The 71,838-nt window shown below is 45.0% G+C and overlaps 3 protein-coding genes across 3 annotated transcripts; all 3 read left to right on the forward strand.

Annotated features, from left to right (window-relative positions):
• The first annotated feature begins 10,801 nt into the window (after positions 1-10,801).
• On the forward strand, positions 10,802-34,330 carry LOC148342026 (uncharacterized). The gene is made up of 3 exons (XM_088288036.1): positions 10,802-10,832; positions 30,849-31,052; positions 31,883-34,330. Exons 1-3 carry the CDS (start codon positions 10,802-10,804, stop codon positions 33,133-33,135), a joined length of 1,488 nt encoding a protein of 495 aa, XP_088144162.1. The 3' UTR covers positions 33,136-34,330.
• Positions 34,331-56,917: 22,587 nt separating this feature from the next.
• LOC148342027 (uncharacterized) lies at positions 56,918-61,587 on the forward strand. Its single transcript, XM_088288037.1, has 2 exons — positions 56,918-56,941; positions 60,041-61,587. Exons 1-2 carry the CDS (start codon positions 56,918-56,920, stop codon positions 61,319-61,321), a joined length of 1,305 nt encoding a protein of 434 aa, XP_088144163.1. The 3' UTR covers positions 61,322-61,587.
• Positions 61,588-65,931: 4,344 nt separating this feature from the next.
• Positions 65,932-69,176, forward strand: LOC148342028 (uncharacterized). Its single transcript, XM_088286652.1, has 2 exons — positions 65,932-66,058; positions 67,240-69,176. The coding sequence occupies exons 1-2, from the start codon at positions 65,935-65,937 to the stop codon at positions 68,760-68,762; spliced, it is 1,647 nt and encodes a 548-aa protein (XP_088142778.1). The 5' UTR covers positions 65,932-65,934; the 3' UTR covers positions 68,763-69,176.
• The last annotated feature ends 2,662 nt before the right edge of the window (positions 69,177-71,838 follow it).

The following is a 71,838-nucleotide window of genomic DNA, read 5'->3' on the forward strand; positions in this document are numbered from 1 at the left end:
CCTTCTCCTCTCGAAGCGTGTTCACAGTCTCCTGATTGCGGTCACACACTCGCCGTGGTCTCGCCGACCAACTCCTCACTTAAACTTTATCCGTGTCGTCTCACTCAACTGCTCCGTATTCGTAAAATGTCTCTCCAAAGTTTAACTCCCCGCGCGCGCAGTAACATTCTGTGCACTGTACACTCTCGCGAGACATACGGGAAACACAATCACAGTAAACTGCCGCAAAACAAACTAGTGCCTATTTAAACAGGTGAATTAAAGGCAGTAAACAAAATACAGGAAATTATATTAAACAAACTCCCATATATTAAACAAACATGCCCTCTTAACCCCTTACAAATCGCAGACCCTTCAGTACAGCCGCCCCCTGATTTGCGGCGCAAATCAGCAACTCCTAAATGAGGGTCTGCAGTCGAGTTGTCAGTCAGTCAAGTCAGGCGCGTCAGAGTCAGAGTAATGGGGTAGCTGGATGAGACGTGCCACTGGTCTGTGGTAAGTTCTTCCTCCAATGTCTACGACCGCTGAGCGTACTCTCCCGTCGTCGCCTTTCATTACTTTCTTCACCCGTCCGATGAGCCAGCGAGCACGGGGGAGTGCCTGATCCACGAGCATGACCGGGGTTCCTGGTTCTAGGTTGCCTCTTTCCTTGAGCCACTTGCGACGGCCTTGCAGTGATGGGAGATACTCCGTAGTGAACCTCTTCCAAAATTGGTCGGCTAAGGCCTGACTATACCTCCATTGTCTCCTGCCGATGATCTCAGTGGAGGCATAGACCGCAAGGGGGAGGGCTGCGTCTCGCCGCCCCATCAGAAGGCTGTTTGGGGTTATGGGGTCGAGATCGGCCACATCGCTGCTGACGTACCCCAGTGGCTTGGAGTTCAGTATTGCTTCGATTTCTACCAGCACGGTGTTGAAGACTTCTGATTTGGGAACCTGAGCTCCGAGCACTGCGTTGAGGGCAGACTTTACGGACCTAACCTCTCTCCCACGCTCCACCAAAGTGGGGTGCATTTGGAGGGTTGTAACAGAAATTGACCTGCTGGCTGGCCAACTCCTTCTTCAACTCCTCACTCATCTGGTTGTAGCTCTTGAGGAGCTCAGCTTCTCCTCCACGGAAATTCGTTCCGTGATCAGACCAGAGGGTATGGGGTCGCCCTCTCCTTCCAGTGAATCGACGAAACGACTGGAGGAAACTGTCTGCTGTCATTTCAGCTAACACCTCGAGATGGACAGCTCTCGTGGTGAGGCATTTGAAAACGATTCCCCATCTTTTAGCAGTTCCTCTCCCAACTTCCGCTCTGACGGAAAATGGCCCGAAACAGTCCATGCCCGTGTTGTAGAAGGGCGCTTCATGGAGGCGGAGGCGGCACGGTGGAAGGTCAGCCATCCGTGGCATGATAGGCTGAGCTCTCAGCTTCTGGCAGCCTGTACATGACCGTTGGTATCGTCGCACAGCCTCCCGGCCACGAAGAATCCAAAACCTCCTCCTGATCTCAGCAAAGAGCCGCTCTGCTCCAGGATGAAACAGCTTGGTGTCATAGTGGCGGATCACCAGGTGGGTCACTGGATGTTTCGAAGGGAGTAGGATGGGGTGTTTACTGTCCTCTGTGAGGCCCTGAGCCCGTCGCAGACGGCCTCCGACACGTATAACGGCGTCATTGTCTAGCTCAGGGGCCAGTAGTCTCAGCTTACTATCTCGTGGGAGCTCTACTTTGCGTTCGAGGCATGCCATCTCTGTCGAGAAAAATTCCCGTTGCACCCTCTGCAGCAACATAATCTCGGCGGCGGCGTAGTCGTCCGCGCTGAGTGGGGTTGCGTCTCCCATGTCTGGGTTCCTATGGTGGAAGGTGGGTTCTTGGAGCTCCTCTAAGGTATGGCAGTCTTCAACCTTTGGACCATCGGTTGGAGTGTCTTGGAGTCCGGTGAGACCACAGAAGATGGGTTTCTTTAATTCCGCCTCGACCTCTGCGGTATCCGGATTTGGGGGAGGAGGCCACTCGCTTTCTGGCTCTCGGAGGAAATCCGGTCCTCTGTGCAAGATGTTGGGACAGGCCAATTGCTCGAGAGTTGCACCTCTGGTGATGAGGTCCGCCGGGTTCACATTGGTTCCTACATAACGCCAGCAGCTGGTGCCCACAAGTTCTTGGATCTCCGTCACGCGAGTCCCTACAAAGACTTTATATTTACATGAGGTCGACTGAATCCAGTGGATGACGGTTGTGGAATCGGACCACATCCAAACCTCATACAGTGGCAGGTGAAGCTCGTCCTTTAGCAATTTTCCCATCTGAGCTCCACTTAGAGCAGCGCAGAGCTCCAGTCTGGGGATTGATTGTTGCCTTTTGGGCGCAACTCTTGAGCGCGCGAGAATGAAGGAGACGTGAACTGTACCATCAGGCTCTTCCACGCGCTGATATGCCACGGCACCGTATGCCATCTCGGATGCATCACAGAACACGTGGAGGGAGATCTTGCTGCTGGTCAGACTCACGCTCTGTGGAAAGTAGCTCCTGGTAAACTCAATCCGTTGGAGGGTGGGGAGCTCTTCCGCCCATTCCTTCCACTTCGCCCCAAGCGGTTCAGGTAGGGGGTCATCCCATTACCCTCTTCTCTGTCCAAAGCTCTCTGACCAGAATCTTGGCACGGGTTGTGTAGGGGTTGATGTGACCTAACGGGTCATATTGACTTGCCAGTGTACTATAGATTGACCTCATGGTGACGTAGTGACGAGGTTCAATCTTCTTGAGTCGGTAGCACAGGGTGTCGGATTTGAAGCGCCATAGGAGACCCAGCGTCATCTCTTGGGCATTGTCACTGGACTGAGACACCCATGTCTCACTACTGTCGGACTTCGCTTCTTCTGGGAGGTCTCGGATGACCTCAGGGTCATTACTGGCCCACTGGCGGACATCAAAGCCAGCAGTGGCCAGGAAGGTGCGCAGTTCATGCACCAGCTGGCGGGCCTCTTCTGCAGTCTCCACGCTATGGAGGCAGTTATCCACATAAAAGCTGTGGTGGACAACATCTGAGACCCCAGGGGGTGCGGTGCTGCTGTCGACGTGACGCTGCAGGGCATAGGTGGCGCAACATGGGCTACAGGTTGTCCCGAAGGGCAGCACCTCCCATTGATAGATGGACGGTTCTGAGTCGTCCGGGTTTGTTCTCCACAGGAACCTCATGAGTGGTTTGTCTTCGCCGAGCAGACAGACCTGGTGAAACATACGCTTTATGTCACCACTGACTGCGGTCTTGTGCCTTCGGAAGCGCACCATGACGCCAAGGAGAGGAGGGGTTAGAGTAGGGCCGGGCAGGAGGTGGAGATTCAGGTTTTGCTGGCGTACTTGGAAGCTGCAGTTGAAAACCACTCTGTTCTTTCCATTGTGTTCAACATTGTGGTGGGGAAGGTACCATGACTCAGCACTCCTTTCTGCCTCAGCAGGTTCCAACTTTCTGACCAGTCCCGACTCAATGAGCTGGTGCATCTCCTCAGCATAGGCGGTAGCTGTGTCAGGGTCCCTTTTTAGTCTTCGTTCGGTGCTAAGCAGGCACGGCATTACTATGCTGGGAGGAACCTTGAAGATTGGCATGGGCTCTCTTCTCAAGAGCGGCGTAGCAAATCTAAGGACACCACGCACACAAACACGCTTGGTTTTCGATTGGAGAAGATCCATAGCGCTCTTGTCTTCCTTGGAGCGAGTGTGCATTTTCTCATTCTTGTATGGAGTGACGTCCATCTGCCACAATTTCTGGACGTTCTCCAGCAGTGTCCCGTCTTCATGTCTGGCTCCTATGTAGAGGCAGTGGGTCTGACGGGTCTTCCTATTTTTCAGGCTGATGGGACCCTGGAGTGTCCAACCCAAAGGGGTCTGCAGAGCAACTGGACATCCAGGTGGACCCTTAATGATGTGCTTGGGTAATGTGAGATGCACTATATCAGAGCCGAGCAGGAGGGTGGGCTTCACCTCTTTTGTAGAGTCAATCCCCAGGTTACAGAGATGAGGGTACCTCTTCATTAGGACCTCCATGGGGTAGCCGTACTGGGAGAGGCACAACTGGGCTGCAGTAAACACGTGACTCACTTTGTAGGCATCCTTCGGTCGTCCGACCGGTGAGATGGTAAGGGCCACACTCTCTCCACTAATGGTTGTGTGCCCTGGTTGGACGGTGAGGAGACCCATCTCCTCTGTGTGGCCCCTGAGTCCTAACGCGATGGCAGCCTCATGCATTAGCAGAGTGCGCTCTGAGCCATCATCAATAATCGCGTAGGTCTCCAGGGTCTTGTCACGGTGTCGAATGACCACTGGCACCATTTTCAACAGCACGCGGGGATTGCAACCCCTGGTGGGGCCCACATAGTAGGTGCGGATCCCTTCTGGTGGCTCACTTTGGGCTTCCACGACGTCAGGGTTAGCTTTGACTTCTCTGATGTTGAGGTCGTGGAGGGCTGTGAGGTGGGTCTTTCCACATCCGGTCCGTCTGCAGGGTCCCTTCAGGGTGCAGTCCTTTGCAAGGTGTTCACGGGCGCACTTCCAGCACCGTTTATTGTCTAATATCCACTGTTTCTTCTCCTCCGTAGTCTTCTCCTTGAATACGGGACAGTTGTCTAGCCAGTGGGTCTCGGTACAGCACTGACACTGGGGAGGAGGTTTCTTCCCTCCTTTCTTTGAGGAGCCACCCTGTTTTGCTTTCAAGGGCTCTTGTTGCACCTTAACTGGGGTTTCAGCGATGGTCGTTAGTACGTGGGTGGATCGTCCCCTTTTGCTTGAGTTTCGGTCAGACTTGTCTCGTCCACTGCACTTCTCACCTTCACGCTTGGGGAGGCGGATGTGCCTCATCTCAGATTTCAGGAAGTCAGAGAACTCTACTAGGTTAGAGAGTGGTTGGTTGGGGTAGAGACGTTCATGTTCCCGCCGGAACCTTTCTTCCCTCTCCTTTGGAATCTTCCTCACAAAGCGTTCAACATTGGAGCCTGCATGTAGTTCTCTATGACCAGCGGCTCCCTGGAACTTCAGCATGCTCACCAGAGCCTGTATCTTCAGGGAGTATGCGTCCAGGGCCTGGTCATCCTTAATGTCTGCCATTTCTCCCAGCTCATAGAGCTCATCCAATATGTGGTCCCACGGGCGTCCCCAACGCTCGTCTAGAGCCTGAATGGAGGAAGTATAGGGAGTGGGGGAGTAGGCATTGGCTGTGCAAATGAGCTTTGCTGCTGGTAACTTGCAGTGCATGGACAGCTCAAGGAACTTCTGCTGCTCACTGTGGTTGGCGCCACCCAAGAGAAACTCAAGGCACATTCTCATGTCGTGATACTGGCTTCTAGAATCATCTTTAAAGAATGGGATGGCGCTCCCTGGAGGGCGTTGTGGGAGTGGGTCATAACTGAGGGCCACTGGGGGATTGAGCTGGCCAGAGGTCTGATGAGGATCTACTGGTGGTGAGGAGGGGATGGCACAGTGACTTGATGCCTGACACGCTTCTCGCAGGTGAACCAGTCGGCTTTCTAGGTCTTCTGAGTCAACCTGGACCTTTGTTAGGGGTCTGTGAGTCCTCACAGGCAACTCCTCTCTTCTATGCTGGCAGCGCGTGGGTGAGTTATCCCTGCTGGATGCTCTTGACGTTTGCCTGGAGGTAGAAGCAAATTGTAGTTGTGCGGCTGCGAGCCGAGTGTTCTCCAAGGTTTGGGCTGCTGCTCGATCGCGCTCCCTCTCCAATGCTTCCGCAGCTCTCCTTTCTCGATCGAGTGCATCCTGCCTGAATCGCTCCTCTCTTATGAGTGCGTCTGCCCGTTGTTGTTGCAGGAGTTGGGCTAGGAATTCCGATCCTGTGCTTCGAATACTTGATTTGCTTGAGTGATGGCTGCCACGGCTTCGTTGGGATGAGCAGGAACCTCTGCTGGGGGGCCTACCATTTTTGTGGGTGTCTTGGAAGAACTCGCCTGGTTGGAAGTGATTGAAATCTTCCCCTTTGTGTGGCTTTACACAGTGAGATGGGTTGGATGATTGGCTGGATTCTGAATCGGTGTCTTCTGAGTCACTCTCCTCCCTTTCTTCCTTCCTAGACCTACTTTGGTTGGCAGTATTCAGTGGCAAAGGATCAGTAGAGGTTAGTCTGAGGTTACTAGTCTGGCCTGCCATCTTTTGTTGCCCATCCTCTTCAGGCAGCAGGGAAGCGTCAGCTAATTTTGCATTAGTAGTCGTATCTGCCTGCGGTGAGGCTGTAGCACCCTCTACTAACTGGGGTGTGTCTACAGTCGGTGTGGTATTAAAGTCCACTACTGTCTGGTCAGCTGGTGTGTTTAGCACATGCCGATTGCTGTCTGGTGTACTAATGACATAGTCATCTAGTCTCAAGGGCTTTCTACGCTCTCTAACAGCACGTGTCTTCACTTCAGCAGGGTAAATAAGACTTTTTGCTGGAGACCTTTCGCTCTCTCTAGACATCCTTAAGTCTGATCGAATCCGGCTCGAAGGGCCAGATTTTGTGCCGGAGCTTAGAGGACTGTATGTGTTTCACCTTAGGGGTGTTGCGGATGCCTTTACTACTTACTTGAATCTCCCAAATTACTCAAACCGAATTAACTCAATCCAACTGTGGTGTAGAGAGAGCAAGAGGAAACCAGATTCAACACTTAACACAATTTATTACAACCAAATAATTGAATAATCTTCACTTTATATAACCAAATATAGCAACATAAATTTAGTTGGGCGCCCAAATTAATATTACTAAATGTTCTGGCCAACGTTGCCGCGGTTACTTATATTGAGGAGGAGAAACTGCTCCTCCGCTGTCGAGTGAGCGTGTGCACCTGCTTGTCGAATGGCCGGGAGGAGTCCAAATGGCGAGGGTGGGTGGCTGCCGCGATGACGGTGGATCCGGAAGACGCTGCCCAGTCCAGTTAATGCTCACAGTCCACCGCTGTTGACTGCGACACACCGCTAATGGCTTCGGGTGTCCTCTCTTCTCCGTCGAGTGAGCCAGCCTAGCTTGCCAACTCACGCTCGATGTCTCGACCGGCTGCCGTGCTGAGAACGCGCTTTCTCCTCTAGAAGCGTGTTCACAGTCTCCTGATTGCGGTCACACACTCGCCGTGGTCTCGCCGACCAACTCCTCACTTAAACTTTATCCGTGGCGTCTCACTCAACTTCTCCGTATTCGTAAAATGTCTCTCAAAAGTTTAACTCGCCGCGCGCGCAGTAACATTCTGTGCACTGTACACTCTCGCGAGACATACGGAAACACAATCACAGTAAACTGCCGCAAAACAAACTAGTGCCTATTTAAACAGGTGAATTAAAGGCAGTAAACAAAATACAGGAAATTATATTAAACAAACTCCCATATATTAAACAAACATGCCCTCTTAACCCCTTACAAATCGCAGACCCTTCAGTACAGTAATGATAGCAGTTATATCATTAGTCAGTAGTTGGCAGTATTGCCTGATGTGTGTTTGGTTACCAGACGAACAAGTGTGTCTGCACATAGACGAGAATGCAAGTCAGTAAATAAAGAGACACAAGCTTGCAGCATCACATGACCTGCGTGACTTCTTAGAAGACAGAACGTTACATGGTACCAGGTCGCGGGTCAAGAAAAGGACTGACGCGAGATGGACTCCGTAAGGACACCAGAAGCGCTGAAAAAGATGGGAAATGTGGACGAGAGTTGGCGGGCTTTCAAGCAACAATTCCAGCTCTATCTTGCCGCTGTGGGAGTCGGTAACAGAGCAGACGAAAGAAAAATAGCCCTTTTGAGAACCAATGCCGGAGCCGAGGCCATCGAGGTATTCAACACCTTTGTTTATGATGAACCCGAAGATAAAGTCAAGTTTGAAAAGGTCCTACAAAAATCTGATGAACACTGTCTAGCTAAGAAAAACGGAACTTATGAGAGATACGTGTTTCGTTCAAGACTCCAACAGCCCGGTGAGTCCTTTGACAATTTCCTCACCGATCTCAAAATTAAAGCTAAGTCTTGTAACTTTGGTGATCTGAAAAACTCAATAATAAGGAAAGCCTTGCCAAGCTAACGAGCTAGCAAAGCAGCACGTGCTAACTTTCCAAGCAGCGCCATTTTATGAAAAAACAGAGTCCGTGAAGGCAGTGACAAGGAAAGGTAAACTGCGATTCAAGAAAAAGACCAAAAACAATGAAAATGATCAAGCTCCATTCAGCTGTCAAAAGTGTGGAGAAATGCACGAGCCAAAACGGTGTCCTGCATTTGGGAGAACATGTGCTAAGTGTATAAAAGCAAAATCACTATGCTAAGATGTGCAACACCAAGAAGAAAGTGCACAACGTGCAGGAAGACACAGATGATAGTGATGACCTAAGTGTATAATAATCACACGAGACACGGCGAGTACTTGTTAACATACTGTTTAGTCATTTCCCCGGAAGTCCTTTCCACACCACACTTCAATACAAAGCATTATGGGACATGTAGTCCTAAATACCTATTACTACACCTCCTCCTTTTAGTTGAACGTAATCCTACAAGTAAACAGGCATAATTTGCATAACCATTAAAGTAATGTAAACATTTTCTTTCTGTTCTAAACATTGACAGAAACACCATATTATTTTTTTTTCTTGTTATTCTTCTGAACAGCATTTTAAACTACTTGCTTTCCATTTAAATGAACAATCAGCATCATTCACAAATCCAATCTATCACGAGGCCTCACGACACGACCGAACCTCGTAATAGTCCCTGTAGGTCGAAGGTGACTTCGGTTTCTCCTGAGAATCCCCCTGTCAGTCTCTACCATGTAGGATCTGGGAGTGTTGGCAGGTCCAAGTACTTCGCCTGAAGATGCTTCCGATGTAATCCAAACTTTCTGTCCCGTTGTTAGTTGTGAGAGTGGTCGTGTCCGGTGTCTCCGATTGTAGTGTTTTTCCTGCTCACGCCTCCGCTCTTCCTCCTTCTTCCGAAAAGCCAGCCAGTCCGGCCACTTGGGATCCAGCTTGGTAGTAAATTGAGGCAAGGTCGTGCGCAGGTTTCTTCCCATTAACAGCTGAGCAGGCGAGAACCCGTGTTCCAGAGGGGTGGCCCTGTATGCCAGCAGCGCCCTATGAAGATCCATATCTTTTTTCCACAGCTCCTTGACTGTGCGGACTGCACGTTCGGCCTCTCCATTGGCTTGGGGGTAATGGGGGCTGCTCGTGACATGGGTGAACTGGAACTCTTTCGCGAACTGTTTAAACTGCTCAGATGAAAACTGTGGTCCGTTATCCGATATCACCGTCTCTGGAGTTCCGTGTCGAGCAAAGGCCTCCTTGACAGCCTTGATAGTGACATCTGCGGTCATATGTTTGAGTTGTGCAACTTCAATGTACCTCGAGAAAAAGTCAACAATCAAAATATAATGCTTCTTTGACCATTCGAACAGATCCATTCCAACCTTCTGCCACGGGCGGTCCGGAAGTGGAGTGGTTAACAATGGTTCCCGGTTCTGTATTCTGTATTTTCTGCATGTATCACAATCACCCACCACTTTGTCTATCTGTACTGAGATTCCGGGCCACCATACAGATTCCTTGGCTCTTGCTCTGCATTTGGAAATTCCTTGATGGCCTACATGCAGACGTTGCAGAATGTCCGCTCTCAAAAGTGGTGGGATCCAAAGTCTTTCTCCTTTCATGAAAAGACTGCGACACACATTTAAGTCCATCCTGTGTTGCCAGTACACTTTCAGCTCTGGGTCTAGCTTGCATTTCTCTGGCCAACCGACACCGCAATAGTCCCTTATTTTCCGGCACAGCTCATCTTTTTCCTGTGCGGACCTTATCTCTTCCAGCCTTTTGTCCGTAGCTGGAAGACAGCTAACAAGAGTGTCCACGAAAACCTCCACGTCCTTTTCCAACTGTAGATCTCCTGCAGAGGGCGGACCTCCAACTGGAGCGCGTGACAGCGCGTCAGCTGTGACTAGGGTTTTTCCAGGAACATGGATGATCTTGAAAGTAAAGCGCAGCAATCTAAGCCTGAATCGTAAGATGCGCGGTGGAAGGTCATCCAATCCTCTTGTGCTCAAAAGAGGGACCAGGGGTTTGTGGTCTGTTACCAGAGTGAATTGTAGCCCCATAAGATAAGATGAAAGTCTTTCACACGCCCACGTGACAGCAAGCGCTTCTTTTTCAATCTGCGCATAGCGCCTCTCAGTGTCTGTTAGTCCTCTTGAAATGTATGTCACTGGACGCCATGTGTCGTCTGACTGTTTTTGTGTGAGTACAGCTCCAATACCAAAAGGTGATGCATCTGCAGCAACTCTTGTTTCTGCTGTATTGGAGTACTGAGCGAGCACCTCAGGAGAGCTTAGAATCTCCTTAAGCTTCTGGAACGCCGTTTCCTGTGGCTCAGCCCAAATCCATTCATTTCTCCCCTTTTGCAGCTCCTTAAGCGGTGTAGTTGTGGTAGCCAACTGTGGCATGAACTTGGCGAGGTAGTTTGCCATGCCCATGAGACGTCGCACATCTTCCACACATTTTGGCTGTGGGAGCTGCTGGATAGCCTTCACCTTTTGCGGGTCAGCCTCGATGCCTTTATGTGAAACCTTGTGTCCAACAAACAAGATCTCGCTTTTAGCAAACTCACACTTCTCATTAAGAGTGAGGCCCTCCTTCTGGAAGGTTTGGAGCACACGATGCAATCTCTGGTCATGCTCTTGCCTATCTCTGCCATATACAAGCACATCATCAGCATGACAGATTACTCCATCCAACTCTTCCAGCATCTGCGACATCCTCCTTTGGAAATGCTCTGGTGCCGATGCTATGCCAAAAGGAAGGCGGTTAAAATGGTACCTCCCAAACGGCGTGATGAAAGTTGTGAGTGGCCGTGACTCCAAAGCGAGCGGGACTTGCCAAAATCCAGAGCGAGCATCCAACTTTGTAAACACTTTGGCATCTTTCATCATAGCAAGAGACTGATCCACTGCAGGAAGAATATGCCGTTCTCTTTTCACAAAGTTATTCAGGGGGGTAAGATCCACGCATATTCTGGGTGACTTGTTTCCTGGTCTGGGGACAACAACAATGCCAGAACACCATTCTGTAGGCTCAGTTATTTTTGAAATAACTCCCATTTCTTCCATCCTCATTATTTCTTCCCTGACTGCATCCCGGAGGGGAAGAGGAACACGCCGTGGGGCGGAAAGAGCAACAGGTATGGCTCCCTGCTCTAGCTCAATGCGATAAGGCTCCTTCAACTTGCCCAAACCCCTAAACACTGTTGGGTATGCTGCCCTAAAATCTATCTCAGTGTCTTTGACTGTGTCCACTCTGTAAACTAACCCCAATGCCTCACAAGCTGGTCTACCTAACAGTGGCTGGACTAAACCTGAAACTAGGTAGACGTCTTGAGATGTGCAACGACCTTTTGCTGCCAACTGTGCCCTAAAGCAGCCCTTCGCTTCAAGTGGGTAACGAGCTGGCCCAAGAAGTTTCTTTTTAGATGGGAGTAGTTTACCATCCCTCTCACGTTTGTACAGTCTCACTGGCATGGTAGTAACATCTGCCCCTGTGTCAAGTTTAAACTGAATATTTTCCCCATTTAAGTTGACCTTTTCAACCCAGGGCTTTGACTTCACTGCATCAATCTCGCCCAAGAACACACATTCCTCGCTGTCTGCATAATCTTGGTTTTCTGTGACTTCCCTGAGCCCTACAGCTTCACTACTGCGACAAACTACAGCAAAATGTCCTTTTTTCTGACATTTTCTGCACTGTACTTCTCGGGCTGGACAATCTTTCCAAGAGTGTTTGTTCTTGCGACCACACCTGCTGCACTCCTTCTTTGGAACTTGCTTAGTTTGAGTTTTTCCTTTCTTTGTGTTTATCTTTATAGCGTCCATGTTCAGTCTATTGTCCTCTGCAGAGCTGCTGTGTAAAATCGTTTGCTGCATCTTCACAGTTTCACTCTGCCTGACTTTTTGTATAGCTTTGGACAGTGTTAACTCTGAGTCCATTTGTAGCTGTTCTGACAGTCTTTTGTCCTTAATTCCAACTACAATCCGGTCCCGTATAAGTTCCTCTTTAAGCACTCCAAATCCACAATTTTCTGCTAGTTTGTGTACTGCTGTGATAAATGACTCAGCCTGCTCGCCATCTTGTTGACGTCTGGAGTTGAATTGTGCTCGTTCAAAAATGACGTTGTGTTTTCCCACGTAGTGGTTTTCAAATGCTGCTTTAACAGCTTCATAGTGCTTCTTATCTTCAGAATTTAACGGCAAAACCGCTAAAACGTCATCAGCTGCGTCTCCCATCGCATACAGGAGTGAGTTTACTTGATATTCATCAGTTTTTCCATCCAACGCAGTTGCAATACGAAACCTTTCAAATCTTCTGATCCACTTTGGCCAACTTGACGGACAGGAAAAGTCAAATGGCTCCGGGGGGGATAACTGCACTGTTGTCGCCATCCCAGCTGATGAATCCCTGGTTTCTTAACGTCCAGGACATCCGCTTGAAGTTCCTCTCTTTACTTTTTCTTTTCGCGCCGTGCCGAGCCGTATCCTAGCAACGCGGCAAAAATAGCAGCTAACGCCGAAGCTACCTGCCGTCGTCTTCCACGCCGGTCATTTACGTTGCAACTGCCCGAAAAACGTCTTCCGGCAGCCAACTACACTTTACTGACCCGACAATAATTGTGAAGACTTGCAGTTCGCCACTTCTGACACCATGTATAATAATCACACGAGACACGGCGAGTACTTGTTAACACACTGTTTAGTCATTCCCCCGGAAGTCCCTTCCACCCCACACTTCAATACAAAGCATTATGGGACATGTAGTCCTAAATACCTATTACTACAATCTCAACAAATCCGCACTTGGTCTTTGCTTGGCGATAACTCGTGAGCTTCTCTTTGTTCGACGAGACGAATGAAAGTTGGCGTCGTTTTTCAAAGTCTCACTGAAAGGATTTCCTTCGAGAAAACCGCTCTCTGTTCGGCACTAAAGCGGAAGAACAGGACACACCCCGCTGTGATTTGATTGGCTGCTGGCTGTGTAGCACTGTCACCAACTCACCGACAGATGTCACCATTTGCGATGCAAATCATTGTTATCTTCTTCTAAACATAGAGAAAAACCTAAGATGCACATAAACAAACATTTTAGTTCCCAAATATGAACTTGAGAGATGTATTGAATTTTACTTTTGTTGCTGGTTTTGTTAAAACATCTGCCCCCATGTCGTCGGTTGGACAGTATTCCAAATGTATTTCCCTATTAATAATAATAATAATAATAATATTCCCTTTATTAGTCCCACAATGGGGAAATTCGAGATTCGAACCCAGGCCTCCTGGGGAGACTGGGTCCTGAACGCGGCGCCTTAGACCACTCGGCCATCCTGGCATGATCAAGTGATACTGTATGTCAACATGTTTGCACTTTGCCTTTTTACAGGGTTACAGCGTCGTTGCGAATTTTAAATTAAAATACGTCACTGTTTTATTATCTAAATGTTAGAGTGTTAAAAATGATTTCAGTGCTGATATAAGTCCTGAAATATTTCATTATTCGTTTCAGTATTCAATAAACTACGTTGATTCATTAATTATTTCAAGATTCATTGAACTGTTTTAGTAATAATTTAGTATTCAATGTTTAATTGTTACTGCAGTTATTTTTTAAATATTTGTGTCACTATTTTGTTCAATCTTAATGTGATGGAAAATTATTTAGCAAGTAAGGTTTTTGTTATTTATTGTGGCCACCTGCTTTTGAAGAAAGTGCCTTTCGCTTCTTGTACTAGAGAATTCTTTGTGAAGCCGAAACAACACGGCCTTGACTGATAAGTAAGCTCAACGCAGAAAAAGTATCTTTTTGTTTTAAGATTACACAGTTCCTGCCAAATAAATCTTCATCTTCCTGTGTGCATCAGTATCTTCCCACGCACCCATTGAGATCACTCAGCAGACTGACCCAAAAGACAATTTATTTTCCAGACTATCTCATTGATCTTCCCTTACTGCTAAAAATTCCACAACAATCTGGGGCCAGACGTGGGATAGCTGAAGATCCGCCGGTGAAATTCAGGGACACTGGCGTGTGGCCACCCGGGTCCAATTCAGACAGCAGCAGAATCATCATCTCCGTGGTGACAAATGCTGACTCCAGTCGCCATCAGATTGCTGAGTCCTGACTTACCAAAACCTTTGAGAGAAACGGAGACTACTTGCGTTTCTCTTTCTGGTTCTTTTTATAGTTCAACTTCTCGTTCAGTTTTTCACCTTTTCACGCAGCGTAATGAAGGCCAGTTGAGCAAGTGGAACAAGTGATTTTATTGATTGTGGAAGGCACCGATTTCATAAGCACCGTTTCTTCTCACACCTTTTCCATTAAGTACGATTAAAAAGACAACTGAAAAGCATAATGTTAAAAAATGTTGTTCTAGGCAAAGGGAATTGATTTTATTGACATGTCTGATGTAAACAAAAAAAATCATCATCACTCAGACACGTTGGTTCTTCTGGCAATGATCACATTGGCTTAGTGTCAATAAAAGAGCTTTGCAAAATTCAATTAATCATATTTCATTCAAAATCACATTTACATCTTACCACAAAGAGTCGGTTCCTTCAGTTTTTTTAAGCTTCAAGCATCGCTGCTTTTATCACCAACACAATTGTGTCTCTCAGCAATATGTTTAGTGGAGAATTTTTTAGCACAAACGCTGCAACTGAATGGCTTGTCTCGACTGTGTGTTCTTGTATGGCGTCGTAAATACGACTTTTGAGAGAACCTCTTGCCACAAACTGAGCATGAAAAAGGTTTTTCTCCACTGTGTGTTCTTGTGTGTTCTGTTAAATGTGCCTTTTGAGAGAAGCATTTTCCACAAACTGAGCAAGAAAAAGGTTTTTCTCCACTGTGTGTTCTTGTGTGTTCTGTTAAACTTGACTTTTGAGAGAAGCATTTTCCACAAACTGAGCAAGAAAAACGTTTTTCTCCACTGTGTGTTCTTGTGTGTTCTCTTAAATGTCCCTTTTCAGAGAATCCTTTGCCACAAACTGAGCATGAAAAAGGCTTCTCTCCACTATGTGTTCTTCTATGTTTTGTTAAAGTTGATTTTAGAGAGAAGCATTTTCCACAAACTGAGCAGGAAAAAGGTTTTTCTCCACTGTGCATTCTTGTGTGGATTGTTAAATCAAACTTTTGATAGAAGCTTTTGCCACAAACTGAGCAAGAAAAAGATTTTTCTCCACTGTGCGTTCCTGTGTGCCTGACTAAATGAGACTTTCGCGAGAAGCTTTTGCCACAAACTGAGCATGAAAAAGGCTTCTCTCCACTGTGTGTTCTTGCGTGCCTTGTTAATTGTGCCTTTTGACAGAAGCTTTTGCCACAAACTGAGCAAGAAAAAGGTTTATCTCCACTGTGCATTCTTGTGTGGATTGTTAAATGAAACTTTTGACAGAAGCTTTTGCCACAAACTGAGCAAGAAAAAGGTTTTTCTCCACTGTGCGTTCTTGTGTGCCTTACTAAATGAGACTTTCGAGAGAAGCTTTTGCCACAAACCGAGCAGGAAAAAGGTTTTTCACCACTGTGTGTTTTTCTGTGCCCTTTTAAAGACAGCTTTGAAGTGAATGAGTCAGTGTGACATGCCCTTTCACCTTTGGCTTGCCCATCATCATCATCATCATCATCATCATCGTCATGAGCGTCTGATAATGTGTCCTCATTATGTACTTGTGATGGTCCCCAGTGGTCTTCATCACCTTCTGTTGTCACGTGATGACTTGATCTGCTGCTTGTAGGCTCCGCCCATCTGTTGTCCTCACTCTCATCCTTGTTTTCATCTTCAGTCTTTATAGGGAGAACGTTCACTGGTGACTTGTTGATCTCCTCCTCCTCCTCCTCCTTTTTGATGTGAGTCAAGTCTGGCTCCTCTTTCACAGAACGGAGATCGTTTTCACAGACATCTGCAGGACAGAAAAAGACAAATTTGGTTTGGTCAAGTCAAAGGTCAGGCGGTGACTTTGTCTTATATTGTTTCTACCGTGCTACCTTGACTTGTGCCTGACGCACACGGAGCAATGCGTGGACCCCAACTTGGACCGGACCATGGGGGCATTTCACAAAATTACGTCCTACGATGTAAACCTACTTTTAGCAGCACAACAGTGATAAACGAGCATTTAAAAAGGAAGCACGTTGCGGCTGATGCCCGATTTCATTCCTGACATCGTCACAGACGTTTCTGGAATATGAATTCAAATTCAACTAAGATACACCATAATATTTTTTTAGAGTTCAATGAATTATTTTGGAACTGCAATGATGCTTAACAGCCATAGGGTGTCAGTAATGAGTAACAAAGTAACACAAGACCTCCCACTGATACATCATCATTGTCATTTGGATAAATTACCAGGAACTATGAGTTGTGGGGGTGATGCAAACCACCTGAGCCACAGGAACTTTATTACCAGGAACAAAATGTTCCTGGACTTGTAGGTAGAAAAGGGGGTTGTGAGTTTCAGCCTTTTTGAGACCATAGTAAGACAAAGATGCAGCTGCATTCCTTGCAGCATGCGCTTGTTCACTGATGAGAACCGTGCAACCCTGGATGGATGCATTCAATGTATTTTAAATGTTTGGACGGGGTGAAACTATGCACAAAACAGTGCAGGGCCACCCGAGGTTCATTGACTCACCCGACCAAGCCAGTAAAAAGTTCATAAATAAATAAGACCAATCCGTACTTGATTTAAAAAAAAAAAACTTAATATTTTGTGTTTTATTCACTAAAATTGATCAACCGCCATGGACGTTTTCGCGGCAATGTGCACATTTTTAGAGTCAGGCGGAATTCCTTCCGTAAGGAATTGCTTGAACAAAATATAAAAACCAGAAAATTTTATTTTGTTATTTTAAATGTAAATTTTATACTGGGAAAAACATGGAGTTCACCCCCCACTATTGGTTATTCTTTGCCATATATTTTCTGCACTGATTACATTTGACATAAACAATTGCTCAGCAGACCTGCAAGTAAAAGGCAATATTTAAAAATAAAACGGCAATAACCTTGAACGATTTCCCCAAACAACTTAATGTTGTGATGCATATTTTTAACGATAGAAAGTCGTTCTTGACAAAGCAAATGAGAGTAACACGTGTACAAACCTGCTTTGTGTGGCACAACACGAGGCTGGTTGCAAACTTCGTCCAGCAGTTGAAGATGTTGTTCGTACTCTTCTTTTATTCCACAAAGTTCCTCTTTGTACTTGGGTGTCGTTCTTTCACACATTTTCAAATGATAATTCAAAAAAATCCGCACTTGATCTCTGCTTGGCGATGAGTCATGTGCCTCTTTTCGTTAGCGGCTAGCTAGCTAACAAGCTAAGCTAACTACGCCGAAAAGCATCAACACGCGAAGATGAGGTTATCGGGACACAAAGACTTAATGAATTATGTAGTGGTACTTTAGAGTAGCACTGGACATTCTGTGAGAAAATTACAGTCAGTTCCACACTAAATCAGAAGAATTTAGCGGTGGGTGTTTTTGTTCCGGTGTGGACGGGTCGGTGGATGTGGTCCAGGTCCTTCGGAAGCTGCGCGCTTGCTAATGACGTCATGCTTTAAGCACGTATTTTTCAAATATATTTCTTTGCCTCTGTGTTTGTTTTTACACCTGGCTGTTCTCTTTTAATATATATTCTATGTAATATTTTAATTCGGTTGATAAAAAAAATGTAACAAAATAATTAAAATAACGCCACAAAAGCGAGTCAGCTCCAACGTCACTTCCCCCCTATGCCCGGAGAAGCCGCTGCTGGAACAGCAGTGGGAAGGTTACGTTTCTCCTACCGAACGAAGCAACAATGCTGTGGTTCAATCGGGCTGCAAGATTGTATGAATATAATGTCTGCATATACTAGCAGTGCTTCTCAATTATTTCACGCCCGCCCCTACCAAGAAGAAAAAGATTCGCGCCCCCCCACCACCAATTTTTTTTCCGTCTTTGTATATTGAGATTAGATTGTCAATAAAATATCCCTTAACTAACCTACATTGATAAGAAATATAGTTTCGAGAACTATTATCGTGAGGATCTCGAAGCTCAGTACTCTGTTGTGCAAATATTGATGAGATGACAAATATTTGTCACGTCATTTCATTATCCTCACCGCTTATTCTGAACAGGGTCGCGGGAGGGTGCTGGAGCCTATCCCAGCTGACTTCGGGCGAAAGGCGCACTCCACCCTGAACTGGTCACCAGCCAGTCACAGGGCAGACATAGACACAGTCACTGAGAGGGAACTGAACCCACGTTGCCTGCACACAACTCAGGCGAGTGTACCACTCCACCATCAGGGACATGATAAATATTTACTAATACGTTTTTTGCCAAAAACTTTATTAACATTAACAAACACAGTTATTAATATGTACATAATATAGAAAAGACAAAAAGAAGAGCCAGGGGGATTTTAAACAAAAATTCTATATGAATAACATAAAGCAACAGCTTTAGTATTGTTGGAGTTGAGTCACCGTGGAAATGAGAAGTATTTAGTAAATCAACTTTTAAAAGCCAAACTTACGCCAATGCGTGTTCGGTTTTTGTACTCAAGAAGAAAAGGGTCAAATAAAGACTCAACAACTGATTAGAGTTCCGATATTTAGTTTCTTCCATTTCTGGAGTTCAGGAAATAGTACAAAGACAGATATCTGGGTGGCTTTTTCTTAATCTCACGAGAAACTGCACTCGGGCGAGCACAGTCAAAAAATGTGCACCATCTTTCAGCCCAGCTTCAGTTTTTATAGGAGTTTTTTATGTCAAGAGTAATGTAGGTTGAATCAGTTGAATCGGTCGTCCTTGCTCCCTCCCACGGCACGGGTCCACGTCCAAGGGAAGGTCCTCCCCAGGTTAGTCATCGTCTGGATAGTTGATTCCTGTCTTGTCCCCAAGACTGGCACGCCAAGGCTGGCCTTCTCCGGCGGGCAGTCTCTCCAGCTGGCATTGCTCTGGAATCTTGTCGGTGTGCATGTGTGCGTGTGTATGGGCACATGTATATGCAGGTATACGTGTATGTGCAGGTGTAAAAGGGTGTGTCTGTGTTTATGCATGCGTATGTGCATGTGCTCTGATCTCCAATTGTTCCGTCTTTCAGAATGTGTTTTTTTATAGCGTCTGCGTGAGTCCTCCAGTGCCGAATTTGGTATGTTTGCATCTCTACAGCCAATGTGGAGAATGTGCTTCGTCGTATTTGACCACGAAGTGCTGTGAATGTGAATGCAAGTCATGGAAATGCTATGTGTGCAAATTTGTTCTCACAACCCAAAATTTCAATAAAGTTCACACATTTAAACTAAGTACTATAAATTTAGCATATGAGAAAAATATAATAAATCAGAAAACATCAGGACTACAATCCCAGTTATTCTTGTGACCCGTGCTTCGAGTTCCATTTGATAAATGCTTTTTGTTTCATCAATGTTTAACATATTCCGTAAATATGAACCTGCTAAATTAAATAATTGACCTTCTGTCCTGTAAGTGTTTAAAATAATGCCAGCAATCATAATACAATCCTTCATTCATTGCAGTCGTCTTATCATTGCAGTTGTCAGGGTCGCCGGTCGGCGAGGAGGAGGTGGACCCAGAATGCGAGGAAGCTGGAGAAGGTGTAACTTAAGCAATTTATTAGGGGACCAAAATAATGACAGACAACGGGGCAGGGTGCAAAATAAGAAAGACGAACTTAACGTGGCAAACTGGATCACAAGAGTGAGGAGCAAGGACAGGGACAAATGCTAGGGGGCGAGAGCGGGGGCGAGAGCGGGGGCGAGGACAAGAGCGGGGGCGAGGACAAGAGCGGGGGCGAGGACAAGAGCGGGGGCGAGGACAAGAGCGGGGGCGAGGACAAGAGCGGGGGCGAGATCAGAGAGCGGTCGTGACAGTCCGTAACGGAGCAATGCACTGACAATGAGTTGTTGGAGTGAGGTGTTCAAATAGTCCAGTAATTAGGGGAGCAGATGGGCATCAGGTGTGTGAGGGTAACGGGGAACAGGTGCGTGGCTGGTGGGGAACGAGTGCTGGAGGGAACGCCCCACTCAGCTGACTAAATAAACAGAATGAGCACATGGCAGGAAGGTGAAGAAAATAATAACAAAAACACTGACATGACCGACACGGGTTATGACAGCAGTATTTTTTATCATTGCAGCATTTTATTAATTTTCCCTCTGTACCAGAGACAGACATTCGGAGTGTTTCCTTACACTTGTAAATGTTGTGGGATGTAAGTGTGTATATACACATGGGGATTTGTGTATTTACGTATATACTGTGTATATTCGCATAGGTTTGCTTTTTCTGAATGTCTGCTGCTAATGTTATACATTAACGGCCACATTGCACCGCCGCCTCGGTGTGATCTATATCTTTGCTGCTGTAACACTGCAAATTTCCCCATTGTGTGACTATTAAAGGACATCTTTATCGTTATCTTTAAAAACCTTGTGTTGGTGCTTGCAAAATAATTTTCCATAAGATTAAGATTGAACAAAATGGTGAAACAAAAATTTAAAAAGTAAATACTGTAACTATTAAACATTGAATACTAAATTATTCCTAAAACAGATCAATGAATCTTGAAATTAATAGTGAATTATTGTGGTTTAATAAATACTGAAACGAATAATGAAATATTACAGTACTTTAAATAAATACCGAAATCATTTTCAAACACAATAACAGTTAAGTAATAAAAGAGTGACATATTTTTATTTAAAATTCGCAATCACATCACAACCTGGTGAAAAACCCTGTAAAAAGGCAAATATGTTGACATAAAGTATCACTTTATCATGTCAACTGTTAATAATAGGGAAATACATTTGGAATACTATCCAACCAACAACATGGTGTCAGATGTGAAAACAAAACCAGCAACAAAAGTAAAATTCAATACATCTCTCAAGTTCATATTTGGGAACTAAAATGTTTCTTCATGTGCATCTTGGGTTTTTCTCTATGTTTAGAAGAAGATAACGATGATTTGCATCGCAAATGGTGACATCTGTCGGTGAGTTGGTGACAGTGCTCCACAAAGCCAGCAGCCAATCAAATCACAGCGGGGTGTGGCCTGTTCTTCCGCTTTCGTGCCGAACAGACTGCCATTTTCTCGGAGGAAATTCTTTCAGTGCGACTCTGAAAAGACGACGCCATCTTTCATTCGTCTCGTCGAACAAAGAGAAGCTCACGAGTTATCGCCAAGCAGAGATCAAGTGCGGATTTGTTGAGATTGGCGTTTGAAAATGTGTGAAAGAACGACACCCAAGTACAAAGAGGAACATTGTGGAATAAAAGAAGAGAACGAGCAACATCTTCAACTTCTGGGCGAAGGTTGCAAGCAGCCTCGTGTTGTGCCACTCAAAGCAGGTTTGTACACGTCTTACTCTCATTTGCTTTGTAAAGAACGACTTTCTATCGTTAAAAATATGCATCACAACATTAAGTTGTTTGGGGAAATAGTTCAAGATTATTGCCGTTTTATTTTTAAATATTGCCTTTTACTTGCCGGTTTGCTGAACATTTGTTTATGCCAAATGAAATCAGTGCAGAAAATGGATGCCAAAGAATAACCATTAGTGGGGGGTAAACTCCGTGTTTTTTTTCCCAGTTTAAAATTTGAACTGATTATTTAACATTTTACATATTCCAGTTTTTATACGTTGTGAAAGAAATTAAGTTTGTCATGTCTCAAAACTATGCTGACAGATGTAGTGTATTTTTATATCCACTGTTGGAGTTGAGCCACCGAGAAAATGAGAAACATTTAGTAAATGAATCTTCAAAGCCAAACTTACTCCAATGTGTGTTCGTTTTTTGTACTCAAGAAGAAAAGGGCCAAATAAAGACTCAACAACAACTGATTACAGTTGCGATATTTTAGTTTCTTCGATTTCTGGACTTCAGGAAATAGTACAAAGACAGATATCTGGGCGTTTTTTTCTCAATCTGACGAGAAACTGTACTCGGACGAGCACAATCGAAAAATGGCGCGCTGATCTCAGCCCAGCCTCACATTTTCTAGGAGGTTTTCTATGTCAAGGGTCATGTAGGTTGAATCGGTCGTCCTTTCTCCTTCCCCCGGCCCGGTCCACATTCCACGTCCAAGGCTGACCTTCTCAGGCAGTCTCTCCGTCTCTCCTGCTCACATTCCCCTGTAATCTCGTCAGTGTACAGATTGTGTGGTGTATGTTTTCCCAGATCAAATTGTTATGTTTTTGGTGTTCTTGATAGTGTCCCTGTGACGTCCTCCCCGGCCCAACTTGATATGTTTGTATCTTCGATGGCCTATGTGGAGAATGTGTTTAGTCGTATTTGTCCATGAAGTGCTATCTGGTTTGTCATCAGTTTGACCTGAGCAGACTGAATCTGTTTATTCTGAATGAGAGTGTGGGTCATGAAAATACTCTGTGTGCAATTTTGAGGTCTTACATTTAAACTAAGTCATATCAATTTAACATATGAATGCATCAGTGAACACCATGACTACAATCCCAGTCAATCTTATCGATGCACTGTACTTCTACATACATTTGAAAAATGCTTTTTGTTTAATCAATGTTTAACATATTCAGTAACTATGAACCTGCTAAATTAAATAATTGACCTTCTGTCCCGGAAGTGTTTAAAATAATGCAAGCAATCATAATACAATCCTTCAATATTCATGTCATGTGTGGCCATTCCCTATAACAGGGGTCTCAAACTCGCGGGCCATTTGCGGCCCGCGCGATGTTAGTTTGCGGCCCCCGCCTTATTATGAAAGTTTAATGTTCGTGCGGCCCGCGAATTTGATATGACTGGCACTTTACAGTGTTTTGTGCGGAGCTGAACGAACCTACCACATCTTCAGCTTTAAAACGAGGGTAGGATTGTAATTTTTTTCCCGATGTTTTAGTAGGGGTTTGATTGATGAATGTTCGGATTTTGTGGCGTCTAGCGCTTAAAGAGATGAGAAATAAGAAGTGTACAATGATAGCTATAGACAAAATAGTCGTGAATAAGCTCAGTTTGAGCACAGAACCTGGCCAGGGTGTAAATTTTAGCAGGAAAATGATGAGCTGAAAATAGAAATAATGAAGAGCAGCGCGCTTCCACGTATCGTATTGGGCACTTTGTGACATGGAACACAGCAAGGATCGAGGCGTACCGTTGTGTGGAGGGCCTGGGGCTGAGCCGACGGTTTCGCTGGTACGTAGCAATAGTAATGCATTAAGTCTGGGCCGGTTCGACTCCGCTGTTCAGATACGTACCCTGTGATTACTCATGTTCTCGTAAAGGCCTCACAAAATCAAAAACCTGGCTACCATCTACTGTGGGACCAGGAAGTCAGGCAACCCCCAAGCAGGAGAAAAGGGGTGATAGTTATAAACCAGTGCCAGTCCCTCCTTTGTAGAAAGAATTGCCCCTTCTAACACCCAAATGTGATTGCATTAATATTCAGTTTTATCAGTTCAACTAACGCGTGTGCATCTTAGTGTGCATTGAAAGATGCAGCATAAAAAATAAGTTTAAAAATTTGGATAATAACTAAAGCAAAATTGGAATGAGAAAGATAATTGGCTACATAATCATTGGGGTGAAATTATTCTTCACTGCAAGAAGCGGTGATTTAAATAGAGAAATCTAAGATCATAAAAGGATGAATGCATGTTCCGTGGAATGTGATTTGTCAACACGGAAAAGCCCTGAGTGATGAAAACGTGAACATATGGTTCAGGAACAGGTCTCTTTGACGGCAAAAGTCTGACGATGGTAAACAATTGATAATTAGACCTCAATGAAGTGATTGTGCAGTTGAAAAAGTTCATATCTTGACTGTGAAAAGCTAAAGTGAGAAACTAGGATTAACTATTTGGCAAACACGAGAACGTATTCAGTCTCGAGGAAGACTGAATGCAGTAAAATTGCAATAAGAAGAACAACAAACCAGCCCAGAGTGTTACAATGTCCTGGAAACAAAAGTTTGGGATTGCCCCTGAGGGTGAAATTCCTCTCTCAACTCCTCCTTTTTGCCCCCGGCAGCAACTCATGAAACAGGGAAACTGATAAGAGATACAATTTTGTTGAAACAGAACATGCAAGGTTAAAGGTCATGTAAAACGAAAAAAAAAAATAATGTTCCATACTTCAGTTTGGCGACGGATGGACTACGGTAATTCAAGTCAAGTCAAGTCAAGTCAATTTTATTTGTATAGCCCTTAATCACAGACAGTCTCAAAGGGCTTTACATAGCCACAATCGACATCCCCGATCTTAACCCCCAGGAGGGCAAGGAAAAACTCACAAAACCTCATTAGGGGAAAAGTGAGAAACCTTGAGAAGGGACCACAGATGGGGGAATCCCCCTTCCAGGATGACCAGGCTGCAATGGATGCCAACTGGGCAACATTTGGCACATACAATGATGCTATGCAATAATAGATGAGATAATATAAGAGTCAATTGAATGAAGTGCTGCAGGAAGATGACTTCAGTGGAGTGGGTCCTCATCCAGGGCCGTAATATCCATGGCAGCATATCCGAAGATGAGCCTTCGATCTTGTACCGGTCAGTTGGTGTAAATTCAGTACAGCCACTTCCAAGTGAATCGCCATCACCTAATTCGGGGAATTGGGAACAGAAAAGAAAGAACAGAAATAGCAAACAGGCCAACAAGTAGTTCAATGAAGTGCTGAAATATAAGGAAATCAGAAAAGGCGCTGCATGAAGACGACTTCGGCAGAGCAGGTCCCTTCCCGGTTCGTCAGTGCCGTAATCTTCAAAGCATGTCCCCATCACCTAATTCCCAAGCAGGGGAAGGAGGGGGCAGAAAAGAGAAGAAGCGGCAGTAAACAGGCCAACAAATAATTAAATTAGATGCTAAAGTATATAAATAAATTGATCAAATGTCGCGCTGCAGGAAGACGACATCACTGGAACAGGTGCATGCCCAGTTGGTCAATGCCTTAAACTTCCTAGTGGGTCACCGTCACCTAATCCCCCAGCCGGGGGAAAAGGGGGCAGAAAAGAAAACAAAAGAAAAAAAAGCGGCAGTAAACAGGCCAACAAATATTTCAGCTAAATGCACAAGAGTATAAATGCGTCTTTAATAGTGTTTTGAACATTTCTACTGAGGTGGCGCCTCTAATATCTGAGGGAAGTGCATTCCAAAGCATTGGTGCCCGAATAGAGAACGCTCTAGAACCTGCGGACTTCTTTTTGGCTCGCGGGATCACTAAAAGACCAGCATTTTGTGAGCGAAGGTTTCGGGACGGAACATATGGTACCACGAGGTCAACGAGATAAGAAGGTGCTAAGCCGTGCAATATTTTAAAAGTAAGTAGCAGAACTTTAAAATCACATCTCAAGTGGACCGGAAGCCAATGCAAATTGGCTAATATCGGGGTAATATGATCAAACTTTCTCGTCTTAGTTAAGAGTCTAGCTGCTGCATTTTGAACTAACTGCAGACTTTTAATACTCGACATGGGGAGACCCGAGAGCAAAGCGTTACAATAGTCGAGGCGAGATGTAACAAACGCATGGATTAAGATTTCCGCGTCACACGTTGATAGAATTGGGCGAATTTTAGCAATGTTACGCAGATGAAAAAACGCAGTTCGAGTAATATTTTTAATGTGCATTTGAAAAGACATAGTTGCGTCAAATATAACACCGAGATTTTTTGTTGAATCCTTTTGGATAATATTACATTTATCGATATTCAGAGTGGTGTCTTTGAAAAGGTACCGATGACGCGCTGGTCCAATGATGAGCATCTCGGTTTTATCTGAGTTAAGACGCAAAAAATTGAAAGACATCCATTGTTTAATTTCGGCAAGGCACGCCTCTAATTTATAGCAGTCGCGGGGATTCGTTATATCCAACGGCATGTATAATTGCGTATCATCAGCGTAACAGTGAAAACTAATGTTATATTTCCGTATAATATCACCAAGCGGTAGCATATAGATGCTAAACAATAGAGGTCCAAGTACCGATCCCTGCGGAACTCCACATATGATCTTACAAAGATCCGAAGTCGTATTGCCATGAATTACACGGTGCGTCCTCTCCGACAGATACGAATTAAACCAAGAAAGCGCTGAACCTGAAATGCCAACACACGTTTCAAGGCGTTTTAATAATATGTTATGATCAACGGTATCAAAAGCGGCACTAAGATCGAGTAAGAGTAATATTGATGAGGTGTCGGCGTCCATAGCTATGAGAAGATCATTAGTAACTTTAGCAAGGGCCGTCTCAGTAGAGTGGTCGGCTCTAAAACCCGATTGGAAAGGTTCAAATTGATTATTAACAGTCATATATTCATTAAGTTGTTGCGCTACGACTTTTTCAAGAATTTTTGCAATAAACGGAAGATTTGAAACCGGCCTATAGTTGATGAGACTCTCTGGGTCAAGGTTTGGTTGCTTAAGTAACGGTCGGATAACGGCGGTCCTAAAAGCTGCTGGTACTACACCCGTGGTAAGTGATAGATTAATTATATTCAAAACAGACGGTCCTAGGGTCGTAAACAGTTCTTTAATTAGTTTGCCAGGAAGCGGATCGAGCACACAAGTTGTCGGTTTTGCCGCACTAACCAATTTTGTTAGGCTCTCAAGAGATATTTTTTTAAATTGACATAAGGTTATCGGACAGTTATCAGCCCTAATGTCCCTATTAACACAATTTATCGCGGAATTCGACGGAATTTTAAGAACAGTGTCTTTAATCTCATCACGAATACATTCTATCTTCTGAGTAAAAAATTGCATAAAATCGTGAGCTGAATAGGAAGAGCTATCCGAGGTTGGTCGCTGTTGCGTTAGCATTGCTACGGTATCAAATAAATATTTAGGATTGTTTTTATGTAAGACAATTAATCTAGAATAATAATTAGTTTTGGCTAAATTAAGCGCTTCTTTGTATATTAGTAAACTATCGCACCATGCCTGACGGAAGACCTCAAGTTTGGTCGCACGCCATTTGCGCTCAAGCTTCCTACAAGATCGTTTCAGTACGCGCGTTTCCTCTGTAAACCACGGAGTAAGCCTCTTTGGACGAGTTTTAGTTTTAGTTTCAATTAATGGAACGACATTTTGAGATGGAAATGACAGGAATGTCATGAATTATCATCTTATGAGGGGACTTTTGAGATACAGTAAATTGATTTAAATTAAATTACAAATTTTTAGTCTACGCATAATCCACTTCAAAGAATACTGACTCATTGGTTGAGGAAAACGGGGTTATATTAGTTAGTGAAAAAAGAATAGCTAAATTATAATTGACGTGTTCATGGGGATTGAATATGAATCATAAACAGAAGACAAAACCAATTGGCATTGGCATTTGTAAAATATGATGAGGGATTAAGTTTGTGAGCTCTTATGGGAGACGGGGCGAGACGCGAATGGATTGAAGCTTCCGCCAGTGACCCGTCCAATAGTGTCACCACCACTCAGCTGTGCCGGGTGGCCGTCCTCGAGGGCGTGCGCCTCCCAGTTACTGACATCAAGCGAAACAGTCCGTCAATGAGAAACTGCGAATCAATATGAGTAGAACCCCCGTTTTTGCATCGATGAAAGAAAATATTGTATTGGATGGAGAAAAAGAATTGTTACACTCGCGGGTTCAGGGCGCCAAGAGTGCTAATTCACCGGGAACGGAAAAAAGAATATGCGGGGGAAAAAAAAAAAAAAAACCGGGGGGAAGCAGCTAATGCAGCAGCCGACGCATGCAGCTCCCATTGCGTCTGCTCTTTCCGTTTCCGCTGCTCCTGGGCCAGGTTCTGGTGACGCAGCGCCACAGCAGGCTTGTTGTCCGCACCGGCTGGTCAACAAGGTCACGTAACAGAAGTAGGGGTGGTTATAGACATGGGTTGTGAGTGGGACGTGCTCTTGCTGTGGGTTGTGGGGTCACTGGGTGATGAGCGGTCCAAACCGAGCCACTTCCTGAAATGTACCATCCTGTGGTCCAGCGCCATGCCAGTCACAAAGAGCTCCACTAGCACGGGGCGCCATCGCTACCCCCTCCGACAACGCTTCTTTGGCTTCCAAATGCACACTTGACGCCTCAACCCGATTGGGACCCCATTCCACGATAGGGGTGCCCGCGGAGCCTCAGCATTCAAGGACCGGCAGGTCTTGGCATTCCGGTGACGATTGATGGACAACAGTTTTTGATGGTGGAACAAGATATTCCACGCTTTGCAAGCTCCTTCTGCATATCCCAGTGAGCAACAACACTGTCACGCTTGCGGGACTCTTGAGATTGGCCAAGTCACTGCCATGGACCGAACCCACACCTGTGAAACAAACACTGGAATTCGAGTGAGACTGAATTTCCAGAAGGGACTGAATATGACTGTGCGCTTCCGCCGGGGGAAGCATATGTTGTCCTCCGTTACAGTCGACTGGGCCGCTCTGAGACCAAGGTCTCCATCCTCCCGCAGCTGGTACGTCCTGTTCCTGCTCTGGTCTGCGCGGTGTAGCCGCCTCCACCCATTCAAACCACCAATTGGTCCTTTGCATTGAACACTGAGTTCTGATGATTTGGTTTGTCAGGATGCATTCACCCAATTTCGAGGGTCAGAAGTGCATCTTGCATTAGGATTATGTATTTGTGATGTCTACCGGTGCTGCCTCGCATATGTGCCTTGCCCCAGAGCAGAGGAAACGGTAAGAATTGTCCATGTTCGCTGAGCCACAAATCACATTCACTATCGGTGCGCATCATCATACTAAAGATTTAGGCCCATTGGTGAAGACTTTTGGCAGAGTTAATTTCAGATGTAGAATACTCCATGTCACTAGCAGGAAGTGGTGTTTCAGCACCCAATCCGAATTCCTCTGTTATGAAACATTTTCCGAATTTCGACACTATGGTAGACAGTGAATGGGTCACTCTGAAGCGAAATCTCTGTTTGCGTCTCTGCCTGAGGGGTTGTGGACCTGACTGATGTTGTGCTCTGCTCCACAGCTTGTCCAATTTGTTTTTGCTATATCTGCGAAAGTTTTTAGATTATCGTGAAAGAAATTAAGTTTGTCATGTCATGTTTCAAAACTATGCTTACGGGTTAATAGAAGGTCACAAAAACATGGACCTCTTAAACAGGAAAACGTGAGTTCAGTGGTAACAGAGTTGTGTCTATGCTGGCAGTTGAGCAGGAAGCCACAAAAAACAGATGCGCGTCTTGAACCGTGTTTGACAGGAAACCGTTTCGCTCGCTTTTAATAACAGAAGTGTGACCCAAACATGTCTTGCAAGCTGAAACCGTTCGAACAACAGGAAGAGTGTGGACGGGTGTGATGAAGTCAAAGTGTTCATGTTTTTCCATTCTTTATGGGTTGGCATATATAAATTGCTTCAATAAAACGCCGCACAGGAGCGGGAACGCTTTTCTCTTTGCCGGACTGCTCCTCGCAAGTGACAAAGACAATCTTGGCTGGGTGATTCATTTATGAAGGCTTGTCTCGTTTTTGACAAAAACTCTGATATATCTTGTTCAAGCAATTCCTTATGGAATTATTCAACCTGACTCTAAAAACTGTGCACACTGCGGCAATAAGATCAATGGAGGTTGATAAATGTTCGTGAATAAAACACAAATGATTACGTTTTTTTAATAAATCAAGTACGTATTGGTCTTATTTATGAAATTTTTACTGGCTCGGTCAATGAACCTCCGGTGGCTCTGCAGTGTTTTGTGCACGTGTGCATAGTTTCACCTCATCCAAACATTTAAAATACATTGAATGCATCCATCCAGGGTTGCACGGATCTCATCAGTGAACAAGCGCATGCTGCAAGGAATGCATCTGCATCTTTGGCTTACTATGAGCTTAAAAAGGGAGAACGCCACAAGCCCAGGAACCTTTAGTTCCTGATAATAAAGTTCCTGTGGCCCAGGTGGTTTGCATCTCCCCCACAACTCGTAGTTCCTGGTAATTTATCCAAATGACAATGATGATGTATCAGTGCGAGGTCTTGTTACTTTGTTACTCATTACTGACACCCTATGGCTGTTAAGCATCATTGCAGTTACAAAATAATTCAGTGAACTCTAATAATATTATGGTGTATCTTAGTCTAATTTTAATACATATTGGATAACTTTAAAATATACAGTCATTATTCAAATATGTCAACATGAAAGTGTTGTTGCTTAATTTATGTGTAGGGATTTTGATTCTTCACACGTAATTTTGTTTTAAAATTTATTTAGAAACAGAAATTTTATTTAAAAAAAATCAAAAGGGGAATGTTGGAACGTACTAGCAGGCTAAATGTCATTTTGGGAAAAAACAAAAAAAACAAAAAAACAAACATAAATCATGCAATAAATAGCGACTATGATTCCAGGGCCCCTTTAATTCTTTTAGGCATACAGATTAGAATGGAAGCAAAAAGTACCCACGGTGAAACTATCTCTCAATGCAAAATGAAAAACTTGTAAACATATTTAACTTGAAGGATTCCTATTTTATCGATGTCATTATGTTGCGATGGCCCCCAGTGGTCTGCATCAATATGTTAGGGTCCCACAACAGGTGTTCCATCAGACGCACACAATAGCCTGTGTGTGCTAACTTCAGCTCGCTTCCAGAAACGTCTGTGACTATGTCAGGAATGAAATCGGGCATCAGCCGCAACGTGCTCTCTTTTTAAATGCTCGTTTATCACTGTTGTGCTGGTAGAAAAAGGAGTTTTACATCGTAGGACGTAATTTTGTGAAAATCAAGTCAAGGTAGCACGGTAGAAACAATATCAGACAAAGTTGCAGCCTGATCTTTGACTTGACCAAACCAAATTTGTCTTTTTGTGTCCTGCAGACGTCAGTGAAAACAATCTCCGTTCTGTGAAAGAGGAGCCAGACTTGACTCACATCAAAAAGGAGGAGGAGGAGGAGGAGATCAACAAGTCACCACTGAACGTTTTCCCTATAAAGAGTGAAGATGAAAACAAGGGTGAGCGTGAGGACAACAGAGGGGCGGAGCCTCCAAGCCACAGCTCTATTCATCACATGACAACAGAAGGTGATGCAAACCACTGGGGGCCATCACAAGCACAGAGTGAGGGCACATCATCAGATGCTCATGATGATGATGATGGGCAAGCCAAAGGTGAAAGGGCATGTCACACTGACAGTTGGGTATGTTCTCAGTGTGGGAAATCATCAACTTCAAAGTCGTCTTTAAAATGGCACACAAGAACACACAGTGGAGAAAAACCTTTTTTATGCTCAGTTTGTGGAAAATGCTTATCTGAAAAGTCACGGTTACAAATCCACACAAGAACACACAGTGGGCAAAAACCCTTTTCATGCTCAGTTTGTGGCAAATGCTTCTCTCGAAAGTCTAATTTAGTCAGGCACACAAGAACGCACAGTGGAGAAAAACCGTTTTCTTGCTCAGTTTGTGGAAAAGGCTTCTCTCAAAAGGCACATTAAACAGAACACGCAAGAACACATAGTGGAGAAAAACCTTTTTCCTGCTCAGTTTGTGGAAAATGCTTCTCTGAAAAGTCACATTTACAAATCCACACAAAAACACACAGTGGAAAAAAAACCTTTTTCCTGCTCAGTTTGCGGTAAATGCTTCACTCAAAAGTCTCATTTTGTAATGCACACAAGAACACACAGTGGGGAAAAACCCTTTTCATGCTCAGTTTGTGGCAAATGCTTCTCTCAAAAGGCACATTTAACAGGGACGTAATTTTGTGAAACGCCCCCATGGTCCGGTCCAAGTTGCATTGCTCCGTATGCGGCAGGCACAAGTCAAGGTAGTACGGTAGAAACAATATAAGACAAAGTCGACGCACAAGGTTTGACTTGACCAAACCAAATTTGTCTTTTTGTGTCCTGCAGACGTCAGTGAAAACAATCTCCGTTCTGTGAAAGAGGAGCCAGACTTGACTCACATCAAAAAGGAGGAAGAGGAGGAGGAGATCAACAAGTCACCAGTGAAAGTTGTCCCTATAAAGACTGAAGATGTAAACAAGGATGAGAGTGAGGACAACAGAGGGGCGGAGCCGACAAGCAGCAGCTCAAGTCATCACGTGACAACAGAAGGTGATGAAGACCACTGGGGGCCATCACAAGCACATAATGAGGACACATTATCAGACGCTCATGACAATGATGATGATACTAATGATGATGATGATGATGATGGGCAAGCTCAAGGTGAAAGGGCATGTCACACTGTCTCATTCACTTCAAAGCTGTCTTTAAAAGGGCACAGAAAAACACACAGTGGTGAAAAACAGTTTTCTTGCTCGGTTTGTGGCAAAAGCTTCATGCACAAGTCAATGTTAACAATCCACACAAGAACACACACTGGAGAAAAACCTTTTTCCTGCTCAGTTTGTGGAAAATGCTTCTCTGTAAAGTCAACGTTAACAAGCCACACAAGAACACACAGTGGAGAAAAACCTTTTTCCTGCTCAGTTTGTGGAAAATGCTTCTCTGAAAGGGGAAATTTAACAGAACACACAAGAACACACACTGGAGAAAAACCCTTTTCCTGCTCAGTTTGTGGCAAAAGTTTCTCTGGAAAGTCTAATTTAAGAAAACACACAACAACACATAGTGGCGAAAAACCTTTTTCTTGCTCAGTTTGTGGTAAAAGATTTTCTCTAAAGTCCCGATTCACAGAACATACAAGAACACACACTGCAGAACCTCCTTCTTGCTTAGTTTGTGGTAAAAGCTTCTCCCAAAAGGCTCATTTAACAAGCCACACAAGAACACACAGTGGGGAAAAATCTTTTTCCTGCTCAGTTTGTGGCAGAAGCTTCTCTCATAAGTCAACTTTAACAAGGCACACAAGAACTCACAGTGGAGAAAAACCTTTTTCCTGCTCATTTTGTGGAAAATGCTTCTCTCGAAAGTCTGATTTTATAAATCACACAAGAACACACAGTGGAGAAAAACCTTTTTCCTGCTCAGTTTGTGGAAAATGCTTCTCTGAAAAGTCTACTTTAATTAAACACACAACAACACATAGTGGAGACAAGCCATTCAGTTGCAGCGTTTGTGCTAAAAAATTCGCCACTAAACGGCTTGCTGAGAGACACGATTGTGATGGTGAGAATATAGGGCTGGGCGATGTGACCTAAAATCAATTTTGCGATAAATTGAGCAATTTTTCCTCGGTAATGATCAATGCACGATAAATTCCCCCTGAGGATCAAAATCAAAATAAATGCAGGAAATGCATATTAACAGTTTTTTTTATTGACCAACTGGTACACATCACTTTCAATGAAAAATAATAGTACAAAAACCATTTGTATAAACATTCCAAATAGCTTGCTTTGCATGATTTGAACAATGTCACAAAGAACAGGAGAAAAAGGGTACCTCTCACAAAATCTTTTTCTGCAAATAGATTGTGCTGAGATGCTGTAATGCCATTTGCATAGGCCTAAATTTGTGTAAAGGTATCTTGTAAGCAATATAAATAATGCCATGTGCAAAGGAGCTAGTCGCCTGTAAACAAAATGCGAACTAAAATGAAAAAAATGTCAATGGAATGCCAGTGCCAAATAAACAAGTGTGCTTCATCAGGAAAATGTGCCGTCTCGAGTACTCCGGTGTGTAGTCGCCACTTGTCGTCTATGTCATGCACAGTCAGGCTTAAACAGGGATCCATGTTGCGACTCGACCACAAGTCGGATGTGGATGCAAAATGCTCGACATGTCTACGCTCCCGTCCCGATGTTGTCCATATAAGGAAGTGCTGTTTGCGACAAATATTTCCGTGCCTCTTGTTGGCTACGTTCATGAGGCGTTTAAATCCTGTGCGCTCCACTGTAGCTCGAGGAGCTCTATCTTAAGCTATATGCTAGGCTATCGCGTCCACCTCTGAGACATTCTCTCGTATGGTGTCGCCTCCGTTATGGGCTGTTGTCACTTGTCGAACCTTGCTTCTCACTTTGAACTTTTAGCACAAGCTCCAAGTCAACAACATGGTTGTGTTGTGGGTGGTGAAAAAGAAAAGGTTGGACGCGCTGTTTCAGGTGCTTACGATGCACTTTGTAGTTTATGTTCTTTTGCTCAAACATCGTCTTTATGGAACCCAAAACATTTCCAAACGACAGATGTCGAATCTCTTTTCGGGACAAGCGAGTCAGGAACAATTTCAACGAACATTACGTCGTCTTCAGCCGTGTCAGCTGCTTCTAGATTTGAATCGACAGCTACGACCGCGTCGTCAGTTTTCTTTCTTGTTCAGCTGGGTGGAGTCACGTGACTACAATCGCTCAAGCCGTCTTACAGGGGCATGAACATAGCTGCAGACTAAAAGGACTTCTTTTTTTTTTTAAACACCGAATAAACCGACATGGGCAAAATGATTTTATTAAATTTCGATCACGGTAAATTTTCGGTTTATTGCCCAGCCCTACGAGAATAGCAGCGATCCTTGAAGCTTAAAAAGACAAAAAAAAAAACCTGAAGGAACTGACTCTTCGTGGTAAGATGTAAATGTGATTTAGAAAATATGATATATTGAATTTTCAAAGCTCTTTTATTGACACAAGCCCAATGTGATCAGTGCATTGTGTCTGAGTGATGATGATTTTTTTGTGTTTACATCAAACATTGAAATGAAATTAATTGCCTTTGCCTGGAACAACATTTTTTAACGTTATGCTTTTCAGTTGTCTTTTAAATCGTACCTAATGGAAAAGGTGTGAGAAGAAACTGTGCTTATGAAATCGTTGCCTTCCACAATCATCAATAAAATCACTTGTTCCACTTGCTCAACTGGCCTTCAATAGGCCGTGAAAAGGTGAAAAACTGAACTAGAAGTTGAACTATAAAAAGAACAAGAAAGAGAAACGCGAATAGTCTCAGTTTCTCTCAAAGGGTTTGGAATGTCAGGAGTTGGCAATCTGATGGCGACTGGAGTCAGCGTTTTTTTGTCACCACGGACGAGATGATTCGCATCACGCTGTTCGTTGCTGCTGCTGTCTTAATTGAACCCCGGAGGTTACCTGCCAGCATCCCTGAATTTCACCGGCGGATATTCAGCTATCCCATGTCTGACCCCAGATTGTTGTGGAATTTTCAGCAGTTAGGGAAGATCAATGAGATAGTCTGTTCTTTTGAGTCAGTCTGCAGAGTAATCTCAGTGGGAGAAGTGCGTGGGAAGATACTGATGCACACAGGAAGATGAAGATTTATTTGACAGGAACTGTGGAATCTTAAAACAAAAATATATTTTTTCTGCATTGAGCCCACTTATCAGTCAAGTTCGTGTTGTTTTGGCTTCACAAAGAATCCTCTCGTACAAGAAGCGAAAGGCACTTTCTTCAAAAGCAGGTGGCCACAATAAATAACAAAAACCTTACTTGCAAAATAATTTTCCATAATATTAAGATTGAACAAAATAGTGACACAAATATTTAAAAAGTAACGACAGTAACGATTAAACATTGAATACTAAATTATTACTAAAACAGTTCAATGAATCTTGAAATAAATAATGAATCACCGTAGTTTAATGAATACTGAAACGAATAATGAAATATTTAAGTTAGTTAAGTTATAAACATTGAAATCATTTTTTAAGACTCTAACATTTAGAGAATAAAACAGTGATGTATTTTAATTTAAAATTCGCAACCACGTCGCTGGCGAAAAACCCTGTAAAAAGGCAAATATGTTGACATAAAGTTTCACTTTATCATGTCAACTGTTAATAATAGAGAAATACATTTGGAATACTGTCCAACCAACAACATGGTGTCAGATGTGAAAACAAAACCAGCAACAAAAGTAAAATTCAATACATCTCTCAAGTTCATATTTGGGAACTAATATGTTTGTTCATGTGCATCTTAGGTTTTTCTCTATGTTTAGAAGAAGATAACAATGATTTGCATCGCAAATGGTGACATCTGTCGGTGAGTTGGTGACAGTGCTCCACAAAGCCAGCAGCCAATCAAATCCCAGCGGGGTGTGTCCTGTTCTTCCGCTTTCGTGCCGAACAGGAAATCCTTTCTGTGCGACTTTGAAAAACGACGCCATCTTTCATTCGTCTCGTCGAACAAAGAGAAGCTCACGAGTTATCGCCAAGCAAAGACCAAGTGCGGATTTGTTGAGATTGACGTTTGAAAATGTGTGAAAGAACGACACCCAAGTACAAAGTGGAACTTTGTGGAATAAAAGAATTGGAAAGTATCTTTTTGGTGAATGAAAGTGTGACAGAAAAAGTGTTTGTATGTCTAAGTGGTTTGAGTGAATGTTTAAGGGACGGGCCTCAGGAAAGAAACCTGATTGAGGGCACCGGCAAGCCCTAACAGCACGAAGGAAGCAATGGGCGGACAGGTCTGATCAAACTGAATCCCTATTGCACTCCCAAGTACTGATTTTCAAATTGTTATTGGAGACAGATTGGACTAATCAAATTCAAGCATCACGTGAATGATTGATTGACATCATTACACAAAATTTATGCAAAACTGAAATTTTCAGAAGGGAGGTAATTTACCCCTTCTCACTGGCAAGTGCCACTCCTCCAGTTCTCTCCACAGGTTCTAGGTGACATGTGACCTGTGTGACCAGAAGGTCGGAGAACGCTTCAAATAGCGCCGCATCACGCCCATCCCGGAGTTTCTCCTCAACAAGGAGGGAGATATAAGATATTCTAAGTTAGGTTCCATGAAAACAGATTAAGATATAGTTGTTGCTTTAGCCTGCTCATGTGCTCCGCAGTTTTGATATTCACATTGGGTGCACGAATAGATAACACACACCTAGTCCAGGATAGAGCAGAATTTTGTTGTATTGTTAAGACTTTTCCATAATATACGGCACCACAGCGGTGATACTTGAGGTTAATTTCAGTTAAGGGGGCGGTGGCGCTGTTTTTATGAAAATTACTCACTTAACGCAAGGGTAGGTTCTTCGTAGAGGGGATTACAGAGTTACATGCGGGACAAAATTTACTTGTCAGAAACTGTCCTTACTTGAGGCCGAGGCCAGACCTACAGACCAGCATGACGGTCACCGGCTGAATGGGGACACCTAAGGTGAGATTGGCCGGGCCGTGCATCAGATATTTCTGGCCCCGTTGGGGCCGATGTTGCTGTATCTTTCAGGTGGGGAGCGGAGGAGACAGGCCTGGTCTTTGTGGCCAGGGCGAGACGTAAAATGGAGTGAGACTTCCGGCAGTGACCCATCCAATAATGTCGTCATTACGCAGCTGTTCCAGTTGGCCGTCCTTAGGGCGTGGCCTTCCGGTTATGGACATCATGTGAAACAGTCCATCAATAAAAAAATGCTAATCAGTCTCAGGAGAACACATTTTTTTTACATCATTTTGCACGACATCAGAAAAGGAAAATGTGTGATTGGATTAAGGAGCGTTACTAAAAATTGTTGTACTTGCAAGTTCTGGTGGCCAAGAGGGCTAAAAATTATAAAATAAAAAAAATAAAAAAAAGGGGTGGGGCAGCTAATGCATGCAGCTCCCATTGCACCTGCGCCTTCCGCTTCTGCTGCTCCTAGGCAAGGTTCGGGTGACGCGGCACCACAGCAGATTGGCTGTCCGTACCCGGCCGGTCAACGAGGTCGGGATTGCGGTAACAGAGGTAGGGGTGGTTATAAACGGGGGTTGTGAGTGGGGTGTGCTCTTGCTGCGGGGTCACTGGGTGATGAGCAGTCCATACCGAGCCACTTCCTGGAATGTGCCATCTCTGGTCCGGTGCCATTCCTGTCGCCCAGAGCTCAACCAGCACAGGGGGCGCCACCGTTACCCACTCCCAACGCACTCTTGACACCAACCCGCTGGTACCCCATTCCATGACAGGGGGCCGCGGAGCTCTCCTCCATTCCACTGGCTGAACTGAAACATCTGAGGGCAGCTCTGAAACCTGGTTCTCCATCCTCCCGCGGTGGGTATGCCCTGTTCCTGATCCAACCTCCACCCATTCACCAATTGACCCAGTACATTGTACACTGTACATATGATCGCACACATGATTTGGTTTCTCAAAATGCATTCATCCAAATTTAGTCAGGAGTTCATCTTGCATTAGGATTATATATGTGTTATGTCTACCGGCGTTGCCTCGCATGCGTGCCTTGTCCCTGAGCAGCAGAAATGGTATGAATTGTTTACTTTCGCCAAGCCACAAATCACATTGACTATTGATGCGCGTCTTCATACTAAAGATCTAGGCCCCATGGTAAAGCGGTGTGTCGAGGCGGTTGGCTGGGTTCAGACGTCTATTACGAATGTTGAATACTCTGCGTCACTAACAGGGTATCATACTTCAGCACCCACTACAAATTCTTCGGTTTTGGGAACGTGACTAAATTTCAAAATTTCACGAAGCGGGTCACTCGGGAGAGGTAGTTCTGTGTGCGTCTCTGCCGGAGGGGTTGTGGACACGGGGCCCGACTGATTTTGGGCTCTGCTCCACAGCTCCCTCAATTGTTTTACTGTCTCTACACCCTCGCCCAGTTGACAGAATCAGAGTTGGCACAGCCTGGAGGTGGAGGGAGGCATTCGGGAGACAATAGGAGGTGAAGACTGCAGCGGTCTTGGAGCTGTCTACATCTTGGAGAGCACCTATTCTTCCCGTAAAAAATGGTTTAATTTGGTATCTGCGTAATTCTAGGTTTGGGATTTTTATTTATCATAAATGGTTACTATTTCATTTGGTTTGCTTTAAAGATTTGCCAAAAAACTGTAAAAATTGGAGCGTTAGCTCAGGGCTTAATTTATAATCTCGAGACAGTTAGATATTTGAACTCAGTGAACTAAATTTTCTTTAATTCATGTCGGGGGGCTCGCCTTACAGCGAGGAGGAGGTGGACCCAAAAGGCGAGGAGGCCAAGAGGTGGGTAACGTGAAGGGAATTTATTAAATGAAACAAACAACGTGGCAGGGTGCTAGGTATCAAGGGCAACCAAAACGTGACTAACAGAAAAGGAGGACGAGGAACAGAAGCCGGGGCAAAACGCTGAGGGACGTAACGGGAACGAGGACGTGAACAAGAGCATGAGCTTGACAGGAACAAACGTGGTCGTGGAAGTCCGGAAAGTGTGGCAATGACCCGACGCTCAGTAGTTGGTCTGGGAAGCTTAAATAGTCCGAGTAATCAGGGGAGCAGATGGGAATCAGGTGCGTGATGGTTGACAGGGAACAGGTGCGTGGCTGGTGAGGATGAGACGGCTGAGAGGGAAACGCCCCTACACAGCTGACAAAACAATAACAGAAAAGCACATGGCACGAAGGAGGGAAGAAAATAACAACAAACACACTGACATGCCCGACACGGGTCATGACAGTACCCCCCCCTCAAGGGACGGATTCCAGACGTCCCAAATAAAGCCAAAAGAAAAAAAACAACAACCCAAAGAACAAAGTCCAAAAACGAGGGTGGGCGGAAGGGGTCGGGAGGTGGGACCACCACCCGTGTTCGGGACCGGTCTGGCGGGTGTCCGGGAGGCCAGACCAGCAAGTCCTTTCGCGGCCCTTCAGGAGGGCGTGCGGGCGGCCAGACCAGCACGTCCCATTGTGGCCATTCAGGCGGACGTCCGGGGCGACCCGAACGCCAAAAGGAGTCCGCCGACGGGGCTGAGACGAGAGGCGGCGGCGCGACGCTGGGTGCAGCAGAGGACGGGGCTTGGGCCGGCGTTGAGGTGGGCGCAACCGAGGCAGTAACTTGGAGCGACGGTAGGACGTTGGACACCGCTGCCGAGACGGAGACGAGACACGGTGGATCGCCGGACGCCGCCGGAGCAGGGACGAGACGCGGCGGTGGGTCGTTGACCGCCGTCGAGGCAGGCACTTGGGGCGGCGGCTGGTTGTCGAACCCCGCCGAGACAGGAACGTGGAGCGGCGGCTGGTCGTCGAGCCCCGCCGAGACAGGAACGTGGAGCGGCGGCTGGTCGTTGGACGACGCCGAGACGGGGACGAGACGCGGTGGATCGCCGGACGCCGCCGGAGCAGGGACGAGACGCGGCGGTAGGTCGTCGAGCGCCGTCGAGGCAGGCACTTGGAGCGGCGGCTGGTCGTCGAACCCCGCCCAGACAGGAACGTGGAGCGGCGGCTGGTCGTCGAACCCCGCCCAGACAGGAACGTGGAGCGGCGGCTGGTCGTCGAACCCCGCCGAGACAGGAACTTGGAGCGGCGGCTGGTCGTCGAGCCCCGCCGAGACAGGAACGTGGAGCGGCGACTGGTCGTCGAGCCCCGCCGAGACAGGAACGTGGAGCGGCGACTGGTCGTCGAGCCCCGCCGAGACAGGAACGTGGAGCGGCGACTGGTCGTCGAGCCCCGCCGAGACAGGAACGTGGAGCGGCGGCTGGTCGTCGGACGCCGCCGAGACGGGGACGAGACGCGGTGGATCGCCGGACGCCGCCGGAGCAGGGACGAGACGCGGCGGTAGGTCGTCGAGCGCCGTCGAGGCAGGCACTTGGAGCGGCGGCTGGTCGTCGAACCCCGCCCAGACAGGAACGTGGAGCGGCGGCTGGTCGTCGGATCCCGCCGAGACAGGAACGTGGAGCGGCGGCTGGTCGTCGAGCCCCGCCGAGACAGGAACGTGGAGCGGCGACTGGTCGTCGAGCCCCGCCGAGACAGGAACGTGGAGCGGCGACTGGTCGTCGAGCCCCGCCGAGACAGGAACGTGGAGCGGCGACTGGTCGTCGAGCCCCGCCGAGACAGGAACGTGGAGCGGCGGCTGGTCGTCGGACGCCGCCGAGACGGGGACGAGACGCGGTGGATCGCCGGACGCCGCCGGAGCAGGGACGAGACGCGGCGGTAGGTCGTCGAGCGCCGTCGAGGCAGGCACTTGGAGCGGCGGCTGGTCGTCGAACCCCGCCCAGACAGGAACGTGGAGCGGCGGCTGGTCGTCGAACCCCGCCGAGACAGGAACGTGGAGCGGCGGCTGGTCGTCGAGCCCCGCCGAGACAGGAACTTGGAGCGGCGACTGGTCGTCGAGCCCCGCCGAGACAGGAACGTGGAGCGGCAACTGGTCGTCGAGCCCCGCCGAGACAGGAACGTGGAGCGGCGGTTGGTCGTCGTCCACCGCAGAGGCAGGAACCGGGAGCAGTGGCGGATCATCGGACGTCGCCGAGACAGAGGCGAGGAGTGGCGGTGGTTCCTCTGGCACCGCCGGGACAGAGGCGGGAGGCGGCGACGGTTCATCAGACGTCGCCGAGGCAGAGACGAAGGGCGGCGGCGCGTCGTCGACGACCGCCGAGACAGAGGCGGGAAACGACGGCGGTCCTTTGGACGCCGTCGCGAACGTGACTTGGGACGGCAGGGAATTGTTAACCGCCGTCGAGGCAGGAACTTGCGACGGGTGCAGGTCGAGCGCCGTCGGATCAAAGACCTGAGGCGGCTGCGGGACGTGCTCTGCCAGAACAAGGACTTGGGACGGGCGCAGGACGTGCTCCGCCGGGACATGAGCTTGAGGCGGACGCAGGACGTGCTACGCCGGGACGTGAACTTGGGACGGATGCAGGGAGTGCTCCGCCTGAACGTGGACTTGACCTTGAGACGGACGCAGGACGTGCTCCGCCGGGACGTGAACTTGGGACGGATGCAGGGAGTGCTCCGCCTGAACGTGGACTTGACCTTGAGACGGACGCAGGACATGCTCCGCCGGGACGTGAACTTGGGACGGATGCAGGGAGTGCTCCGCCTGAACGTGGACTTGACCTTGAGACGGACGCAGGACGTGCTCCGCCGGGACATGAGCTTGAGGCGGACGCAGGACGTGCTCCGCCGGGACGTGAACTTGGGACGGACGGAGGGAGTGCTCCGCCTGAACATGGACTTGAGGCGGGCGCAGGACGTCCTCCGCCGGGACATGAGCTTGAGGCGGACGCAGGACGTGCTCCGCCGGGACGTGAACTTGGGACGGATGCGGGATGTGCTCCGTCTTAACGTGAACTTGGAACGGACGCACAGCGTGCTCCGCTGGATCGGGAACTGGGAGCGGATGCAAGACGTGCTCCGCCGGAACGTGGACCTGGGGCGCTGGCAAGGCGCCGGAACGGGGCTCAGCAGCTGGCGGGGAGCCGGGACGGGGCTCAGCAGCTTGCGGGGAACGGAAATGGGACTCAGCAGCTGGCGGGGAGCCGGGACGGGACTCAGCAGCTGGCGGGGAGCCGGGACGGGACTCAGCAGCTGGCGGGGAGCCGGAACGGGACTCAGCAGCTGGCGGGGAGCCGGGACGGGGCTCAGCAGCTGGCGGGGAGCCGGGACGGGGCTCAGCAGCTGGCGGGGAGCCGGGACGGGACTCAGCAGCTGGCGGGGAGCCGGGACGGGGCTCAGCAGCTGGCGGGGAGCCGGGACGGGACTCAGCAGCTGGCGGGGAGCCGGGACGGAGCTCAGCAGCTGGCGAGGAGCCGGGACGGGGCTCAGCAGCTGGCGAGGAGCCAGGACGGGGCTCAGCAGCTGGCGAGGAGCCGGGACGGGGCTTCGCAGCTAGGGAGGTGCCGGGACGGGGCTCAGTATCTGACGGTGAGCCGGAGTGGGACTCTGGAGGTTGCAGCTGGTGAGGGACCGGCACTGGAAGCTGCAGCCGACGAGGGAGCGGCGTGGGTTGCTGCAGCTGACGTGGAAGCGGCGTGGGTTTCTGCAGCTGACGTGGAAGCGGCGTGGATTGCTGCAGCTGACGTGGAGGCGCCGTGGGTTGCTGCAGCTGACGTGGAGGCGACATGGGTTTCTGCAGCTGACGTGGAGGCGACATGGGTTGCTGCAGCTGACGTGGAGGCGACTGCGGGCCGGGCGCAGCATTCGGACCGGGCGCAGCCGAGACGGGGGACCTGATCCCCATCAGCCTTCTTCATGTTGACCAGCTGGACTTGAAGTGAGGAGACCTGCTTCTCCGCGTTCCTCTTGCCCTCTTCTGCCTCAGCCAGCATCTTCCGCAGAGCGTTCCGCTCGTCCTCCTGCTGCCGCAAGCGAGTGGAGAGGCTCAGCTTTTGGCGAGTCTCCTCTTGGAGCATCTCCTGTGCATCCTGCAGCTGCGACTCCACTGAAGACAGGTCTTGGCTGACTTTGATGTTTCTGCCCTCGGCTTCAGTCAGCAGACTGTTGACATTGTCCAGCTCCGACTGCATCTTGGCCAACTTGTCAGCCATCTCCCGCCTCTGCTGTTCGCTCTCTCCAAACTTGACCTGCAGCTCTTGCTGTGCTGCAGTTGAGTCTAAAGTGTCCTCCAACTCAGTCTTGAGAGCTTCCAGCTCCTCTCCAAGGTCTCTGCGCGCCTCATCTGCCTTGTTGCGCGCCTGTCTCTCCGATTCCAGATCCTCCTGCAGCTCCGAGATCTGAGCTTCCAGTTCCTGGTTCCTCTTCTGGGCGAGGTTCTCCTCCTCCCTCTTTGCCAGTACAGCCAGCATCTCCTCCTCCTTCTGGGCCAAGTGAGCTTCCATTTTAGCAAAGTGGGCCTGAAGTTCAGAAATCTGGTCACTGATTGAGTCCGGGTTACGCTGGGCGTCTGAAAGACGGTAGATATACTCGAGATCGTCCTTTTGATCCGAGTCGATGATCAGATGGGGTGGAATGACGGGTAAACCGTCGATGACGTAATCTGGGGACGAGGGGAGTGTAGCAGACGTGGCGCTGAGCTGATCGGCAGGTTGAGGGAGGTTGTCCGTGTGGCGGTGTCCATGACGCCGCCGCGAGCCCCTCGCTGGGTCCTTCTTTCTGGGTCGGGTCATTCTGTCGGGGGCTCGCCTTACGGCGAGGAGGAGGTGGACCCAAAAGGCGAGGAGGCCGAGAGGTGGGTAACGTGAAGGGAATTTATTAAATGAAACAAACAAGGACAAACAACGTGGCAGGGTGCTAGGTATCAAGGGCAACCAAAATGTGACTAACAGAAAAGGAGGACGAGGAACAGAAGCCGGGGCAAAACGCTGAGGGACGTAACGGGAACGAGGACGTGAACAAGAGCATGAGCTTGACAGGAACAAACGTGGTCGTGGAAGTCCGGAAAGTGTGGCAATGACGCTGAGTAGTTGGTCTGGGAAGCTTAAATAGTCCGAGTAATCAGGGGAGCAGATGGGAATCAGGTGCGTGATGGTTGACAGGGAACAGGTGCGTGGCTGGTGAGGACGAGATGGCTGAGAGGGAAACGCCCCTACACAGCTGACAAAACAATAACAGAAAAGCACATGGCACGAAGGAGGGAAGAAAATAACAACAAACACACTGACATGCCCGACACGGGTCATGACAATTCAGGAATAATTTGCCCATCTTGCAAAGCCAAATTCTAACATTGTGCCATATTAGCTGGATATCATTAGGACATTATTGCGAACCAACACTTCTGGATTGTGGTGATTATCGGCACAACGAAATGTATACGTTGTAAAATTGTTTCTGGGGGCAATGCCTGTGAGGATGCCACTGTCTAGATTATATACAAAGAAAGCTTTTACAACAGTCTGGGAATTGAAATAGATATAGATATAAAATTTGGTGGGTCTACGTTAATTCCAATATCTTATTCAAGTGCCTGATACAAGCTTCACAAACAAGTTTAAAAAGGTGATTGAGTGCAATTAATGGTTACCAGACGAACAAGTGTGTCTGCACATAGACGAGAATGCAAGTCAGTAAATAAAGACACACAAGCTTGCAGCATTACGTTACCTGCGTGACTTCTTAGAAGACAGAACATTACATGGTACCAGGTCGCGGGTCAAGAAAAGGACTGACGCGCGATGGACTCCGTAAGGCCACCAGAAGCGCTAAAAATGAAGGGAAATCTGGACGCGAGTTGGCGGGCTTTCAAGCAACAATTCCTGCTCTACCTTGCCGACGTGGGAGTCGGAAACAGAGCGGACGAAAAAAAAATAGCCCTTTTGCGAACCAATGCCGGAGCCGAGGCCATCGAGGTATTCAATGAACCCGAAGATAAAGACAAGTTTGAAAAGGTCCTGTGGATTTAATTAATAATAATAATAATATTCCCTTTATTAGTCCCACAATGGGGAAATTCGAACCCAGGCCTCCTGGGGAGACTGGGTCCTGAACGCGGCGCCTTGTAGATACACTTGCAAAGACATTTTCAAGTCGGACCTTTCAAGAGAAGCTATATCGTCCAACACTCACTCAGTGGTGCGTAAGTGTGTTTCTGGATATTATTTGTCCAGCCGTGGTGTCATAAATGATGGTATTTTGATGTGGATTCATTCAAGTAGGACTTCACTGAAGGCACCTTAAATTACTTTCACACCCTGGAAGGTCACTGACCTGGCGAGAGAATTGCCCCCACCATAAACAATGCTCAGGCCTATTTTCTCTCAGGGCAGTATCTGGTTACATCGGAACTTCAGAACCAAGACTCGTCACTTCTGTGAGCTCCAGTCCCTTCATAGTTTCATAAAGAGAATTACTTCCCATATCTATATAAGGCCATTTAAAAATACACAACTTTTTTTTTTATTTATTTCAATGTATATTTAAGCTTGCTTATGTAATAATACAATATTTATTCAATTGTTTTAGTATGTAAAATTATCAACAATTTGAACCTTTTTATTTCACACTTGAATATTTCTGAACATATTTGTTCTTTTGAAAATGTGTGCAATTTAAATTATTCCATCCATCCAGCCATTTTCTGCCGCTCATCCAGGGTCGGGTTATTGAATTATTTTTTTAGTATTTTTTATAATTCAATATTTATTTCAAGATCAGGACTCTTCTCAATTAGTTCATTATTTATAAAATGTTTCTATATTTGTTAATTTAATTAAGTCTGTAGGTGGTTTCCAATTTTACATTTTAAGATTTTCCTATTTCACTATATAAATAATCCAATGTATAAAAAATATAATACAGCATGAAAAAAAATATTTGGTATATTTGACAAAATGATAGTTTTTTCCAAAGTGAGATTCTGCTTAGCAACAAACCCCAAACACTTGATAGAGCTCAACCCATTAAGTGTATTTTGCAGAAATTTATTCAGAAAGCATAATATTAAATGTGAGGGGATATTTGAAGAGTTTGAGTTATGTTCAATGGACCATACATATACGAGCCAGCCTAACACAGCGAGAAAACCAGCGCTGACTCCAGTCGCCATCAAGTTGCCAACTCCTGACATTCCAAAACCTTTGAGAGAAACTGAGACTATTTGCGTTTCTCTGTCTGGTTCTTTTTATAGTTCAACTTCGAGTTCTGTTTTTCACCTTTTCACACAGCGTAATGAAGGCCAGTTGAGCAAGTGGAACAAGTGATTTTATTGATGATTGTGGAAGGCAACGATTTCATAAGCACCGTTTCTTCTCACACCTTTTCCATTAGGTACGATTAAAAAGACAACTGAAAAGCATAACGTTAACAAATGTTATTCCAGGCAAAGGCAATTAATTTTATTGACATGTTTGATGGAAACACAAAAAAAAATCATCACCACTCAGACACAATGGTTATTCTGGCGCTGATCCCATTGGCTTAATGTCGATAAAAGAGCTTTGCAAAATTAAATTTTTCATATTTTATTCAAAATCACATTTACATCTTACCACAGTCAGTTGCTTCAGTTTTTTGTTGTCTTTTTTTTAAGCTTCAAGGATCGCTGCAATTCTCACCAGCACAATCGTGTCTCTCAGCAAGACGTTGAGTGAAGAATTTTTTAGCACAAACGCTGCAACTAAATGGCATGTCTCCACTGTGTGTTCTTGTGTGGCTTTGTGAACTTGACTTTACAGAGAAGCTTTTGCCACAAACTGAGCAGGAAAAAGGTTTTTCTGCACTGTGTGTTCTTGTGTGGGTTGTTAAATTTGACTTTACAGAGAAGCTTTTGCCACAAACTGAGCAGGAAAAAGGTTTTTCTCCAGTGTGTAATCGTGTATGTGTTTTTAAATTCCACTTAAAAGAAAAGCTTTTGCCACAAACTGAGCAGGAAAAGGGTTTTTCTCCACCGTGCGTTCTTGTGTGGCTTCGTAAATGCGACTTTAGAGAGAAACTCCTGGCACAAACTGAGCAGGAAAAAGGTTTTTCTCCACTGTGCGTTCTTGTGTGGCTTCGTAAATGCGACTTTAGAGAGAAACTCCTGCCACACACTGAGCAAGAAAAAGGTTTTTCTCCAGTGTGTGTTCTTGTGTGGCAAGTTAAATTTGACTTTACAGAGAAGCGTCTACCACAAACTGAGCAGGAAAAAGGTTTTTCTCCACTGTGTGTTTTTGTGTGTTTTGTTAAACTTGACTTTTGAGAGAAGCATTTTCCACAAACTGAGCAAGAAAAAGATTTTTCTCCACTATGTGTTATTGTGTGTTCTGTTAAACTTGACTTTTGAGAGAAGCATTTTCCACAAACTGAGCAAGAAAAAGGTTTTTCTCCACTGTGTGTTCTTGTGTGTTTTGTTAAATTTCCCTTTTCAGAGAATCCTTTGCCACAAACTGAGCATGAAAAAGGCTTCTCTCCACTGTGTGTTCTTGCGTGCCTTACTAAATGAGACTTTTGAGAGAAGCTTTTGTCACAAACTGAGCATGAGAAAGGCTTCTCTCCACTGTGTGTTCTTGCGTGCCTTACTAAATGAGACTTTTGAGAGAAGCTTTTGCCACAAACTGAGCAAGAAAAAGGTTTTTCTCCACTGTGCATTCTTGTGTGGATTGTTAAATCAAACTTTTGATAGAAGCTTTTGCCACAAACTGAGCAAGAAAAAGGTTTTTCTCCACTGCGCGTTTTTGTGTGCCTTACGAAATGAGACTTTCGAGAGAAGTTTTTGCCACAAACCGAGCAGGAAAAAGGTTTTTCACCACTGTGTGTTTTTCTGTGCCCTTTTAAAGACAGCTTTGAAGAGAATGAGTCAGTGTGACATGCCCTTTCACCTTTGGCTTGCCCATCATCAGCATCATCATCATTAGTATCATTATCGTCATGAGCATCTGATAATGTGTCCTCATTATGTGCTGGCCCCCAGTGGTCTTCGTCACCTTCTGTTGTCACGTAATGACTTGAACTGCTGCTTGGAGGCTCCGCCCCTCTCTTGTCCTCACTCTCATCCTTGTTTTCATCTTCAGTCTTTATAGGGAGAACGTTCACTGGTGACTTGTTGATCTCCTCCTCCTCCTCCTCCTTTTTGATGTGAGTCAAGTCTGGCTCCTCTTTTACATAAAGGAGATCGTTTTCACTGACGTCTGCAGGACACAGAAAGACAAATTTGGTTTGGTCAAGTCAAACCTCATGCAGCGACTTTGTCTTATATTGTTTCTACCGTGCTACCTTGACTTGTGCCTGCCGCATACGGAGCAATGTGTGCAACCCCAACTTGGACCGGACCATGGGGGCATTTCACAAAATTACGTCCTACGATGTAAACCTCCCTTTAGCAGCACAGCTGTGATAAACGAGCATTTAAAAAGGAAGCACGTTGCGGCTGATGCCCGATTTCATTCTGGACAAAGTCACAGACGTTTCTGGAAGCGAGCTGAAGTTAGCACACACAGGCTTTTGTGTGCGTCTGATGGAACACCTGTTGTGGGACCCTAACATATTGATGGGGACCACTGGGGGCCATCGCAACATAATGTCATTGATAAAATAGGAATCCTTCAAGTGAAATATGTTTACAAGTATTTCATTTTGCATTTAGAGATAGTTTCATCGTGGGTACTTTTTGCTTTAATGATAATCTGGATACCTAAAAGAATTAAAGGGGCCCTGGCATCATAGTCGCTATTTATTGCATGATTTGCGTTTGTTTTGTTTTTTTTGTTTGTTTTTTTTTTGCCCAAAATGATATTTAGCCTGCTAGTATGTTTCAACATTCCCCTTTTTACTTTTTTTATAAAATTTCTGTTTCTAAATATATTTTAAAACAAAATTAACGTTTGAAGAGTCAAAATCCCGACAGATAAATGAAGCAACAACACTTTCACTCTGACTTTTATGTTGACATATTTGAATAATGACTGTATATTTTAAAGTTATCCAATATGTATTCAAATTCGACGAAGATACACCAAAATATTATGAGTTCACTGAATTATTTTGTAACCGCAATGATGTATAACAGCCATAGGGTGTCAGTAATGAGTAACAAAGTAACACAAGACCTCCCACTGTTCCGTCATCATTGTCATTTCGATAAATTACCAGGAACTACAAGTTGTGGGGGAGATGGAAACCACCTGAGCCACAGGAACTTTATTACCAGGAACTAAATGTTCCTGGACTTGTTGGAGGAAAAGGGGGTTGTGACGTTTTCCCTTTTTAAGCCCATAGTAAGCCAAAGATGCAGATGCATTCCTTGCAGCATGCGCTTGTTCACTGATGAGATTCGTGCAACCCTGGATGGATGCATTAAATGTATTTTAAATGTTTGGATGGGGTGAAACTATGCACACGTGCACAAAACAGTGCAGAGCCACCGTAGGTTCATTGACTCTCACCTGACCAAGACAGTACAAAGTTCATAAATAAAAAAGACTGATACGTACTTTTTTTTTTAAAAAGAAAAACTTACTTCCGTAAGGAATTGCTTTAACAACATTTAAAAACCGGAATAAGTCAAATGTTAAATAATCAGTTCAAATTTTATACTGGGAAAAACATGGAGTTCACCCCCCACTCTTGGTTATTCATTGGCAGATATTTTCTGCACTGATTTCATTTGGCATAAATAAATGTTCCGCAGACCTGCAAGTAAAAGACAATATTTAAAAATAAAACGGCAATAACCTTGAACGCATTTGCCCAAACAACTTAATGTTGTGATGCGTATTTTTAACGATAGAAAGTCGTTCTTTCCAAAGCAAATGAGAGTAAGACGTGTACAAACCTGCTTTGTGTAGCACAACACGAGGCTGGTTGCAAACTTCGCCCAGCAGTTGAAGATGTTGCTCGTTCTCTTCTTTTATTCCACAAAATTCCTCTTTGTACTTGGGTGTCGTTCTTTCACACATATTCAAATGATAATTCCCAAAAATCCGCACTTGATCTCTGCTTGGCGATGAGTCATGTGCCTCTTTTCGTTAGCGGCTAGCTAGCTAACAAGCTAAGCTAACTACGCCGAAAAGCATCAACACGCGAAGATGAGGTTATCGGGACACAAAGACTTAATGAATTATGTCGTAGTCCTTTAGAGTAGCACTGGACATCCTTTGAGAAAATTACAGTCAGTTCCACACTAAATTAGAAGAATTTAGCGGTGGGTGTTTTTGTTCCGGTGTGGACGGCTCGGTGGACGTGGTCGAGGTCCTTCGGAAGCTGCGCGCTTGCTAATGACGTCATGCTTTAAGCACGTATTTTTCAAATATCTTTCTTTGCCTCTGTGTTTGTTTTTACCCCTGGCTGTTCTGTTTCAATATATATTCTATGTAATATTTTAATTCGGTTGATAAAAAAAATGTAACAAAATAATTAAAATAACGCCACAAAACCGAGTCAGCTCCGACGTCACTTCTCCCCTATGCCCGGAGAAGCCGCTGCTGGAACAGCACTGGGACGTTTACGTTTCTCCTACCGAACTTGCAACAATGCTGTGGTTCAGAGCTGCAAGATTGTATGAATATAATGTCTGCATATACTAGCAGTGCTTCTCAATTATTTCACGCCCGCCCCTACCAAGAAGAAAAAGATTCGCTCCCTCCCACCACCAATTTTTTTTCTGTCTTTGTATATTGTGATTAGATTGTCAATAAAATATCCCTTAACTAACCTACATTGATAAGAAATATAATTTCGAGAACTATAATCGTGAGGATCTCGAAGCTCAGTACTCTGTTGTGCAAATATTGATGAGATGACAAATATTTGTCATGTCATTTTCCACACCGCTTATCCTGAAAAGGGTCGCGGGAGGGTCCTGGAGCCTTTCCCAGCTGACTACGGGCGAAAGGCACACGACACCCTGAACTGGTCGCCAGCCAGTCACAGGGCAGACATAGACACCGTCACTGAGTGGGAACTGAACCCACGCTGCCTGCACACAACTCAGGCGAGTGTACCACTACACGATCATGATAAAAATTTACTAATACGTTTAAAAAAAAAAACTGTATTAACATTAACAAACCAAACACAGTTATTAATACGTACATAATATAGAAAAGACAAAAGGAAGAGCCAGGGGGATTTTAATCAAAAATTCTATATGAATAACATAAAGCAACAGCTTTAGTATTGTTGGAGTTGAGTCACCGTGGAAATGAGAAGTATTTAGTAAATCAACTTTTAAAAGCCAAACTTACGCCAATGCGTGTTCGGTTTTTGTACTCAAGAAGAAAAGGGTCAAATAAAGACTCAACAACTGATTAGAGTTCCGATATTTAGTTTCTTCCATTTCTGGAGTTCAGTAAATAGTACAAAGACATCTGGGCGGCTTTTTCTTAATCTCACGAGAAACTGCACTCGGGCGAGCACAGTCGAAAAATGCGCACCATCTTTCAGCCCAGCTTCAGTTTTTATAGGAGTTTTATATGTCAAAGGTAATGTAGGTTGAATCGGTCGTCCTCGCTCCCTCCAACGGCACGGGTCCACGTCCAAGGGTAGGTTAGTCCTCGTCTGGATAGTTGATTCCCGTCTGATCCCCAAGACTGGCACGCCAAGGCTGGCCTTCTACGGCGGGCAGTCTCTCCGTCTCTCTCCCCGCTGGCATTCCTCTGGAATATTGTCGGTGTGCATGTGCAAGTGTAAGTCCGTGTCTGTGTGTATGCATGTGTATGTGCATGTGCTCCGACCTCCAATTGTTATGTCTTTCGGAATGTGTGTTTTGCAATAGCGTCTATGTGACACCTCTAGTGCCAAATTTGGTATGTTTGCATCTCTACAGCCAATGTGGAGAATGTACTTTGTCGTATTTGTCCATGAAGTGCTGTGAATGTGAGGGCAGCTCATGGAAATGCTATGTAGGCAAATTTGTTCTCACGACTGAGAATTTCAATAAAGTTCACACATTTAAACTAAGTACTATAAATTTAGCATCTGAGAATAATATAATAAATCAGTAAACATGACTACAATCCCAGTCAATCCTATCTATGCACAGTACTTCTACTTTCATCTGATAAATGCTTTTTGTTTCATCAATGTTTAACATATTCAGTAAATATGAACCTGCTAATTTTAATAATTGACCTTCTGTCCTGTAAGTGTTTAAAATAATGCCAGCAATCATAATACAATCCTTCATTTACCATTGCAGTCGTCTTATCATTGCAGCATTTTTTATCATTGCAGCATTTTATTAATTTCCCCTCTGGAACATGGACAGACATTCGGAGAGTTTACCTTACACTTGTATATGTTGTGGGATGTAAGTGTGTACATACACATGGGGATTTGTGTATTTACGTATATACTGTGTATATTCGCATAGGTTTGCTTTTTCTGAATGTCTGCTGCTAATGTCATACATTAACGGCTACATTGCACCACCGCCTCTGTGTGATCTATACCTTTGCTGCTGTAACACTGCAAATTTACCCATTGTGGGACTATTAAAGGACATCTTTATCTTTATCTTTAAAAACCTTGTGTTGGTGCTTGCTAAATAATTTTCCATAAGATTAAGATTGAACAAAATGGTGAAACAAAAATTTAAAAATTAAATACTGTAACGATTAAACATTGAATACTAAATTATTCCTAAAACAGTTCAATGAATCTTGAAATTAATAGTGAATTATTGTAGTTTAATGAATACTGAAACGAATAATGAAATATTAAAGTACTTTAAATAAATACCGAAATCATTTTTGAACACAATAACAGTTAGGTAATAAAAGAGTGACATATTTTAATTTAAAATTCGCAACCACATCACAACCTGGTGAAAAACCCTGCAAAGGTGCAAATATGTTCAGATTCAGATTCAGATTCAGATATACTTTATTGTCATTCTTGTACACATGTATACAGAACGAAATGTCGATACATCTGACCCGCACAGTTTCCTTAAATATACAGATATAAATATGTCGTATTGAGTAGGAATCTAGAAAAGGGATTTTATGTACAACAGTGCAAAAAAATAGAAAGTTTGTAGAGTGCAAACACGCAAGTGGGGGGGTAACAGCTGGGTAGGCTTACTATATGTGTGATTGACCGTTTAACAGTCGGGATAGGCAGCGCTTCTGGCCAATGTCCTGAATGGAGGGGAGAGAAGTCCCGATGATTTTCTCTGCTGTCCTCACCACCCTCCTCACACTACTCCAGTCGGAGGCACTGCAGCCTCCACACCACACAGAGATACAGTTAGTCAGGATGCTCTCTATGGTGCTTCTGTAGAATGTGATGAGGGTGGGTGGGGGCAGGTGGGCTCTCCTCATCCTCCGCAGGAAGTACAGGCGCTGCTGTGCCCTCTTCACCAGTGATGCAGTGTTCACAGACCAGGTGAGTTTGTCTGTGATGTGCACCCCTAGGAACTTGACATAAAGTATCACTTTATCATGTCAACTGTTAATAATAGGGAAATACATTTGGGATACTGTCCAACCGACGACATGGTGGCAGATGTATAAACAAAACCAGCAACAAAAGTAAAATTCAATACATCTCTCAAGTTCATATTTGGGAACAAAAATGTTTGTTCATGTGCACACAGTTCAAATCGTACGTTTTTCCAATGTTTCGAAGAAGATAACAATGATTTGCATCGTAAATGGTGACATCTGTCGGTGAGTTGGTGACAGTGCTCCACAATGCCAGCAGCCAATCATATCACAGCGGGGTGTGTCCTGTTCTTCCGCTCTAGTGCCGTCCAGACTGCGGTTTTCTCGAAGGAAAAAAACGACGCCATCTTTCATTCGTCTCGTCGAACAAAGAGAAGCACGCGAGTTATCGCCAAGCAGAGACCAAGTGCGGATTTTTTGGAATTATCATTTGAAAATGTGTGCTAGAACGACACCCAATTACAAAGATGAACTTTGTGGAATAAAAGAAGAGAACGAGCAACATCTTCAACTGCTGGGCGAAGTTTGCAACCAGCCTCGTGTTGTGCTACACAAAGCAGGTTTGTACACGTCTTACTCTCATTTGCTTTGTCAAGAACGACTTTCTATCGTTAAAAATATGCATCACAACATTAAGTTGTTTGGGGAAATGCGTTCAAGGTTATTGCCGTTTTATTTTTAAATATTGCCGTTTACTGGCCGGTTTGCTGAACATTTGTTTATGCCAAATGAAATCAGTGCAGAAAATGGATGCCAAAGAATAACCATTAGTGGGGGGTAAACTCCGTGTTTTTTTTCCCAGTTTAAAATTTGAACTGATTATTTAACATTTTACATATTCCAGTTGTTATATGTTGTTAAAGAAATTAAGTTTGTCATGTCATCATGATTCAAAACTATGCTGACAGATGTAGTGTATTTTTATATCCACACTGATAAAAATTTTGGGGCTGATCTACTTAGAAAATGTAAGGTAACCTTTTGCATCACACATTTATGTTTATAAAGCAAGGACAGTGCTTGTTTCATCTACTTAATTTCTTGTGCATAAGAAAGCGGTTTTGTAAAGTCTACTTAATTTTACATGTAAAGTTAGTTTAAATTTTGCAAGTGAAGTCAACTTAATTCTGCAAGTTTGTTAACTACATTACTTCAGTAAATGCAACCTAACTATTCAAGTTAACTTGCTTGCAAAGTTAAGTAGACTTTACTTGCGAAAATAAAACTAACCTGACTTGCAAAGTTAAGTGGATTTTACTTGCAAATCTAATTTCTTCCACACAAGAAATGAAGTAGCCTTTACAAAACAATCCTTGCACTATCTACATAAAAATGTGATGCAAAAAGTTACCTTACATTTAGTAAGTAGATCAAGCACACCATTTTGTGTCATGCTGGGTCTACTTTAAATATTAAGTATGTGACACCTGTTGGGCCATCCACTGCTCACTCAAAATATGTTTCCAAGGGCAAGGGTCAACATGACTATGAATGAATTCCAACAACTGATTAATCAAATAATTGGTAACAATTAAATTATAAACTATTTTTGTAAAGGACAAACAAACAATCATTAGTTGCGGCCCCAACACTATACATATGAACAACATGTGTCAAACCATGCATGTATAATTTTGTGACTTAATTCAAAACAAAACTTGGAATTTCTTGAGTTTATATAAGCATATTTATTTGACAAGAAAATATTTTTTGTTATGAACAGTGAGGGTGAAGGTAAGACGTGGCAAAGTTAAATACATTGAAAGGACATGTTCATTCATAATCAATGTTTGTCTCAAAAATTAACTCACCTAATATCCGTTCATCTAACACCAACCAAACATCCATCCTATGCTTGTGGACGTTTTTATTAAATTCTGTTAAAAATAATTCTAATTTTGTCACCATTTAAATAGAGAAATCTAAGATCATAAAAGAATGAATGCATGTTCCGTGGAATGTGATTTGTCAACACGGAAAAGCCCTGAGTGATAAAAACGTTAACATATGGTTAAGGAACAGGTCTCTTTGACGGCAAAAGTCTGACTATGGTAAACAATTGATAATTAGACCTCAATGAAGTGATTGTGCAGTTGAAAAAGTTCATATCTTGACTGTGAAAAGCTAAAGTGAGAAACTAGGATTAACTATTTGGCAAACACTAGAACGTATTCAGTCTCGAGGAAGACTGAATGCAGTAAAATTGCAATAAGAAGAACAATAAACCAGCCCAGAGTGTTACAATGTCCTGCAAACAAAAGTTTGGGATTTACCCTGAGGGCGAAATTCCTCTCTGAACTCCTCCTTTTTGCCCCCGGCAGCAACTCATGAAACAGGGAAACTGATAAAAGATACAATTTTGTTGAAACAGAACATGCAAGGTTAAAGGTCATGCAAAACGAAAAATAAAAAAACATCTAATGTTCCATACTTCAGTTTGGTGACGGATGGACGACGGTAATTCAATTAATGGAACGACATTTTGAGATGGAAATGACAGGGATATGATGAATTATCATGTTATGAGGGGACTTTTGATATACAGTAAATTGATATAAATTAAATTAGAAATTTTTAGTCTGCGCATAATCGACTTCAAAGAATACTGACTCATGGGTTGAGGAAAACGGGGTTATATTAGTTCAGTGGTTCTCAATTATTTCCTGTCACGCCCCCCCTACCAAGAAGAAAATAAATTTGCGCCCCCCCACTACAGTTTTTTTTACATTTCGTACTCATGTACATGTTCTTTGTATATTAATGTTGGATTGTCAATAACATATCCCTTAACAAAGATAAATCGAAAAAAAATCTATCATTTTGAGAACGACTATTGTGAGGATCTCGAAACTCAGCACTCTGTGGTGCGAATATTGATGGGATGATAAATATTTACTTTATGTTTTTGTTTAGTTTTTTTTAACTTTATTAACATGAACAAACCAAACAGTTATTAATGCGTACATAATATAGAAAAGACAAAAAGCCAGGGGGATTTCAAACAAAAATTCTATATAAATAACATAAAGCACCAGTTTTAATATGTTGACTATACATTTTTTTTATATGTTCACAATCTGATTGACGTTGAACCGCTTCGTTGTGATGACGTCAGCCATTTCCGTGTTCCAGCCTGAGAGCGTCTGCTAAATTGCTAACGTAGCCATCGTCTTATTTTGTTTGGATACGTAATGGTTGCAATACAACATTTCTGTTCATAGCTGCTGGCTCTCCGCCCGAACGCGGTTTGAGTCAGACTTCTTTTAAAAGTCGAGCGTCCATCGAAGCAATTAATTTTAGCGATTAGCGCGCTTAGCGCCTCCTTGCTCGCTCTGCTGCGGCGCAAGATAGCTTGGCGCAGGGCATTTAAGGAGCGGCGAAAGAAATCACTTCCGGGTCAACGAGCGACGGGGCGACGCTTTTTTTTTTTAAACCAGTACTGCGTGAACTCGGGGCACAAACAGCTTTGACGAGCTCAAACTCGCGTGGTCTGAGATCGCCTTTTTTGGTCCCAAAACCATGCAAAAAAGCTGGTTCCTCAGGGTCCCACACGCCCCCCTCAGCATCGCACCGCGCCTCCCCAGGGGGGCGTGCCCCACTATTTGAGAATCACTGTATTAGTTAGTTAAAAAAAGAGGAGCTAAATTATAGTTCACATGTTCATGGGGATTGAATATGAATCATAAACAGAAAACAAAACCAATTGGTATTGGCGTTTGTAAAATATGATGAGGGATTAAGTTCGTGAGCTCTTATGGGAGACGGGGTGAGACGCGAATGGATTGAAGCTTCCGCCAGTGACACGTCCAATAGTGTCACCACCACACAGCTGTGCGTCTTCGAGGGCGCGCGCCTCCCAGTTACTGACATCATGCGAAACAGTCCGTCAATGAGAAACTGCTAATCAGTATGAGAAGAACCCCCGTTTCTGCATCGATGAAAGAAAATATTGTATTGGATGTAGAAAAAGAATTGTTACACTCGTGGGTTCAGAGGGCCAAGAGTGCTAATTCACCGGGAACGGAAAAAAGAATATGGGAAAAATAAATAAATAAAACCGGGGGGAAGCAGCTAATGCAGCAGCCGACGCATGCAGCTCCCATTGCGTCTGCTCTTTCCATTTCCGTTGCTCCTGGGCCAGGTTCTGGTGACGCAGCGCCACAGCAGGATTGTTGTCCGCACCGGCCAGTCAACAAGGTCACGTAACAGAAGTAGGGGTGGTTATAGAGATGGGTTGTGAGTGGGACGTGCTTTTGATGTGGGTTGTAGGGTTACTGGGTGATGAGCGGTCCAAACCGAGCCACTTCCTGAAATGTGCCATCCTGTGGTCCAGCGCACAAAGAGGTCCACTAGCACCGGGGCGCCATCGCTACCCCCTATTCCGACAACGCTTCTATGGCTTCCAAATGCACACTTGACGCCTCAACCCGATTGGGACCCCATTCCACGATAGGGGTGCCCGCGGAGCCTCAGCATTCAAGGACCAGCAGGTCTTGGCATTCCGGTGACGATTGATGGACAACAGTTTTTGATGGTGGAACAAGATATTCCACGCTTTGCAAGTTCCTTCTGCATATCCCAGTGAGCAACAACACTGTTACGCTTGTAGGACTCTTGAGATTGGCCGAGTCACTGCCATGGACCGAACCCGCACCTGTGAAACAAACACTGGAATTCGAGTGGGACTGAATTTGACTGTGCACATCCGCCGGGGGAAGCATATGTTGTCCTCCGTTCCAGTAGACTGGGCAGCTCTGAGACCAGGGTCTCCATCCTCCCGCAGCTGGTCCGTCCTTGTTCCTGCTCTGGTCTGCGCGGTGTAGCCGCCTCCACCCATTCAAACCACCAATTGGTCCTTTGCATTGAACACTGAGTTATGATGATTTGGTTTATCAGAATGCATTCACCCAATTTCGAGAGTCAGAACTGCATCTTGCATTAGGATTATGTATTTGTGATGTCTACCGGTGCTGCCCCGCATGTGTGCCTTGCCCCAGAGCAGAGGAAACTGTTTGAATTGTCTCTGTTTGCTGAGCCACAAATCACATTAACTATCGGTGCGCATCATCATACTAAAGATTTCGGCCCATTGGTGAAGACTTTTGGCAGAGTTAATTTCAGATGTAGAATACTCCATGTCACTAGCAGGGTGTGGTGTTTCAGCACCCATTCCGAATTCTTCTGTTACGGAACAGTTTCCGAATTTCTTGACAGTATGGTAGACAGTGAATGGGTCACTCTGAAGCGAAAGCTCTGTTTGCGTCTCTGCCTGAGGGGTTGTGGACCCGGGGTCTGACTGATGTTGTGCTCTGCTCCACAGCTTGTCCAATTTGTTTTTGCTATATCTGCAAAAGTTTTTATATTATTGTGAAAGAAATTAAGTTTCAAAACTATGCTTACGGGATAATAGAAGGTCACAAAAACATGGACCTCTTAAACAGGAAAACGTGAGTTCAGTGGTAACAGAGTTGTGTCTATGCTGGCAGTTTAGCAGGAAGCCACAAAAACAGATGCACGTCTTGAACCGTGTTTGACAGGAAACCGTTTAGCTCGCATTTAACAAAAGTGTGACCCAAACATGTCTTGTAAGCTGAAACCGTTCGAACAACAGGAAGAGTGTGGACGGGTGTGATGAAGTCGAAGTGTTCATGTTTTTCCATTCTTTATGAGTTTGCATATACAAATTGCTTTGCTGTGCTTCAATAAAACGCCGCACAGGAGCGGGAACGCTTTTCTCTTTGCCGGACTGCTCCTCCTCAATCTTGGCTGGGTGATTCATTTGTGCAGGCTTGTCTCGTTTTTTTACAATAACTTCTCTGACATATCTTGTTCAAGCAATTCCTTCTGGAATGATTCAAACTGACTCTAAAAACTCTGCACACTACGGCAAAAATATCAATGGCGGTTGATAAATTTTAGTGGATAAAACACAAAGGGTTAAGTTTTTAAAAAAAATCAAGTACGTATTGGTCTTATTTATGAACTTTGTACTGGCTTACAATGGTCTTAAAAAGGGAACACGTCACAACCCCCTTTTCTACCAACAAGCCCAGGAACATTTAGTTCTATCTCGAAATGCAAAATGAAATACTTGTAAACATATTTCACTTGAAGGATTTCTTTTCTATCAATGACATTATGTTGCGATGGCCCCCAGTGGCCCCCATTAATAAGTTAGGGTCCCACAACAGGTGTTCCATCAGACGCACACAATAGCCTGTGTGTGCTAACTTCGCTTAGCTTCCAGAAACGTCTGTGACCATGTCAGGAATTAAATCGGGCATCAGCCGCAATGTGCTTCCTTTTTAAATGCTCGTTTATCACTGTTGTGCTGCTAAAAGGAGGTTTACATCGTAGGACGTAATTTTGTGAAATGCCCCCATGGTCCGGTCCAAGTTGGGGTCGCACGCATTGCTCCGTGTGCGGCAGGCACAAGTCAAGGTAGCACGGTAGAAACAATATAAGACAAAGTCGTCGCATGAGGTTTGACTTGACCAAACCAAATGTGTGTTTGTCTTTTTGTGTCCTGCAGACGTCAGACAAAATGATCTCCGTTCTGTGAAAGAGGAGCCAGACTTGACTCACATCAAAAAGGAGGAGGAGGAGATCAACAAGTCACCACTGAACTTTGTCCCTATAAAGACTGAAGATGAAAACAAGGGTGAGCGTGAGGACAACAGAGGGGCGGAGCCTACAAGCAGCAACTCAAGTCATCACGTGACAACAGAAGGTGACGAAGACCACTGGGGGCCATCACAAGCACAAAATGAGGACACATTATCATGCTCTCCTGATGATGATGATGACGATGATGGGCAAGCCAAAGGTGAAAGGGCATGTCACACTGACTCATTAACTTCAAAGTTGTCTTTAAAACCGCACACAAGAACACACAGTGGAGAAAAACCCTTTTCCTGCTCAGTTTGTGGCAAGAGTTTCTCTCGAAAGTCAAGTTTAAAAAGGCACGCAAGAACACACAGTGGAGAAAAACCTTTTTCTTGCTCAGTTTGTGGAAAAATCTTCTCTCAAAACGCAACGTTAACAAGTCACACAAGAAAACACAGTGGAGAAAAACCTTTTTCCTGCTCAGTTTGTGGCAAAGGATTCTCTCAAAAGTCTCATTTAACAATCCACACAAGAACACACAGTGGAGAAAAACCCTTTTCCTGCTCAGTTTGTGGCAAGAGTTTCTCTCAAAAGTCGCTTTTAACAATCCACACAAGAACACACAGTGGAGAAAAACCCTTTTCCTGCTCAGTTTGTGGCAAAGGATTCTCTCAAAAGGCACATTTAACAATCCACACAACAACACACAGTGGAGAAAAACCCTTTTCCTGCTCAGTTTGTGGCAAGAGTTTCTCTCGAAAGTCGCCTTTAACAATCCACACAAGTGCACACAGTGGAGAAAAACCCTTTTCCTGCTCAGTTTGTGGCAAGAGTTTCTCTCGAAAGTCGCTTTTAACAATCCACACAAGAACACACAGTGGAGAAAAACCCTTTTCCTGCTCAGTTTGTGGCAAAGGATTCTCTCAAAAGGCACATTTAACAATCCACACAACAACACACAGTGGAGAAAAACCTTTTTCCTGCTCAGTTTGTGGCAAAGGATTCTCTAAAAAGGCACATTTAACAAGGCACACAAGAACACACAGTGGTGAAAAACCTTTTTCCTGCTCAATTTGTGGCAAGAGTTTCTCTCGAAAGTCGCATTTAACAATCCACACAAGAAGACACAGTGGTGAAAAACCTTTTTCCTGCTCAGTTTGTGCCAAGAGTTTCTCTCAAAAGTCGCATTTACGAAGCCACACAAGAACACACAATGGAGACAAGCCATTCAGTTGCAGCGTTTGTGCTAAAAAATTCTTCACTAAACAGGGTGCTGAGAGTCACAATTGTGCTGGTGAGAATAGCAGCGATCCTTGAAGCTTGAAAAAAATAAAACAAAAAACTGAAGGAACTGACTCTTTGTGGTAAGATGTAAATGTGATTTTGGATGAAATATAATATATTTAATTTTGCTAAGCTTTTTTATTGACATTAAGCCAATGTGATCCGTGCCAGAAGAAGCAATGTGTCTGAGTGATGATTTGTTTTGGTGTTTACATCAAACATGTAAATAAAATTAATTGCCTTTGCCTGGAACAACATTTGTTAACATTATGCTTTTCAGTTGTGTTTTTAATCGTATTTAATGGAAAAGGTGTGAGAAGCAACTGTGCTTATGAAATCGTTGCCTTCCACAATCATCAATAAAAATCACTTGTTCCACTTGCTCAACTGGCCTTCATTACGCCGTGTGAAAAGGTGAAAAACTAAACTAGAAGTTGAACTATAAAAAGAACAAAGCTCACCCCTATGCTTGGAAGGGGGGTGGTGACTATCCAAGTGGGGGGACTATGCATGAACTTTCGGGTGTGGGTTGCCGCGGTACGCGACCCCTGCATCATAGGACTGGACTTTCTACGAACAGCCCAGTGCGTCCTTGACCTGGGGAGGAACACGTTGGCTTTTCCAGGAGGCCCCACAGTTGAAATGGTGCGCCCTACACAGCCTGAAAAGTCATTCCTTCCGACGTTGAGCGCAGCCTTTGCACAGCAGGAGTCTGATCCCACCCATGAACCGCTGGCTCCTATGACTTCTCCACCCACATCAGATGCCCACATTGATGAGCATTCCTCTTCCCCGGCCCCGTGGTCCATGACAGGTGGAGTGGACAGATTGACGGCAGTGCGCGAAGTGTGGAAGCGCAACAGTGATGGTTTGGAACCCAAGCAACAAGACGAGCTGTGGCAACTGTTGTGGGACTTAAAGGACATTTTTGCGCTGACAGAAGAGGAGGTGGGCAGAACAGACTTGGTGCAGCACGAAATTGACACGGGGTATGCACGACCTATCAAAGCACGCCCCCGCCGCCTTCCCCTTGCACATCAGGCAGAAGTGGACAGCGCAATTGAGGAGATGCTGAAAGCTGGTATCATTGAGCCATCTGACAACCCTTGGGCCTCAGGGGTTGTCAAGGTAAAAAAAAAAAAGACAGTGAAGAAAAGGTTCTGTGTGGACTATAGACCCTTAAACAGCGTGACCAAGAAAGACTCCTATCCACTGCCCCGCATTGATGAGACTCTGGATCTGGTGTCTGGATCGTCCTGGTTCTCCTCATTAGACCTGCGCAGTGGATATTGGCAGGTGCCTCTCAGCTCGGAAATCAGGCCAAAGACTGCTTTCTGTACTGACAAGTGCTGCTTCATGAGAAGAGAGTTTGAGTTCCTGGGACACAAAGTTGGAAGGGAAGGCATTAGCACTTTGGAGAAGAACGTGCGAGTCGTGAGGGACTGGCCTACTCCCAGCAACCTGCGTGAACTGAAGAGCTTCCTTGGGCTGGCATCCTATTACAGGCGATTCGTGCGGGGTTTCTCATGTCTAGCTGCACCGCTTTTCCACCTGCAGCGGAAGGACACTGATTTCGACTGGACTCCTGAGTGCAGACGGGCCTTCAGCTCGCTAAAGAAGGTGCTGACGGAGGCACCCATTCTCGTCCCCCCAGACGCCAACCTGCCGTTTGTCCTGGACACTGATGCCAGCAATGTCGGAATAGGGACGGTTTTGAGTCAAGTGGGGGCAGACGGGAAGAGAGTAGTGGCATACTTCAGCAAAACCTTGAATAAGGCTGAACGGCGTTATTGTGTCACACGAAGGGAACTGCTGGCAATTGTGAGAGCCATTAGCCATTTTCGATATTATCTGTCCTGTTTACCCTTCACTGTACGCACTTACCATGCGGCACTCCAGTGGCTATTGTCTTTTAAGGAGCCTGAAGGACAGATTGCACGCTGGCTTGAAGAACTGGCCCCATATGTCTTCCAAGTTGAGCACAGGGCAGGAAATCACCATGCCAACGCTGACGCTGTGTCTCGACGCCCTTGTGCTCTTGCTGGCTGCCGCTTCTGCGAGAAGAGAGAGACCCGAGAGAAGAAACTTTGTGGTGATGAGCAAAGTCCCGCGCATGATCATGTCGACCCGTATGTAGGGAGGTGCAGGTTGTGGGGGCACCTGAATGGAGGAAGCAGCAGCAACAGGATGTTGACCTCCGACTTGTATTGCAGTGGGTCGAGTCGGGTCAAAACCCTGAGTGGGAGGAGGTCGCTGGACACTCGCATGCCACTAAAGGACTGTATTCAAAGATTGGGACTCTTCAAGTCAAGGATGGGGTGCTCCAGAGAGCTTGGAAGGAGCCTGCTACTGGGGAGGATAGATGGCAGGTGGTCGTCGCCAGGGCTCTGAGAGAGGCTGTGTTGAAAGCCTCTCATGGTCAGGACACTTTGGTGTGTTGAAAACACTTCGCAGACTCCGGCAAAGTTTCTATTGGGCTCAACTAAGGCGAGATGTTGAGGACTTTTGTCGCCGTTGTGACCTCTGCACCGCGCACAAGGGTCCACCAGGCCGGTCTCGTGCCCACTTCCAACAGCTAGCAGTAGGCGCTCCGATGGAGAGGATTGCGGTGGACATAATGGGCCCATTTCCACGCACTGACACAGGCAACCGTTATGTCCTAGCTGCTTTGGACTATTTTCCGAAATGGTCAGAAGCATATGCCATCCCCGACCAAGAAGCAGAGACTGTTGCAGATGTGTACAGGATTCCACTTCATGTACACCTTCCCTGCTCATGTTTGGGCGTGAGCTACGGACACCAGTGGAAATGGCTTTTGGCAGACCCCCTGATACACCAGTCGTGCCACCAGGACCGGAGTATGCCAGGAGACTTCAAGACAGGTTGGAGTCAGTACATGCCTTTGCTCGTGACCATTTACAGAAGGCAGGTGTAAGGCAGAAAAGGAATTATGACATGAAGGCCAGAGGGACGGACTTTAAGGCTGGAGACCTGGTTTGGGTGTACAGCCCAAAAAGGAAAAAGGGCAGGTGTCCTAAATTGGACAGGCACTGGGTGGGGCCGTGTGGCGTGCTGGAGAGAATAGGAGAGGTGGTGTACAGGGTGCAGCTGCCACCTGGTGGCAGACGGGTAGCCCTCCACAGAGACAGACTGGCCCCATATAGAGGTGATGCCGTTCCACAGCAGCAGTTTGGGTCGCGGACACACTCACAGTGGGTATCGAATCCCACCCCTCCAAGACACCGGATTGTACCTCCACTCTCACCCCCACAGGCAGCTACAGTTGAGGACTCATCGCCTGATGCTACACTGGCTGTTCCGAGCGGACAGGCCTCGGGGCGGCCTCAGCGACAGAGGAGACCACCGGGTCACCTCAGTGACTTTGTTGAATGACGCCCTCGGGACGAGGTTCTTAATAAAGGGGAGGGCTGTGTAGCGACTTTGTAAATAGTTCAAGGGTTCTGTGTTTTCCTCTTTTCTGTGGAGGCTGTGAAGGCAGCAGGGGAGTGAACGTTATGTTGTTGTCGTTGTGTTGCTCTCTCTCTGATCGGCGTGGTTGCGGCCAACAGCAGCCGTTTTTGGCTTAATAATAAAAGCGTTCGCTGATGGACAAATTGGCCTGATTTATTATACAACGTTACAATACTTATGCTGTTGCTTTATGTTATTTACGAAGAATTTTTGTTTAAAATCCCCCTGGCTCTTCTTTTTGTCTTTTCTATATTATGTACGTATTAATAACTGTGTTTGGTTTGCTAATGTTAAAGGTTTTTTTTACAGAAAAACGTATGAGTAAATATTTATCATCTCATCAATATTTGCACAACAGAGTACTGAGTTTCGAGATCCTCACAATAATAGTTCTCAAAATCATATTTCTTAGGAATTTAGCTTAGTTAAGGGATATTTTATTGACAATCTAATATCGATCTACAAAGACAGAACAAAAAATTTATGGTGGGGGGAGCAAATCTTTTTCTTCTTGGTAGGGGCGTGCGTGAAATAATTGAGAAGCACTGCGAGTATATGCCGACATTATATTCATACAATCTTGCAGCCCGAGTGAACCACAGCATTGTTGCAAGTTCGGAAGAGAAAAGGAAACGTCCCACTGCTGTTCCAGCAGCGGCTTCTCCGGGCATAGGCGGAAGTGACGCGTGAGATGACTCGCCAATGTGGCGTTAATTTAGTTATTTTGTTAATTTTTTTATCAACCGAATTAAAATATTATATAAAATAAATATTAAAATAGTACAGCCAGGTGTAAAAAAACCCACGGAGGCAAAGAAATATATATGGAAAATACGCGCTTAAAGCATGACGTCATAAGCAAGCGCGCAGCTTCCGAAGGACCTCGACCACATCCACCGACCCGTCCACACCGGAACAAAAGCAGTTCACCGCTAAATTCTTCTGATTTAGTGTGGAACTGACTGTAATTTTCTCAAAGGATGTCCAGTGCTACTCTAAAGGACTACGACATAATTCATTAAGTCTTTGTGTCCCGATAACCTCATCTTCGCGCGTTGATGCTTTTCGGCGTAGTTAGCTTAGCTTGTTAGCTAGCTAGCCGCTAACAAAAAGAGGCACATGACTCATCGCCAAGCAGAGATCAAGTGCGGATTTTTGGGAATTATCATTTGAATATGTGTGAAAGAACGACACCCAAGTACACAGAGGAACTTTGTGGAATAAAAGAAGAGAACGAGCAACATCTTCAACTGCTGGACGAAGTTTGCAACCAGCCTCGTGTTGTGCCACTCAAAGCAGGTTTGTACACGTCTTACTCTCATTTGTTTTGTATAGAACGACTTTCTATCGTTAAAAATATGCATCACAACATTAAGTTGTTTGGGGAAATGCGTTCAAGGTTATTGCCGTTTTTATCTTTAAATATTGCCTTTTACTTGTCGGTTTGCTAAACATTTGTTTATGCCTCATGAAATCAGTGCAGAAAATAAATGCCTCAAAATAACCAATAGTGGGGGGTGAACTCCATGTTTTTCCCAGTATCAAATTTACATTTAAAATAACAAAATAACATTTTCTGGTTTTTATATTTTGTTCAAGCAATTCCTTACGGAAGGAATTCCGCCTGACTCTAAAAATGTGCACACTGCCGCGAAAACGTCAATGGCGGTTGATCAATTTTAGTGAATAAAACACAAAATATTAAGTTTTAAAAAAAAAAAAAATCAAGTACGTATTGGTCTTATTTATGAACCTCGGGTGGCCCTGTCGAGTTTTGTGCACATGTGCGTAGTTTCACCCCATCCAAACATTTAAAATACATTTAATGCATCCATCCAGGGTTGCACGGATCTCATCAGTGAACAAGCGCATGCTGCAAGGAATGCATCTGCATCTTTGGCTTACTATGGGCTTAAAAGGGAGTACGCCACAACCCCCTTTTCTACCAACAAGCCCAGGAACATTTAGTTCCTGGTAATAAAGTTCCTGTGGCCAAGGTGGTTTGCATCTCCCCCACAACTCATAGTTCCTGGTAATTTATCCAAATGACAATGATGATGTATCAGTGGGAGGTTTTGTGATACTTTGTTACTCATTACTGACATCCTATGTCTGTTAAGCATCATTGCAGTTCCAAAATAATTCAGTGAACTCTTAAAATATTATGGTGTATCTTAGTCGAATTTGAATACATATTCCAGAAACGTCTATGACTTTGTCAGGAATTAAATCGGGCATCAGCCGCAACGTGCTTCCTTTTTAAATGCTCGTTTATCACAGTTGTGCTGCGAAAGGGAGGTTTACATCGTAGGGCGTAATTTTGTGAAATGACCCCATGGTCCCGTCCAAGTTGGGGTCGCACGCATTGCTCCGTATGCGGCAGTCACAAGTCAAGGTAGCACGGTCGAAACAATATAAGACAAAGTCGCCGCCTGACCTTTGACTTGACCAAACCAAATTTGTCTTTTTGTGTCATGCAGACGTCTGTGAAAACGATCTCCGTTCTTTGAAAGAGGAGCCAGACTTGACTCACATCAAAAAGGAGGAGGAGGAAATCGACAAGTCCCCAGTGAACGTTGTCCCTATAAAGAATGAAGATGAAAACAAGGATGAGAGTGAGGACAAAAGAGGGGCGGAGCCTCCAAGCAGCAGCTCAAGTCATCATGTGACAACAGATGGTGATGAAGACCACTGGGGGCCATCACAAGCACATAATGAGGAGACATTATCAGACGCTGATGACGATGATGAGACTAATGATGATGATGATGATGGACAAGCCAAGGGTGAAAGGGCATGTCACACTCACTCATTAACTTCAAAGTTGTCTTTAAAATCGCACAAAAGTACACACAGTGGAGAAAATACATTTTCATGCTCATTTTGTCGCAAAAGCTTCTCTCGAAAGTCACATTTAACAGCGCACACAAGAACACACAGTGGAGAGAAGCCTTTTTCCTGCTCAGTTTGTGGCAAAAGCTTTTCTTTAAAGTCATATTTAATAAAACACACAAAAATACATAGTGGAGAAAAGCCTTTTTCCTGCTCAGTTTGTGGCAAAAGCTTCTCTCAAAACGCAACGTTAACAAGACACACAAGAACGCACACTGGAGAAAAATCCTTTTCATGCTCAGTTTGTGGCAAAAGCTTCTCTCAAAACACAACGTTAACAAGCCACACAAGAACACACAGTGGAGAGAAGCCTTTTTCCTGCTCAGTTTGTGGCAAAAGCTTCCTGCATAAGTCAACGTTAACAATCCACACAAGAACACACAGTGGTGAAAAACCGTTTTCCTGCTCAGTTTGTGGCAAAAGCTTTTCTGTAAAGTCAATTTTAACATGTCACACAAGAACACACGGTGGTGAAAAACATTTTTCCTGCTCAGTTTGTGGCAAAAGCTTCCTGCGTAAATCAACGTTAACAATCCACAGAAGAACACACAGTGGTGAAAAACCTTTTTCCTGCTCAGTTTGCGGAAAAAGTTTCTCTCAAAAGTCTCATTTAGTAAAGCACTCAAGAACACACAGTGGTGAAAAACCTTTTTCCTGCTCACTATGTGGCAAAAGCTTCTCTGAAAAATCAATTTTAAAAGAACACACAAAAACACACAGTGGTGAAAAACCTTTTTCCTGCTCAGTTTGTGGCAAGAGTTTCTCTCGAAAGGCACATTTAACAGAACACACAAGAACACACAATGGAGAAAAACCTTTTTCCTGCTCATTTTGTAGCCAAACCTGCTCTCGAAAGTCCAGTTTAACAATCCACACCAGAACACACAGTGGAGAAAAACCTTTTTCCTGCTCGGTTTGTGGTGAAAGCTTTTCTCGAAAGTCTCATTTTACAAGCCACACAATAAAGCTCACTGGAGAAAAACCTTTATCCTGTTCAGTATGTGGCAAAAGCTTCTCTAATAAGTCAACTTTAACAAAACATAGAAGAACACACAGTGGAGAAAAACCTTTTTCATGCTCAGTTTATGACAAGAGTTTCTCTCAAAAGTAATTTACGAAGCCACACAAGAACACACAGTGGAGACAAGCCATTCAGTTGCAGCGTTTGTGCTAAGAAATTCTCCACTAAACAGAGTGCTGAGAGACACGATTGTGCTGGTGAAAATTGCAGCGATCCTTGAAGCTAAAAAAAAAGACAAAAAAAAACTGAAGGAACTGACTCTTTGTGTTAAGATGTAAATGTGATTTTGAATAAAATATGATTCTTCTGCCCTGACCATGTGTAGAACTGAAAATATGGTGTAGACAGCGAGCTAAACAATTTTCCAATAAAAACACAAAGAGGAGAGTCTTGCTTCGCGTTTTTATGGAAGTCATTTTTTGTGAAACTGCAACAAATACAGAGAATGACAAAGAAAACAAGTGGATAAGTAAACAGATCTGAATATATATACAGTAATACCCCGGTTATCGCGGTTAATGGGGACCGAGACCACCCGCGAAAACTGAAAACCCGCGAAGTAGCGGCGCACCTTCAAAAATGCTTTAAAAAAATATATATATATATTTTTATATATATATATATGGGTAAAGAGAGAGAGAGTGAAATTCATGTTATAACAAAAAAAAAAAAATTATTATTAAAATTTATTTTTTTTATTCCCCAGCCATTATTTTCGTATTTATTCAATGACTTCTTTTTGTATTTATTTAATTACTTCGACTTTTACCTGCTGGTATGCCGTCCGGTGTGCCCTGTGAATGTTATGATCCTCCAGCAGAGTTGGAGGATTGAGCAGGACTCTCCAAACACAGACACGGGAAAAAAGGTGGTGATACAAAGATATTTATTATTATCACAATATAGTCAGTGTAATCAGCGGGTCTCGTAGCAGCTGACGGCATGGCGCAAGACGATCGCTGGAGGAACGCCCACACAGCTGAAAAAACAAAAACACACGCGGCATGACAGGCACGGATCATGACAGTGAAATGAAAGGTGGCATTCTTCATTTATTTATTTATTCATTCATAACTGACAGCCTCACGCTCCGCTCCTGCCCGGGCGGAAGGTGCTCCTCTTCGGCTTACTGTGACGCGAACATGCCCTCCTCCTCGGGAGCTTCCATTCGCTTAAACTTAGGGGCCGTTTGGAACCACCCGTGCCCGGGGAAGGTGCTCCTCTACGGCTTAACTGCCACGCACGCCGGCCGGAACTCTGGTACGGTCCGAACCGCGCGAAACGTCACCACCTATCGTGTCCGGGGGAACTTGCTCTTCTTCGTCCACTCTCTTCTTCGTCCACTCTCCTCTTCGGCGCACGCCGGCCGTCTAACCGCTTCAGCGCCCCCTTGTGCCGCTCGGCGAAACTACAATGCCCCCGAATTATTTTTAGACCCGCGAAGCACTGAACCCGCGAAAGGTGAACCGCGAAGTAGCGAGGGGTTCACTGTATTCAACACCTTTGTTTATGATGAACCCGAAGATAAAGACAAGTTTGAAAAGGTCCTGTGAATTTAATTGCAGATACACTTGCAAGGACATTTTCAAGTCGGACCTTTCAAGAGAAGCTATATCGTCCAACACTCACTCAGTGGTGCGTAAGTGTTTTTCTGGATATTATTTGTCCAGCCGTGGTGTCATAAATGATGGTATTTTGATGTGGATTCATTCAAGTAGGACAAAGTAGGACTTCACTGAAGGCACCTTAAATTACTTCCATACCCTGGAAGGTCACTGACCTGGCGAGAGAATTGCCCCCACCATAAACAATGCTCAGGCCTATTTTCTCTCAGGGCAGTATCTGGTTACATCGGAACTTCAGAACCAAGACTGGTCACTTCTGTGAGCTCCAGTCCCTTCATAGTTTCATAAAGAGAATTACTTCCCATATCTATATTAGGCCATTTAAAAATACACAACTTTTTTTTTCATTTATTTCAATTTATATTTAAGCTTGCTTATTTAGTACTACAATATTTATTCAATTATTTTAATATGTAAAATCCTCAACAATTTAAACCTTTTTATTTCACACTTGAATATTTCTTAACAAATTTGTTCTTTTGAATATGTATGCAATTTAAATTATTCCATCCATCCAGCCATTTTCTGCCACTCATCCAGGGTCAGGTTATTGAATTAATTTTTTTAAGGACTTCATGGTAAGGGTCGAGGGTCTATCCTTTTACCACCCTAGTTTTTGGCATATTCGCGTGTTGAAGCAATTGGTCTCTGTCATTTGTCAGATTAACGGAGGACACCACGGGAAGGTTTGCTTCTTGTCCTCCAACGCACAGCGGCCGTTACACCTAACCAGGTTGCAAACCAGCTCTTGGTAAATGGAAAGCCGCTAAACAAAGAACGGGGATGCTTGCAGAAGATGAAGAGCGAAATGGCACGTCTCATGAACACCTGTGATGACAGCTTTGAGCCCTTCCGAATAGAAGAACTAAACTCTGCTATAAAGCAAATTAAGCCAGGCAAAGCAGCAGGACTTGATGGGATCCACCCAGAGCTAGTTCAAAACTTTGGAGGAACAGCTAGATCCTGGATTCTTGCCCTGTTCAACTCGTGTGCAACATCTCACACGATCCCAAAGCTATGGCGAAAATCAAGGGTAGTAAAGGATTTTATAAGCTTGACTACAAGTGACATGTATTCAGTTTAATGCAATAAAGATATATACTGATTGGGCTTTAAATCAATGCATGAGAAAAGGTCAGGCCAGGCTGTGTGAAATGCATGGGTGGCAGATATTTTGTGCAGGATGAGCCGCACGTCGGAGAACTGAGTGTGCAGACGCGAAGGGTCCCGGACTTCGATCAAGGCCACCCGGCTGTTGTTGTGTGAGATGGTCACACGGTCGACCGTGAGAGCAGAATAACAGATCCAGTGGTTCATCGGCAGTGGAGCGCACAAACAACTGCCATGGCGCGCACCGTGGGAAGAGCCGACACGTCACCTTGCGGGCAGAAGACGTCCACTAAGAGAAAGCTAAAGTTAACTGCAGATGACACATAGCCAATAGGGGAAGAGTAGGAAGTCTTGGCTTTGTTTGCTGAAATGTATAAATGATCCTGGGCAACTTAGGGGGGGCGTTGTTTTTTCCTGTTGGTTGCTGTAAC

Source organism: Idiotropiscis lumnitzeri, chromosome 2 (assembly GCF_059441095.1).
Source record: "Idiotropiscis lumnitzeri isolate Australia: NSW breed Sydney's pygmy pipehorse chromosome 2, RoL_Ilum_1.0, whole genome shotgun sequence".
Classification (NCBI taxonomy): domain Eukaryota; kingdom Metazoa; phylum Chordata; class Actinopteri; order Syngnathiformes; family Syngnathidae; genus Idiotropiscis; species Idiotropiscis lumnitzeri.

Bases quoted from the DNA above. Each gene is read 5' to 3' on its own strand.
- LOC148342026 (XM_088288036.1), top strand. From the start codon at position 10,802: ATGGTACCTCCCAAACGGCGTGATGAAAGTT. The intron at 10,833-30,848 runs GTGAGTGGCCGT...TGTGTCCTGCAG, and splicing joins CAAACGGCGTGATGAAAGTT to ACGTCAGTGAAAACAATCTC. The intron at 31,053-31,882 runs GTGATGCAAACC...TGTGTCCTGCAG, and splicing joins TCATCACATGACAACAGAAG to ACGTCAGTGAAAACAATCTC.
- LOC148342027 (XM_088288037.1), top strand. From the start codon at position 56,918: ATGCAAAAAAGCTGGTTCCTCAGG. The intron at 56,942-60,040 runs GTCCCACACGCC...GTCCCTATAAAG, and splicing joins AAAAAAGCTGGTTCCTCAGG to ACTGAAGATGAAAACAAGGG.
- LOC148342028 (XM_088286652.1), top strand. From the start codon at position 65,935: ATGTGTGAAAGAACGACACCCAAGTACACAGAGGAACTTTGTGGAATA. The intron at 66,059-67,239 runs GTTTGTACACGT...TGTGTCATGCAG, and splicing joins TGTTGTGCCACTCAAAGCAG to ACGTCTGTGAAAACGATCTC.